We start from the raw sequence: 72,089 nt of genomic DNA, 5'->3' as shown, positions 1-72,089 counted from the left end.
GATACCATCAAAATACTCATCCTTGAAGGAAATCATAATACATGAGCTCAAGGAAGTGAAATCATTTAGTTGTGCATCAGATGGCTGGTCAAGCAAAACTAAAGATCTTTATCTGAGCCTGACTTCACTTTTTAAATCAGCCTGGAAGTTACGAACATACTGTCTTCGAACTAATTATTTTCCCTGAAGTCATACAGGGGCTAACATTGCTAAGATGATCAAGAGTTTTAGAGGAATATGGTCTCTTCTTAAACTGTGTAACAAATTTTACCACTGACAATAGTTCCAATAAGAAAAGTGCTGTGGAGAAACTGAACAAGCATTCCATGTTTCGGCCATATATTACCCAATTCGATCAATTTCCTAATAAAGGACAAAGAGATAATTTAGGATATGCTTTGAGTCTGTAAACAACTTGTGTCTAACCTCAACCATAGTTTCAAGTAAGGAAAACATGATCCATTGCTTATGTGCTTGTCATCAAAGCCCAATTTATACCTTATATTCTGACAAATTCATCATTTATATGACCCTTTTATTAACTGAATTACTGAACTATCAAGCTACAATCTAGTAATAAGGCATACACTTTTCTTTTACTAAAATATAACTACCAAATTTTATTTAAATTCCAAGTTTGAAACGTGAGTTGGCCAACCAACAGAAATATTCAGGCTTACCCATAAAAAAACTGACTGGAGAGTTGAATACAAAACGAGGATCAATGTTTGATATGGTGAAATGAACTCATGACAATATAATACCAATACAGAATTTACTAATCAATGGTAAGATCAAACTAATTGGGCTGACTTTGCGCTAAGTGTGTACAAATAATCGGATTTAAATCCCACTACTTTCTGTATACTGTACAATCTTCTATCTCTCAAGACATTGCATTTCGAATCACTTGATAAAATCAATGTAGCATAACCGAATACATTGTTTAATTGCCTTCTCAAATGGTCAAACATTCATCGCAAACTTTTTTCTTACTAACAGAAAGAAAGTATTCAAATTTGGTGCCAAGTCATGGAACTGTTTTGGGAATTAAAATGTTTGTTCAGGCACTGGAACAATTCCACCAGCTCAGCAATGCTATGTCGACGGGAAAGAGTGTAAGCATATCTATTGTCTGGAGGCTTCTCAAATATATTAAGCAAGTATGTGCCACAGAGCTTTTATCAGAGGAACTGACAGATGAGTTAAAGCAAACAGCGAAGACCATACGTAAAGCAGTCTGGACATATATAGATGAAAGGTAGGTCACTGCAGGTTTGTATAGGGTAATTGCTAGCATTGACAACTAGACTAAGGACTGTAATTCAAATCGTTAGGAAAGCTGTACACCACTGTTAAATACGTTTCATTAAACAGCTGATTCCAGAATCAAATTGAAGCTTTCATTTACTCATTATGTTCAATATTGTTAAGGTCAAGCGCCTTCCCTTAAATGGCTATTCCAATCCCCTTCTGTTTCAGGCAGAGAAAGAGTGTATGAGTTCAAAGTGACTAAGTTTCTATTTGACTGTAAGCGCCACAATCAATGTACAACAGAAGCATTAAAAACTCCACTGGGAACCTGGCCCATCTTGCCAAGTCACCCAATTTGCTACCATGTAAAAGGAAGGTGGATATGTACAAAAACAAGTAAAAACAAACACTAGCAACCGGTCGAAACTGAATATAATAATAATATAAAAAGAAGTATAAGTATGATTAAATAATTATAGGCGTCGCCAATTAAAACATACGGAGTAATAAGAAATAAGCATATACAACAGACAGGGGAGATGAATCCCGATATTTAAAAGGACAAGACAGTATAAGGCATATAGGGGTAAATAAAGTAAATGCAACGTCCGCCACAATATATCTTGTTTGTATGGCATTTACGAGAAGGATGAGAAATATGGTGCTGCTGTAGCCAAGACCTTGAAGGTGTGCTCTTTTCTGGACCCTAGAATCATTGAGACCAATGACATAATCCTGAAAGAGCATATTGCTACAGAAGCAGTGGCTCTTGGTAAAATGTCTAATATTATTGATGGCTGAGGGCTGAGACGATAAAACTTGCTTTTAGCGTGTTAAGATGTCAACATCTCGTCGAGCTGTGTAAAATAAAGGTTATGTGGGTTTTAGGAAACCAAACAGTCTGAATGCTCATATTAGAAAACTAGTAAACTTATCAGTGACTGAATGAACTTTTATAAGAACAGATGTTTTTTTTTCCAGTGTTTGCTAACAAAAGATGCTAAAACTGAAGGATCATCTGTTGTGGTGACACCTCTACCTCAAATAAAAGTACCAGCTCTAACACCAGCTTGATCGATCTTCTCATGGGATGGGATAATGCGGTTGAGAGCATTGAGGAAGATGCAACAAGCCGGGCTGAGAAAAAGGAAGATAGCAAAGTTATTAATCATGATGGCTGTAGTCATTAACTTTCCAGATGCTTGTTGAACAGAACCACAAGGTTGTAATACTTGCAGGCTAACTGTATCGTCCCACTACAAGTACTGACAATTGAGTGCTTTTGGTCTAAACCACATTTGATATTTATTAACTTCGCTTTGTTGTGAAGGTTTAGCACAAACAAACTCTAGTGTTTTGTTTGCTATTATTATTTACATTCTAGATTGACTACTACATAAAGATCGCACCAAGCCTGATTAGCAAGACAGATGAAGTTCACATCTGGTGGATTGATAAAAACAATCAGTTTCCGATGCCTGAAAAGGTGCAAGAAAATTCTTGACAATCAATGCCACATCAACCTCTAGTGAAAGAATATTATCTGTTGCTGATAGCATCAGCAGCAAAAAACACAACATTCTTAAACCATCAAACGTAGAAATGTTATCATGTTTTACATACAATTGGGAAAAAAATTCTCATATCGTTTGAGTTAGGCGACATCAGTGGTGTTATATTTTATATATTATTATATTATAAAATTTGTTGACAATATTAGGTTTGCACACATGGCAAGGGCTGTAGATTTTGACAATAACTGTATTTCTTACACTATGATAAATTTGCAGTTGAGACATTATGAAACTATATTTATTAAACAAAAGCTTTCAGACACCAGCTTGACAACCAACTTCCATGGAGTTACATGTATAAGTCATTCATATTATGTCATCAATACATCCATGAACAAATCACATGGAGACAGCAGTTTAGTTGGTGGTAGCATGGTGGGTAGGTGCAAGGAATGTTTATGTAATGTTTTTTGTGGAAAAAGAAGCCATGATTAGGAGTTTTCTCATCTTTCTTTGCAGAGCTTATGTTTTATTTGACCGATAGGTCGTTAGTTATTTTGTTTTGTAAGTAGTTGATAGCATCACCAATATCCGGTAGTTATCGGTAGCTCGATATACCGAGAAGACAACTCTCAAAGAAATGATATTAGCATTTCAGTAATCATTGTTCATCACTACCCATGAGGAGCAACAATTTAGTGGTGGTGAGGAAGTAGAAGATTAAAAACCTAAATTGGCAGAGATTAAAAAAGCTAAACTTTGGTATGAAAACTTTACTAGATTCATTGAAAATAAACATCCAGAAAAAGTTCTTACAGGCTGTGTTATGGACAATGTTAATGAAAGGTGCATGAGATATTTTTTAGAAATTTTGAGGATTTGTCAGGAACAGACCGTCAGTGAATAAATTTTTTTTCAAAAGATAAGTATCAAAAAGCACAGATGTAAACAGTGAGCCTACCAAAAAGCGCCGATGATAACAGTGAGCCTAACAAAAAAGCACAGATGCTAACAGTGAGCCTAACCAAAAAGCACAGATGCTAACAGTGAGCCTAACCAAAAAGCACAGATGATAACAGTGAGCCTAACCAAAAAGCGCAGATGATAAAAGTGAGCCTAACCAAAAGGCACAGATGATAACAGTGAGCCTAACCAAAAAGCACAGATGATAACAATGAGCCTAACCAAAAAGCACAGATGATAACGGTGAGCCTAACCAAAAAGCACAGATGATAACAGTGAGCCTAACCAAAAAGCACAAATGATAACGGTGAGCCTAACCAAAAAGCACAGATGATAACAATGAGCCTAACCAAAAAGCACAGATGACAACAGTGAGCCTAACCAAAAAGCACAGATGATAACAGTGAGCCTAACCAAAAAGCACAGATGCTAACAGTGAGCCTAACCAAAAAGCACAGATGATAACAGTGAGCCTAACCAAAAAGCACAGATGATAACAGTGAGCCTAACCAAAAAGCACAGATGATAACAGTGAGCCTAACCAAAAAGCACAGATGATAACAGTGAGCCTAACCAAAAAGCACAGATGCTAACAGTGAGCCTAACCAAAAAGCACAGATGATAACAGTGAGCCTAACCAAAAAGCACAGATGATAACAGTGAGCCTAACCAAAAAGCACAGATGCTAACAGTGAGCCTAACCAAAAAGCACAGATGATAACAGTGAGCCTAACCAAAAAGCACAGATGATAACAGTGATCCTAACCAAAAAGCACAGATGATAACAGTGAGCCTAACCAAAAAGCACAGATGATAACAGTGAGCCTAACCAAAAAGCACAGATGATAACAGTGAGCCTAACCAAAAAGCACAGATGATAACAGTGAGCCTAACCAAAAAGCACAGATAATAACAGTGAGCCTAACCAAAAAGCACAGATGATAACAGTGAGCCTAACCAAAAAGCACAGATGATAACAGTGAGCCTAACCAAAAAGCACAGATGACAACAGTGAGCCTAACCAAAAAGCACAGATGATAACAGTGAGCCTAACCAAAAAGCACAGATGATAACAGTGAGCCTAACCAAAAAGCACAGATGATAACAGTGAGCCTAATCAAAAAGCACAGATGATAACAGTGAGCTTAACCAAAAAGCCAGAGATTAAAGAAGTGTTATTAGATGAAGTTTTTAAAATTTATTAATTTGAAAATTTCAAGTGTTTAATTTAATGATGTGTTTAGGTACATAAAAACAATAATGTACAATGCATGTATAACATATATTGTTGTGAGTTCTCTGTGTGTGTCATGTTTTTTCATGCATTGTTCATTTCATTTAATGTTTTATTTCATATTTAATCAAGTTTTATTTATTTCTTTTCTTCTTTTATTAATTTTTCATTTAATCAAGTTTCTGTTGGGGGGTCTGCTTTCTACTACTAAAATACAAATCATTGTATGTAACTCATATATAACTAGCTACTCAAAATAGTTGACACATCTACATTACCTTCTAGAACTTGCTAAAGGCCTGCCTTTTAAGGTACAAACACATACAAACTTCTCTATGTATGGTTACATTGATTCTTATGCACATTTGATACAATACAAACTACAATCTCTTCTTAATCGTTTTTTAAGTGTTAGCTAGCTAGCAATTGTCTGCGTTGCACCAGCATTTACTGTGCACCAGCGAGCATCATCCTCAATAAATGATCAAGTGGCTATTTTCGACATCACACCGAGTTAGCTTGTTTTCTTTGCGCATTCTCAGCACCAGCAGAAAATATGTCTTTTTCCGGACGTTTCTGTTTTTTAGGACTTGAACGGGGTAAAAATCTTTTGTTAAAAACTAGTCGAAAAATTTGAGTTGCAATCCCTTTGACAGGAATAGACAACTTCGTTTAGCCTGCTTAGAAATTTCATTTCATTACGTATTAAATTTATGTTACAGTTTACAGTAACATAATTACATGTAGCATTGATGCATTTTTGCATCGTCTCTGCTCTACTCTTTAAATGTACCAGCTCAAGTCATGTTACTCCAAATTTATGTACGAACTGCAAAGTAAATAAAATTTCATTTTACTTTTCGATTGCCCTTAATTTGCCAAGTGGGTGAGAGGCACTTTTTGAGAACTGCATCGCTCAGCCCCTCTTGTTGAATTAGATTGAAAAATGTTTTAACCAGATACGCTAAATGTTATAGTAAATAGGAAGACAGAAACAGTTATTGATTGGTGATAAACCTTTAGTGATAGAAAGTTAAAACTCAGTAAAATAGTGAAAAATACATGCTAAAACTTAGTTTTTAGTGTGTGTTTAGTATGCAAAACTGATTTGAAGTTAATTCAAAGTTTATGTTATGCGTACCTTTTAAAGATAAAAACTCTTTCCCATACATAATTCGTTTGGTATACACATTATAATGTTGCATTTTATTGCAGTTCAGAACCACTAAATACAGTACGGTTTCGGTAGGTAACTATAGTTACTAAAGTTAACACACTATTTTGTTACTGAATTTCTATATGTACACATTTTTATAAAAAAAATTTATGATGATTACTAGGGAATGTGTGCATTATATAATTACAATGGTTTCTAATACCCCTAAATACAAAATTTTCACCATTCGATGTCAACCGTGGAACGGATCAGCATTGTATCCTGATGGTGCACTGCATAAATAAGTCAGAAACAGATTGTTTGTTGCAAGTTAAAGGGCCAATCATATAAAATGTTAAAATATTTAATAAGCAGTTATAGATAGATTTTCTCATTTGAAATTTTCTTTGTTGTTTTGAGTGATGTGACTGCAAAGATGTTTCAAAATTGAAACATTAAAATTGGTAAAATTAGATGGTAGTCAAAACGCTTAAAAAAGAGATTTTATTTTATCCATATCGATTACACCAGCATCAGAGTATGCCAAATTTAATCAAGTCAATGTTTCGTTCTTTCACTTTTAACTTTGCTAAGAGTACCACAACTTACTTCTCGACAACATTGTGATTACCAAAAAAATGTACTTTTTTAATCTTTGCACTTTTTTCGATCCAACCACAAAGTATGGTGATATTTTTTCCTAAATCTTGAATGAACATGTTAGCTTTATTTTAGTAAAATCAGTTGATTGATGAGCATACATTCATCACAAACTACTATTCAACTCAAGGAAACCTTTGTGTGATGCTTGGCAATCTCTCAGCCTTGATTAACTTTCATCAATTAGTGGCCTTAACCTCTGTTTCTGTTTAACCAATGTCAACACTGTACTTTCTGGGAAGTTTTCTCTTTGTGATATTGTGCATAGCTTTTGATCAGCTTTAATCTCCTCACTGATTTTACATTTATCTATAGGTTTCAAGATTTCTCTTGTGAAGCCAGTGCACTGGGGATATTTCGCAAAATATCTGATAGCAAACCGCCAAAGAAATTGTTTCAAAAATAATTTGGTGACCAGAATAATGATGATATCTAAAAAACACTACAAGTTAATTTTTACTTCCAAAGTTTACAATAAAATTATTTTTTAAATCGATATTCACAGTTTTGATAGCTGTTGAAATTTTTCTTTTTTCTGATTGACTACTGTTACATTCAAGTTTTTGAAAGCAATTTATCATTGCGAAATACCATTCAAAACTAACATGTGTGTTTAGCTGCGTTTTAATCTTTCTTGAGTGAGTTATCTGTGTTTGAATGTAGTTTATTCCAACAATTGGCGAGGGACCTAGCTTACAATAACACATCAATGTCTTTTATAAGTAAATAGCAGTCATCGTGACAATATTGTGGCATGTTTTTAACCAGCACTCACCCACATTTCACATAGATGAACAGATTTTTCAGTTTTTATATCCAATTTTGACAAAAAGATTTCTTAACCATTAAGGTAGTGTTGTCAATTTATGTCGCAAGCACTTTTTTTCTGGTTTTGGTATTTTTTTGCATAAAATGCAACGCTTATTTTTTTGCGGTTTGTATACCTTTTGACTGCTAGTCAGTTGAAGTGACATTAAAACCTATTTATGATATTAGTATAAATATTAATTGCTCTTCATAACCCCAAAATACTGTTCTGTAAGATACTATGATTACCAACCCTTTTTAAGGTATTTTGCACTATTCACTCTTCCTTCACTTTTATAATTCATTTCCTAAATTTTGTCAGTGAGTTTAAAAATAGGCAAGGATAATTTATTGCTAGTTTATTCTGGATAACTGCAAAACTTGGCAGTTTATTTATTCCTATTGCTCAACAGAAATTTGTAAAACCAGTAAATCTTCAGACTTAAATTAGAATTTCCTTTTTGACTAAGAAGATGGAAGAAAAATGGTGGTAAATGATTTAAAACGACAGTTATTCAAATATCCTTCTAAACTGACTCATATTGCATTGTCAGTAATGACGATATCACCATCAAGCAAAGAAGTGACTCAAAGGTAATGCTGTGCTCGTACATTACCTTGTAGAAGTAAATAACAAATATGATATATTTTCGGCAGTTGATCGAAGAAATTTATTTTCAATTGTCAAAACATCATACATGTAGTTAGTTGTAGCAATGTTGTTTGATTGAGCTAAACTTATGCCAATCATATTGTTTTTGTCTAATTCTTTACATGGGCACCACATGAGTTACACTACATGCTAGTTTACACAAGCGGTCGTAGAAAAACCACTCTAACATTTAGACAGCAGCAAAGTGCTATAATAGTGATGAACACGCAACAGAAACTGGCAAATAACAAAAGCCATAAGTGTGTGTTCTCGGAAAAATAACTGCAAATCAGAGATATTGAAGCAGTTTGTTTTTATGTCAGTTGCCGGTTTCTGGAGTTTAGCAACTCCAGAAATGGCGCATATTGTGAAATAGGGCTGAACCCATTGTTCATTAATTTAATACATTTGGTTACAGGTTAGATTGTAAACCACAATAAACTGCTTCAATGTAAAATACAATAATTTAATACATGCAGATTATTTTGATAAAGAATTAATGATGAGTTGCTAAACTAAGCCTCATTTAACAACATTCTTGTTCACAGCATATAAAAAGGAGGTCAATCGATATTTAGTAATTTCCTAATATTTAAAAATTGAAATATTTCTTTGCAATAATATTATGGAGCGTTCATGTTACAGTTTTTTTATTTAGTTTATTGCAGAAACTAGATATTTACCATTAAACCAGTTTGATTAAATTAAAAACAAGTTTTACACAAAAGAAGGTAACTTTACTCAAGCAATTCTGAACTATTTTTTTACCAGAAAGAAGGTATTTTAGATGTTGGTGCCATTGATTGCAACTTTATTGGTGTATTTAATACATTAGGGCACACTCGTATTACAACAAAACCAACTATTAAGAAAATATTCATGACAAAGTTCACTAAAACATATTGATATTGTCTTTAGTGATAGTTTTGTTTGTCGACCCTATTAGACATCACTGTGTTTCTATGAGTAGAAAATAAAGGCACATCACTAACAACAATGAACCTTTTCTCCAGGTTTAGAAAATCATCAAAATTCCATTTTTTATCAAAAATTTATAAAATTTTTATCTGTGAAATAATCGCATAATCTAGTCTGTTCCGTATTTTCCTAGCTTCACGTAAACTATTCCCAAAGAATGATCATACATCTTCGAATAATACAAGATTATTCCTGTACCATAGGTGTAGTTGCTTTTTTCTATCAATTGCCCATTCAAGTTGGAGTTGAGGCACCATCTGTTCTACCAGATACTTAACAACGTGGTCAGTTTGAGAAAAGATGTTCAATAGTATAATATGTACAATAGCTACACATACACATTTTATATACAATGTAACCATAGCTAATGGGTGCAGTAATTGGGTTTGTAGCACAACATTTTATTGGATAATGGGAAGAGATTAAACTTCATTTAATATACCTTTTTTGTTATAGCTTTAGATATTATTTTACTTGTACATCACTGTTGTACTATAATTTTATACGCCAGACTGTTATATATACAAGTAACATATAATTGCATAATTAAGAGTGAGCCAACCATACTTATGGTACCACAATTATTTTTGATACAGAGAAACATATACTATTCTTTGAGGTAAAAATACATCCTATGTGGACATATCAGACATATCCAGTATAGCTCAGAACATACTAGTTTAACTAACAATCATATTAAATTGGCTACTGCATTTAAGTTACCTTTACTTATGAAATAATTTTCATTAATCTCGCTGTGTAAAAGTGTAGTAACATGCTGAACTGACTTGTTCATAAAAGTTCATGAGACCACACTGTCCTGTTAAGTTAGTCGAAATGACGCAGTGGCTAAAAATATAAAACAATTTTCACAACCTTACTGGTTTGAACGCAACAATATTTGCAAAATTCATACACACTAAAACTATTTTAACATTTTGAAAGATACTTGAACCGCTAAATTTTTTAGTAAATAATATATTTCATTAACTGACTAAGATTGGTTTTCCTCAGGAGTGACTTTATAGGTTAAATGTTGATAACTGGTTCAATAATTGTTACGCATTTTTTTCAGTTTTCTGCAAAAAGGAACTACTAATTACTGATACTAAAGCGTTATTTACCTGTTATTTATGTTTAAAAGCACAATTAAGTTTTGTGAAATCATTGTCGTCGTCAAATGTTGTCTAGTTTGTAAATGTAATTAAAACAGATATATGTTATAGTTCAATTATGTGTGTATGTTCATGCTAAAATTCTACAGACGCCAGATTACTTAAAAACAGCATTGTAGTAAATGATGCAACTAAATACTGATATTTACTATGGAGTTGAAAAGCACAATGTCTAGAGTTACCAGCATTTTCCGTGTAACCTCCAACATGCGATAGATTTAACGTTGAGTGAAAAGTTGCCATATTTTGCAACAGCCTGTAACACATATTAATAATATACTACATAATATATGTTTGTATTCTTTGTTCAAAAAGCCATTAGTTTTTTTATGTAGCCAAATGTGAAGTTCTTTGACTGATAAAATGTTTGATTAAAACTGCCTTTTCACTCCTCTGGTGAAAAGGCAATATATATATATATATATATATATATATATATATATATATATATATATATATATATATATATATATACACATTTATATATATATATATATATATATATATAATGTACACATATACATACAGGACAGATGGTGCATTTGGTAAGGTATCTGGATAGTGATCATTAGGTCTTAGGTTCAAACCCCAACAGCTGCACTCTTCTGACGGTCCTTAGACAAGACCGTTGCTTGTATAGTGTCTACAACCTCTATGATGAGTGCGATAACCAAAACCATGCCGGCTTGGAGGTTGCCTGGTCAAACAAGGTCCACGCTGCCTGTAGCTGAACCAGGACAAGGCAGTGAAAAATGGGCTACTGGTTCAAAATGGATGAAATGGACTTGAACCGGTAACACGAACCTTACGCAGTGCTACTTTATGAGCAAACTTCAAAGGTGGGGCTACATGGGAACGATGCATCATCTGTGGATAAACATGCAACTTGAATTGCCACTAACCGCTAAGCAACTTGTAGCTCAAAGAAGTAGCATTTCCGAACGTCACCTCATATCGGAACTTGAGGTAAATGAAATTAGGGAACAGTGCACCCTAGTAACCTCGAACAATGAAGAGTGCATAACAACACACACGTTCACACATACACAATTTTGTGTTGAATTGCATGACTTGAAGAAAACATGCACTTTGACTTTGACCCAAGGTCAAAGTGCATGTCTTCTCTCAGCTCTTGATGTCTTCTCTTCTCTTAATCATCAGCAAAATGCCAGCAGCTAACGATTATGGAAGCATAGTACCACTACGGAGGGTTAGCAAAGCCATACCTAAGAAGCTGTCAGAAGACATTAACTTGGCACTGGAGTCATTCTCAACTGGATCGATCAGTAAGACTAATGCCCTAATCTACACTACAACAACCGTCATCTTGGAGGAGATGGTTATTAAGCCACTGCCAACAATGCTTCAAGCCCTTCCATCCTAGCAGCTGAGGTTAGAAAATAAGATAAGTTCACTTGTGCAAGAAAGTTGGTAGGCTCAGTGAAAGATCTAACCACAGTTTGAAGTGTCCAAAATTGGAAGCCACAATAGAAGCTCTAGAGTCTGCCGAACAGCAGATAGTGGCACTCTCGGCACGACTCATGCGGTACACCAAAGAGTGGAATAAAAAGGGTACGAAGAAACTGTGGACATCTGGAGAAAAGAGACTACTTATAACACCACTGCAAATTGGTTGAAGAGGCTTAAAGAGAGCCATCAACACACTGCGGCTCAGCAAAGACTAACCATCAGCGAAGTGGACCTCAAGGGCAGAGTGCAGCGTATGGAAAACTGGGCAGCACATGGCCATCACATGATTCCAGCCTTCTGGTTAAAGAAATTGAAATCACTTTACACTAGAATGGCTAAGCAGATGGAATGCCCAATAGAACAAGGTGACCATCCAGAACTGCTGACCAAAGAACGAACTGTACTTCTGATAAAAGATCCAAAGCAGGGGCCGGTCACTATATGACCAGTGCTCAGAAAGGAATTGGGTGCAACACCTGAGAAGCCAAACATCAGTTACTGGTGGATCGGAATGTCTGTCAAGACAGCAAGAGAAGGCATACCAATCTTGCCATGGCTTGGATTGAGTACAAAAAAGGCCTATGACTTAATTCCCCATAGTTGAATACTTGAGTGCCTCAGTATGTACAATGTTCACCCTGTTCTTGTGGCATTCATCAAGATGTCAATGACCAAATGGATGATGGAACTGGAGGCTAATGGCAAAAAGCTGGCGAGTGTAAAAATTAATCGACATATCTATCAAGGTGACTCCTTATCACCGCTGCTTTTCTGCATATGCCTAAACCCTCCAAGCAATATGCTGGAGATGACTCAATATGGGTACCAGTTTAGGAGTGGCACCAACATAAACCACTTTTTCTACATGGATTACATCAAGCTGTACGCAAACAAAGAAAGGAACATAGATTTGCTGATACACCTTTCTCAGGTATACAGCAAGGACATCGAAATGACCTTTGGTATTGAGAAATGTGGAAAGCTAATTCTTAAGAAAGACCATTGTATGCTCACAGATGGCCTAAGAATGCCAAATGGTACCATAAAATGTATAGAAGAAGGGTACAAGTACTTGGGACTATGCAAAGCAACATCAACCACAAAGCGGAGGTAACGTCACAAAGCCATTACTGAATACAAGAAACGCCTTCGGCAGGTCCTACAGAGCCAGCTCAATGCCAATAACTAAGTCATGGCAATAAATACCTACGCGCTGCCAGTAATAAGATACCCAGCAGGCATAATAAAGTGGACTGAGGAAGCCATCAATGAAACAGATATAGCAACTCGTAAACTGCTGACCATGCATGGAGCACTCCACCCACAATCTGATACTACTAGATTGTATATCGATAGGAAAGATGGCGGTAGGGCACTCAAAGGTGTACAGCAGACAGTGAAGGAAGAAGAAAAAAGCATCAAAGCCTATGCAGCTTCCATGGCCACCTCAGGTAAGTTGTTGGTTGAATTTCAATTGGCTACTCTGACAATGGACCTTCGCAGTGATGATGAGAAAACTGACTGGCACATGAAACCTCATCATGGTGCTTACCACCAACAAATATCTAAGGTTGGCAATCTCCACCAGTCATATATGTGGCTCAAAAAAAAAACCTAACGACCAACATAGAGTCACTAATCATGGCGGCCCAGGAGCATGTGCTCCCAACAAGGCAATTCCAAACCAAAATCTGTCACATTAGAGACGGTCCTAGATGCAGACAGTGCATAGATGCACTTAAGACTATCCAACACATCATCAGTGGATGCAGGCGGCTAGTAGGAAATGCATACACTGAGCGGCATAATCATTTTGCAGGTGTTGTGTATAGAATAATAGAAGTCTATGTGACGAGTATGGCCTTTATAAACCACAACACTGGTAGGAAGTTTCTGGTAAGGTCAATAAAAATGACTGCACTAAGATCCTCTGGGACTTCAGCATCCGAACTGACAAGCATGACCTAGCAAACCAACCTGATATAGTGGTGATGGAAGAGGAGAGCAAGAGGGCTACTATAATAGATACAGCAGTACCCAATGACTACAATATAGCCAGCAAAGAACAAGAAAAGGTAGAGAAATATCTCCCTCTTGGAGAAGAGATTGAAAAATGCTTAGATGTAAGAACAACGATAATCCCAGTAGCCATTGGAGCACTGGGCGCAATAACACCGGCGCATAAAATGTGGCTTGCCCAAATTCCGACAGCAATCAACTCATGTGAGTTGCAGAATAGCGCGCTATAAGGAACAGCTAAGATCTTGAGGCGAGTGCTCAAACTCCCAGGTCTCTGGTAGGAACCTTGAGTTTAAGCAGAAATTACTACCCATACGGGTTAACTGGGGTGAGGAAACAATTTCCTTTAGATATATGTATATAATTGTAGGTGAAATGTATTAAGAACAGAGTTTCATGGTTGTTACCATTTGTCAGGCAAAATTAAAACGATCATCTTAGATTTACGTGATGAATGGTAAAGACCATGAAAAATTAAGTGGTAAATAGTTTTTAAAGTTTACAACTCTTAACACATTTTATATAAACACTGCATTTTAATATTGAGCACTCTGTTCCTAGTGAACTGCAACCTTCTTCTTCATCTGTATATAATACTGTATACATATATTATATATATATCTGCGCACCTGACATGAAATAGTAGATCATTTTATACAGTTAAATCATATACCGCTAGAAAAAAACTACTTCTCAACTCCTTTGAACCATTTATTCCTCGATCAAATTTTTGTTTTGAGCTGTACTGATCACCCAGTCATACAAACTACAAAAGAAAGTGTTGTGTTAATTTATTATTAAATCTCAATCATTAAATAGTTTATCACACATGATTCCTAACCTCAAATGCACCCTTTATATTCTAAGTTTACCATGGCTTTTCTATTCACTTCCTTTACAAGCTCTGTAAACAACTACACTGACAGTAATGTATTTCATGACCTCTTATATCCCCAAATATACAATATTTTAGGCTTAACGTTTGTTACTTGGTATAAAAAAAATTTTAAACCTCCCGGCTACCAACTTAATCAAAAAGTGACTAAAGTTGTTTAAATGGGATTATTGACACCAAATAATAAAGTATACTTAAAATTATACACAGGATGTGTTTGACTTTCGACGACATGTATTTTTATTAGGTGTTTGCTAATATTTGGCTCAAGGTTGTAAATTACTCATGATAAAGTAATCATCTCATTTTTGAATATAATCGAAATAGCTCTTCGATTATACAGTGTATAAATTAACCTAAATCATTAATTTTAAAGCTCTTTCGTAATATAGTGTTTAAATTACTTTATATCATTAATTTTAATCTCTCATACCTAACCCAAATTTTAAGTGATGCTTTTAATGTAGATGAGTTCATCAGCCTAAAGTGAGATATACCAAACACAAACTCAAGTATGGGAATTCTTTTAGATTTGCTATCAGTTTTCAGCTGCAACTTTTATTTTTACACTTACCCTTGTCTTGAGCGGGTGCTTTTACTTGTTCTGTATTTATGACTAAATGGATTCTACAATACTTTTTAGTATGTTTGAATTGTTTTGATGAGGCACACAAATCTGACTATAAGAAACTATTATTTGATTCTACTTGTAATCCTTATTCCTGTTTCTTTTTGATCCTATGATTTTTGCTTCAAATTTATAAAAAAAAAACTTTATTTTCCTCATGATAAACAAGCAAACATGTTCAAAGAACAAGTTTTGGATGAATTTGAACCATTTTTCAGATTTGTAACATTTGTATCCATCCATTCGCTGATCCAAAATCTTGTTTAGAGGTTAGGAAAATAAAGCTTTGAACAGGAGTCTACATAAAGATTTCAGTTTGAGAGATCAACCCTATTCTACATGTACCTGCGCTATTCAATCGCTATAACTCATATATAATTAATTGTGCACATAGGTATTACTCTTGAAAAAATGTTCAAGCTCACCAAAATGCTAAGGTACTAAATATTCTCTAAGCCACAAACATTCATTTTGAAATGAACAACAATTTATTGTTCTGGTTTGTTTACTTTGTTTGGTCAATAGACCAATGACCACGATAGTTTTTGTTCATTCTTAGTTTAATATTTGGAAGATTTCTGTAAGAGAATACCAAACAGTAGTTACGATCTGAATTTACGACATCGCAGGTAGAGGAGTTCAAGGACAAAACAAGGAAGGAGAGACTTACGGTTGGAAGAGGATGGCTGGAAAAAAGGGATGACCAGAGGCTACGACGAGAGCGAGATTATTCTGGGCGCAGCTCACGGAGGAGGGGCAAAAACTGACATACGGATAATCAAGTCAGAACATATAGCTTCATACTTTCAGGATTAAACATAGATAGTATATTGATAAGTTTTTTATTCTTCAGTTACAAATCTGGCATTCTTGGTGAGTTAGTTTTCATTGTAATTTACATGAATGAAATAGTTCTCTACTAGGTAGAGAGATCATATAGAATAAGAAAGCAGTGAGTTGAAAAATATGGCTGGTCAGGAAGGCAGCAAGTTAGTGCTATAGTTATTCTACATCTTTTAGAGTTTGTTACATCAATAATTTTGAATAAATATAATTGATTTAATTTAATTTAGTTGAATTAATTAGGATTTAATTAAATGTTTTAAATAAATCTAAATATATTAGGTAAATATTCAAATATGTCATAACTATTTTGTCTTATTGAGTTAACCAACTATATATTATTTTAATTCTTACTTGGTTTAACTCCAGTCTGCTTAAATTTGAAAAGAACTTGAAAACAGCATAAATTAAAACAAAATTCCTTTAAAAATATTAATGAATTACTAATCCATGAGTAGCTCTGTAATACTGTCCAGTTTTATTAAAGGTTCAGAATAAGTCAGATTATTTGGGAAGGTTTCAATTTTTAGGGGCCATCGACCCGTAGACAGCCCCTAACTTGCGCACTGACAGCCTGTCAACTTGCTAGCTAATTGTTTTTATTCAAATCTTGTTAGGTCACAGGAATAGTTTTTCTTTTCTATAAGGACTGCAGAACAGACTTGTACATTTTATACCTAATCTCACAATATTAGGATTGCATCTAAATATGTTTGTTTGAAGTTTAATGGAACAATTTTAGTTACAATTTTCTTGCTGTCTAATTTGATTGTTTTAACATTTTGCATTAACTATCGGAAGTTTCATTTTTTAATGCAGCCAGTGTGCAAGTAGACCAAAGTTTCTAGAGAAGGATCAGCTTCTATCAAGAGGATATGTTTGTCAGCTCTGTGAAGATGTCCTTGTTCAGCCTCATGTAACAACTTGTGGAGCAAGGTTGGTCTAATGAGCTCTACTTTTTGGGAGTTGTGTTACTTTAACTTTTGATGTTTTGAATATTGAAGAGCAATTAGCTTGAATAGAAAGTTTATAAATATTTTGGTTAAAGATTTTGCTATAATTTTTACTTTTTTCTGAAGTTCTTTGTATGTAAGAATAACAAACTCAGTGAACGGCTTGACCCAGAACTTTAGACTAGGCTAGCAAAGTAAATAAAGACTCCGGGTGTTTAGCCTTAATAATATATATCTTTAACAATAAATGTGTGTGTATACGCAAAGTTCAATGACATAAACCAATGAACAAGCATGTATGAAGTGCGCGCAATATCTCATGTAATGTGCTTAACAGGCTCCTTATACATGTATATCGATTGTACCATGATAGGCTCCACCTCCTGCTTATCGCTTCCTGTGATAAGTAGGAAGCGATAAGCAGGCAAATCTTTCTCAATTAGGTAATATGGTACGCATTGTTTTTGTGACTACGCCCTTTTATACAAACCATAATGTGGCCAGTTTAGCCAAACTGAGTATAAGCAAGGTAGCTGAATTGACTTATTTGTCCATAACCACTGAGACAGCCCTGGCAATGCCTACTTGATCCTTGCAGCCGAGCTGGCTATTGTACAGCCGCTTGACTTATAAAGCGTGCCACTCATTTCTGACTTTTCAGCTAGATTGCTCAGTGTTAGCACCTGGTTAGCAGCCACTTAAACTCTAACACTATTATATCAAATAAATTAAACCTTGAATACAATTACTACATGAACTTCTATAAAATAGATTATTTTGTGAAATTATTATTTTTAAAACTCAGTAGGAGCAAAAATCTAGAATTTTCAAGATATCATAGTCTAAGGATAAAATTTGTGCAAACATTAAGTGAAGGAAAAATAGCTTCATTTTTGAATAAAAACATCTTGACATATTTTTTCAGTGTATATTTGTTGTGAGAGCCAGTCGGCCAGAGTCTGGTCTAAATAGGCTAGGTGATTTGGCCACTGAACAACTCAGTGGCTGGGACAAACTAACCAATGAGCAATCTAACATTTGTTTAAAGGAGACGAAGCCAATTTTATCATCTACCTATAAAGTGAGGGTTTGTGCATACAAAAAGAGAGAAGCACTTCTGTACCTACTCTGTATATATTTGCTTGTGTGCAAAAATAACTCGCTGACTCCTAAGTGGTTCTGAGATTGGTGAGGTGCGATAAAGGTGTCGATCGATATCCTTTACAGTACATGTATATGACATTCGGTGACTACAATATATAAAAACTCAGTGGAAGTTTACTGATTTGAATATACATATGTAAAATTGCATAGAAGTGCATAGCCTATTATAGGAGTACGTAGTACAAGCGCTATAAGAGAGATTGTTGTACTGATATCCATGCCTAAGCTTTAGGAGCATACTGGCCAGCAGTTTGGTTTACAATGCTTTCCACATCCAGACTATTCAAACAATGCTTACACTGGCTGTAAATTGGCCAATGAGCTTCCAGTAATGTACTCGTGGTAATGTACCAAGTAATTTTATTAGCTACAAACTGAATTATCAAAAATTACCAACACTGGTAAAATTTTAAAATGAAAAAGCCACTCATCTCTCAGACCAAGTCTGCCAATGAGCTGAGAGTTATTGACAAAGACTTTAGCAAACACAAACATGCTTGTTCCAATTTTGATGCTATCTTGTGCTGTGAATAAATGCCAGCCCCGCTGATGTTGTTTTAATTGTTAACTTACAGGCACCCCTGTCACATTTGACTATTTGTATTACGTTCCAGATATTTGATAATGTGTTTCCAGAGTATGTAAAGGTTGCAAAGAAGCACTGTTCACCAGACAGGCTGTAGTGCGGTGTCCATTCTCTCACAAACAATACAACCCAGAACAGCTAGAGAATGAGATATGTCAAATTGAGGGGCTGCGTTTTGACAGAATCTTGCCTGATATCGAGAGCCAAAGATATCTTGAAGAAGCGAAATGTTGCTGTGAAAACTCTGATTCAGGATGTAATGAAACACCTGCATGGCGAGATCTGAAGGTTGTTTGTAATGAGAATTATTTCTGACCCATTTACCTTGTCATGTTTATATTCATTGCTCACAAACTCAAAATTAGAAATTCTTCTGCAATGGTTTTTATTTGCAATTTTACATTGACTTTTACTATTTTCATTTATTATTTCTGATTTTAATCACTGTACAAAGAACCTGTTTGAACAAAATCATATTTCTATGTTTTGCATATTAGAAAATTTAAAAAAACACGTGTTGACTGATTGGTATGTTATTATATTTAATTGTGAAACTAAAATAGTTTAATTAAACATACTATTTAGCTAAGTTAACTCGCTAAGTTTCACTTATTTAACTACATGATCATGACAGGTCTACTCTCTTGTAGCTGTTAAATTTAATCGATTTGTTGCCTTGCCTGAGGTACTAAAACTGAATGAAGATCTGTTACCATTATTTATTGTAGTTTTTTTTATTAATTATAAAATGAAATTAATTTACTGTATAAATAAAGACAGATTGAATAAGTTTTACATTCAACAGTTTTTAAGCATAAATAGAATAAACACTCAATCTTAAAGTTTTAAACTTTAAAGTTTACTTGGGTGTTTGTCTCAGTAGGAAAACTAGAAATGTTTGTATATATGCGCATAAACAAACTGATGCTGAATAAAAATACAGAAATAAAAGTAAAAATGTGAAACCAATCAACTTGACATCGATCAATATTTATAACTTGAGAAAAAATGTTGGCAAAGTCAATAAACTAAAGCATAGGAAAAAAGGTTATAAAAACTAAAAACTAAAGGAAACTGAGCTAGTGTAAAGGCAACTGTATGCAGAGTTATTATAACAATTAATCAGTATTATAGATGCGGTTGTTTGAATATGATGATTATTTATGTAGAGAACATACTGAGCGCTGATGAAACTCGAGTTTGAAGGATTGACTTTAAAGCTGCCCAAATCTAAGTGCGTAGCAATTAGAAAACATAAAACAATATGTTTGTAGGCATAAATTTTAATTATCAATCGAAATCAATCATCAGCACAAACATATTTTTCATCACAAACAAACATGAAAACATGAATGATTAAAAATAAAAAAACCAAAAATTATTGAATGAGTTGAAGAAACCCGTTTTAAATCTGATTGTAGTAGAGTCGGGATGATGAATAGAAGGTTGTAGTAACAGAAAGTTCATAAACTGAAAATGGGATGGTTAAAATAGAAAATGTTGTTTGCCCATACATGTGAAATAATAAAAAAAAGTATTCTGGACACAGTTTATGTAAGATTTTAGAAGATAAAACTTTTACAAAAGATAAATTGATGAGAAGGTAGTCTTAAAGCAAACTGCGCCGTGTTGTTATCATGTAAGTCAGAAAGGTTCCTACTTTTGCTTATTAAACACATTTTATAGTTACGGCTAGCTGAATGCTTGGCAGTGCTCGGCTGATCGAATCGTTTTTTGCACAAAATATTATTTTTAACCAAAAAATACTGCATGAATAAACATACATGTTCATTATAATTTTAAAATAAATGTGTATTTTTATTTTTGTGTGTGCTATAAGCCTAATTAGAGATATGCTGTATATAAATGTACTTATAGCAGTCGGGGAAATCTTGACACACATGTTTCTTTTATAGTTAAAATGCCATTTCTTTTGGGCAGGTGTAATAAGTATGATCATGATTATTTGATATTATGGCAAGGTTGTTGCATGGCGTAACGGTTTTTTCGTTCTTAGATTTTAATCACTATAACTGGACATGCAAACAACAACAGACCAACAAACACTTAGATTCATATTTATTGATGATAACTACCATAAAATTTAGCATAGTTTTGGTAGGCACTTGTTTTATTTATTATAATAATTTTTACGTCTATTATGAATTTTTAAACTTTTTAGAAACACGAATACTCCTGTCTAGGAAGAGGAACTTGGTGTGATAAATGTCAAACAGAATTCATAAACTGCTCTGAGGTACATGTGTCAGAGAGTACCTACTATTGATTGTAGCTCATTTTAAACTTGGTTACAATTTGGTAAATAATTCAAACATCTTACACAGAATTCAAAAATTTGTATTGCATAAAACGTTTTTTTTTCTGAAAAATATCGAATTTTACGTGGCTATTTCTTGAAAAATAGCAATATGAAAGTTGCTATTTTAATCCGATTGTTTAATACATATGCATCAAGAAGCAGAGAAATATCTTCATCAATATATTTACTGCTTGCAATTAGTCTGTTATGATATTATAGCCTGTGTCCTGCTATGCAATTTGTGGGAGTTTCAATTTTTATTTTATTTTGAATTGGAAATAAATATTTTGATTTAATAACCATATTTAGCAACTTTGCAAAAATCTTCATTGCATTCATTGATATGTTTTCTACAGTTTTCAGTCAAATACTAGCTTTTTATGTGCGATAAAAGAGGAGTTATCAACTTTGATCAATTGTAAGCAATGTAATGATGAAAGCAAAAAATGCTATTAATTAATACATTATAATTATATAAACATATAATTTATATCATAATATTTGACTAACTGCTACAAAAATATATTTAAGAACAAGTGATATAACAAATCAGAGTTATCATAAATATAAAAATAAAAGTTAACATTTTCAAAACTAAAATATTTGCATCATTTTCTTGGCCAGTTGCAACAATTTCATAGTCTTCTGGCTGTTTAATATCATCCAAAAAATTTCCTGACTTCAATTTTGTTATGTACAGTTGAGCTAGTTGATGAGTGTTCAAACAATTTTTTTAGCAAAACAAACTTTTATGAGCGGGAGTTTGCACGAACATTGATAAACTTTTAGCCCCATGGGCACTAAGCACATCTTTTAGCCTAAAACTAGTCATTCATATACTTCCGTAAATATAAATCACTGTTCACATACGTCAAAATAACAAGACCACAGTAAAAAAAGAACTATTAGTAGCTTGATACAGTCATTAGTTATCTTATGATTTGGGCTTTAAAGTTTTGACGAAAAAACCCAAAGGCTTTGCAGTTTGAAATCGAACTTGAATACAACCGGAAACAACGTTAGCATTAATAATTATTGATGTAATCGAGCCATTACTAGTACAATTTTGCTAATGCTTTTCTATTGATAACTTAGCAATATGGTAATTAAGTAAAACTTGGTAACTTGGTAATGAAGTTAAGCTTCATTAAGATTGAAAAATATCAAAGAAACATTCAAATAAATCTGATGGTTTAATAAAAGGCTCTAAAGTAAGTCAAACAAATTTTATTTCAAAAAGGTCAAAGTAAAAACTCTGTGGAATTATTAAAGGATATTAAAACCTAAATAACTGTCTTCGTAAATGTTTTAGTTGGGTATTCATCAAAAGATTCACTCGCGTTGCACAAAAAACAGTGGGAAATGTTACTATCATGAGCACTGTGGAGCTGACCTTCAGACTCTTCAGCAGATGCAAGAACACATGCAACACAACAAAAGTGATCATCTTGAAGCCATGACTATCAGACTATTGGAAATGGATCAAGGTGAAGAAAGGGTAAGCACAGTAGAAATTTCTCTAGTTTTTGTTTATCATGTTCTTAAGCAAGCACAGTTGAACCAAGTTTGATTATAGACATGATTTTTTTACTATAAGTCAAATTGCAGTTGGTTCAATAGATAATAATAATATACATTTGCGCCTCAAAAGATCAAATTAGAGAAAGTAAATCATCCTTTTTATGCATTCTTCACAACTTATTGTAATATATGTATCAAGCGATATTATCACTACTATTACTAAGAACTTTAAAAAAATTGATAATTGATTAAATTAATATATTTAGGTATTCAGTTCCTTAGGCATGTAGAACTTAATTTATTGCGCACCTAATACAGCTTGAGGAAGGAAAAAGCCTTAGGTTGTGTTAAAGGTTGACTTGCAATAAAATTCACATTACAGTTATTTGGTATCAAAAGATTCACCAAGTCTTACTCTGTTGTGCTGTAGGTGCCAACTATGTGGAAATGTGATTACAAGCTCTTAAAAGCTCAAAAACGAACAGAAAATCGCAGCCACACGAGACCGCCGTAGTTTGGATTTTCTTTCCAAAACGGCTAAAGTGTGACGTAGTTGTGCGAAATGGTTTCTGTTTACACTTTCATGCATCCTTATTCGTCAAAATATTTTCACAAATATACTTCACGCTTGCAATAAAAACCATGTATATTGTTCTTACGCGTCTATTTCATCGGCATCGTAATGCTGCAACTTTGAGCACTGATATCTCAAAACCTACCATAAAAATATGTTTAATTTTTTAATCCTAGCTTGAACGATTGCATATCATCCTCTGAGAAACATGATGAGCCTTTTTGTCCGCTGTGATGATCGAAAATGCTGTAGAAATTGTTGGCGCCATACAGCGGGAATTTTAAGTCACATGATCAGAAAATGTTAGTTTCAGTTCAAGCTTGACCTATTGCAAATAGCAAACACGCTTTCTCGAATTAAACTTGTTAATATCAATTCGACAAAATTTCCAACACGCCACATTGTGTCTGTGTAGCTCTCAAGCTGAGAAGCACCTTTTTTCTTGGCCAAAAGCAGAGAAAAGACCAGACCTTCACTGGGCATGGAGCAACTGGGTGAAGCTAGATGTGAGAAACTTTATTAATTCGCCTGCTTACTCTTACCTTTGTTTTCGCCATTTCAAAGACGACATGTTTGCTATCCTGTTTGTATACTCCATATGTCACCAAAGCACATGAGTAATTTATTTTATGAACTAATTGTATTAGTAGTAATAACTCTGGTTATTTTTTAGTATTCTCCTAATACTACTGTATTAATCTATAATTAATATAACAATATTAATGTCATTTAATTGTAATATGATATTATTAGTATTTCATTTTTAATTACGTGTATTGTTCTTGTTATAATAACAAAAATAATTCATACTGCAAATCTATCTGTAAAACGTAATATATTAGTCTAAAATTGATAAAATAATGTTATGAGTTTTACGATTAATTTCGCCAAATTTCTTAACCCCACTCGCTTATAGATATGTTATATAAAATAGTTATTGTCATTTTCTGGTATCATCTTTGATAGCATATTAATACTAGAAATTCCACTGTCATACAGCCCACGACCAAAGAGATGGCCAGAGATATTGGCAAAAAAATAAAGGGTACTAATGGTTGAGAAATGCAATATTAGCAATCAAATGGCTTTGCAGTGCAATAGGATAACTGCAATGGTAGCTGTAATGTACTGGGTGTGGGTGTTATTATATACAACAATAAGCAATAATGAATGGAAAAGATGTAGAAATGCAATATTGGCCAATATTAGAAGTAAAATGCACTGATATTCATAGAATAATCAATTTTATTAATATAGTAATAATAGAAAACCAATACACAATTTTGTTTACATTTCAAAACGTCATAGGTAGCAAAATCGAGAAGTTGTGGTATTTATATAGGTTTTTAGAAAATTTATTTAAAAAGTGTTTGGTCATGACAAACAACAACAATGAAAGGAAAATATTACGTTTATATCTCTCCCTTGCAATTGGAGAAATGCAATGTTGGCCAATATTATAAGTAAAATGCACTGATATTATTAAAATAACAAATATTGTTAATATAGTAATACAGCAATAATAGAAAACCTATGAGCGTTAATGCGTCTCGAAGATTTCTGCAAACTGCAGCAAAATAAAAGCTGTTATAAAAGTGTTATAAAGCTGTAGGCCTAATTTACTGTAATGTATGTAATTCAACAACGATAAAGAAATATGTTTATTATAACTCTGAAATGCAAAATTAGAAGTAAAATGGCAAGCTACTGTGTACTATACACAGTTTGAAAGTTTGTTGCGTTGAATGTAGATTGGTTTTGATAAGCGATCTTTAACAGAAAGCGGGTAGGAGCATTCACTCGTATAAAAATGTAGCAAAATAAAAAATGTTCTCGTCATGAAGGGGCGTTGTAGTTTGGCCCTAGCTTGTACGTAAGTTGTAAAGAATTTCGGCTAACGTTTTAAATAATGAAACCTTCGGTGATTGGACAAAAAACATAGGCTGATAAATGGTGTACCACAATTTCGTACCTGTAAATCGGTCTACGCCTCAAACGGTCTACGTTTATTACAAAAACCTTCGAATAAATTCGATTACAAGTAAACAGCACCATAGACTGGTAAAATAAACACGGTTTTCTCGTGAAATACGCACTACTAAATAGTTATACAATGGGTCGCACGGCTTTATTGGCGTTTCAATTTTCGGTCTTAACTTTTATTAAACCGAGCTTTTCAAGCTTTTTGTGGCAATTTTCGTTCAAATAAATCTGTCTATTTGTGTATAATCCGATCAGATGGGTAAGTTTAAAGATAATACCGACAATTTACAAAGACTTGGTAACATATTTAAATAGGTTTAAATGTGTTTTGTATCGTTATTATACTTTAACGACTTTACATTCCGATGCTTAAATTTCTTGATGAAATTTCTAGCCAAGGGTTCGTCTCATTGTTGATGAATAATTTTCGTAAGTTGTGTGCACATGCATTTATCATAAAAACTCGCACACATCGCTCCGCTCGTTTGCTCGTGGGATTATTAGATGATTATTATTAGTATTAGATGAAGAGTTTGTGCCAACCACTGAAGACTGGGAATAGTTTTAGCGCTATTTTGGTCAACATCAAACGTTCTCCAATTACATGAAAATGTAAGATAGAGCTGAACTTAACCAAACTTGACAAAATATAAAGAATATCCATAGAGTTATAACTCACATTTTTATGTTTACAATATCATGGATTCTGATAAGGTTTTGTAAAATCTGTGTCATGATTTCATGGCTATATATTTATTCTTTTTCTGATCAAGCAAATATGATATAATAACAGGAAATGATGTTGTAAAACTCTTATTGCAAGTCAACTATTGTGTTGTGATTTCAGACCCAAATCATCCTTCAAAGAGGAGAAAATAATAGTAAGTGTGACAGCACTCCAGCTACTATTTCACTGTAACACCTGCGCCCTCCTCTGCTCATTCACAAAGGTGCGAGAAGGCAGATGGGTAGAGTTCAAGGTTACATGTGCCTCCTGTCACCAATCGTACATTTGGGAAACGACTGCCAGGGTGAACAGAGCTCACGTCATCAACCCCCTGCTGGCAGCTGCATCAGTCTTCTCTTGTGGATGCCTTACGCAGAACCTCAGTTTTTTGTTGCTCCTGAACATTGCGATACCAAGCCACAGCGTTTGCCTTTACCAACAAAAAGAATACTTACATGGTGTGAGTGTTAATATTTACCCATAAACTTGGAAAATGTGAGTAAAAGCTTGGCACACTAAGTGAATAACGACATTTAGAAAGAATTTTTTTCTTGAAATAAAAATATGTCATCCTTCAAGCAAAATATATAATAATTTAAAATTCTGATTCTTCATCATAATATGGCACAAAAAAGAGGATTCTAAATTCTTAGACTAATGATAATGATACAAATTAATCTTGTATAATGAAGTTTTACAATATTTTACAGTGTATTGCTGAGCAGTACGCCCTGCACAATGAAGGATCGATGGCAGCAATCGATTGTGAGCTTGATTTGGCAGGTGACGGTAGATGCGATAGTCCAGAGCATTGCGCACTATACGGGGCCTACACTATGATGGATCAGAGCTGCTGTTCAATAGTCAGCAGCCATCTTGTCAAGGTAAAACTTTGACAGTTTTTACTACACAGCCTGACAAAAACACAAAATTTTAGTAGCTATCAATACATAAACATGAAGTTGCTGATCTAGCTAAATAATTCATTCAAATAATGTGAAAGTGCTTGTTGGTCGTAACTTTCTTTACTTTGCAGTCAATGGAGACCACCAGCTCTAACGGCATGGAGCTGGAAGGCTTCAAGCAATGCCAGTTCGACCTAATTTCCCATGGCCTAAGAGTGAGGTCCATTACAACGGATGTTGTTACAAGGTTGTGTGCATACCGCAAGCTTGTGTTTTGGCTTATGACGCAAATTCGTCGCGGTGAGCGACGGCCTCTACCTGCCTGCTTGGTGTCTAAGATTCGGGCTCTTTTCCCACCAACGGATGATGAAGAAGAGTTTGCAGACTATGTGTTCAAGGGCTTCTGCTATGCTAGTCTGCAAACTCTTGTTCATCATCCGTTGGTGGGAAAAGAGCCCGAAACTTAGACAGCAAGCAGGCAGGAAGAGGCCGTCGCTCACCTCGACGAATTTGCGAAATAAGTTAAAACACAAGATTGCGGTATGCACACAACCTTTTTTGAGCATTTGGCGATGGCTCTCCAAATGGGAATAGATTATGTACCAAAACGATTATTGAAAAATAATAATTGCTGATCATCAAAATAATCTCGATATTTATATAATAAAATCATAAAACTAGTACACTCTCTACTGTAGTAAGTGTACAAGCCAAATATAACAGTTCTCCTTGTGTTCCATGAGTTCAGAATATGTGTGTTCAACCGATGCATTAAATGTGTAACACACAAATTTTAGATAATGCTTGACACATTAGCATTGCTTTGGTGTTGTTGGCATTAAATGAAAATCAAACTCACTATGATATCAAAGGTAATTATTCCACCCCAACTCAAGGGGTGCAGGCGCCACAAGTTCATCCACACCGGGATGCATACACAGGCACTCATGCTCCCCGCGGTCATAGAGACGATGCGCAAACTCAGCATCATGGCAGCACAAACATTCAGGAAGAGAGGGCATGTTTTAACAGCGCTTGCAGACGCACCACTTTGTAGCCGGTGGTATTAGCTCCTAAAGAAATGAACAGATATGTCTATGCAATCATAGCTAATACATCCGTTCGATGTTATCCAACAGTATATCAGTGCAGTACTAGATTTAAATATTAAAATTGTTAATGTTGTCATTCGAGAAAAATCTGTAATTATTTTTTCGCGATATGAAGTGATAGTTATCATTGTTAAAATCGTATATATATAAAAATATTCGTTCTATCACTCTCTAGCTAAAACTATTACTACTAGCTAGCTTGGCACATAAGAGCTGGCTAGTGGTGGTGCTTACTTGCTGGGAGGTTTGATTCTGTTGAGGATCTTCTTTAGATAGAGGTACTTCTTAGGTAGAAGTATCTTCTTTAGATACATGTATATAGCTACTGGCGTTCCACAAAGTTCAATTCTTGCACCCACACTGTTTCAAATTTTTATAAATGATCTACATAAATTACCACTCCACAGCACACCTCATGCTTATGTTGACGATACCTCATTCTCTATATCTAAAACTGACCCTTCATACCTCCAATCTGAAATAAATTCAGACCTAATACTTATCCAACAATGGTGTGTGGCAAATCAGATGCCTCTTAACACTTCAAAATCTCACTATATCTTAGTAAATCCACCATTGAATTTCCCTCTGACAATATCTTTATTTGACAGTATCCTAACAAGACAATCTACTTCTAAACTACTTGGCTTCATCATCAATGATTCTTTATCATGGCTAGACCACATCTCATTCATTTCAAATAAAAGATCATATAACCTACGTTTATTTTATAACATTCGTCATCTTATGAACTTTGATACTGCCAGACTATATTACTATAATTTTATCCATTCCTATCTTATATATGACCTACATGTGTTTTACCCTACAACACCTGTAAAATATACCAACACACCATTTAGTTTACAAAAAAAAGCTTTACGACTTATATGCAAAGACCTAAACATACCCCATAAAAACCATCACCCACCACCTACCAACTTAATAACAAGCACTACCGGTGTTCTTCCCTTACCTAAGCTATCACATTACTTTACCTGCCTCATTGCTCATTCAATACCCCACGATAACTGCCCTAAATATCTCAGCTATAGCTTTCAAACCGTAAACCATGGTCGCAAAACCAGAAACAGATTCAAATTACCTAGTGCCATAAACCAAAACAAACTCCACAGTAACCTGCTAAATTCATTTAACAATCTCTGCACTCATTTAAGAAATCTTCCTTTGCAATCTTTCAAAACAAAACTCAAACTACACCTACTATTCTCTGACCAATAATACCATTCACCATATAGCCTTACCTATTTTAACCATTTTATATTACACTTTGTTTTCATAACTAGAAAACTGTTGTCATAGATATGTATACTATTTTCACTGAGCTATTATTTGTCCACTTTTTGTTTAAAAAATACCATATCAATCCTCAAGCTTGCGTCTTACTTATTTTATGCATTCAGTTCTAATATTACTATATTAGTTAGACTACTCACTAGTTTTTTAGTTATACTATAGTTTCTTTGCGGTCCTTTTTATTTTTTGTTGTAGACCACCTTTTAGTTAGTTTACTTGCCGTGGTACCTTGTGGAAAACATATTGTAAAATATGACTATTGGTTACCACAATAAAGATTGCTTATATATTATAGAGCGTCAGGTTCGAAACGCCAGGGTCTTAACTCTGCAGAATTTGACATTTTTTATTATCGCAACTCCGACATATACACGTATGTTGAATTGTCGGACGGAACGGCCAAGCTGAAACTGTAAAGTAGCAAGCATCTATATTTGATACGGGGTCTTAGGTAAAACCCTAAGTGTTTGTCATAAACTATTGCTACGATAAGTTTTATATTGAGCTTTTTAATGGCCTTTCAATTCACGCGGGAACCTCACGTGACAAGACAATAACCAAAATCCGCGGATACGTCATCAAAATCAAGATATTCCAACCTACAACGGATTTCGTTTTTGAGCTTTTAAAAGCTTGTAATCACATTTCCACATATTTGGCACCTACAACACAACAAAGTAAGACATGGCGAATCTTTTGATTCCAAATAACTGTGACGTAAATTTTGTTGCAAGTCAACCTGTAAGGTTCTTTTTGCTTCATTACTGACCGGCCCGTTGGTGACTTGAAAATAGGCCTGCATGTAAGATTTACAAAAAAAGCTACACTTCTTGCCTTTTTTTCTATCTGCTCATTCCCTATTTTATTTTTTTATTTTTCCATTTGCCTCTTTCTATTTTTCTATTTGTCGCCCTTTCTCTGTTTTCCTTTTTTCATATCTCTCTCCCTCTCCTTTGCTTTCCCTAATTTTTATCCTGCCCACTCATAGCCTACATGTATTTCCCATTTTGTCCCTACCTTTTTCTCTCTTTCCCTCCTTCCCTTCTTCTCTCCCTCTATTTTTCTCTCTTTCTTTTTCTCTCTCCCATTCTCTTTCTCTCTCTGTCCCTCTCCTTCTCCCTCCCTCTCTCTTTCTCTTTCTTCTCCTCTCTCTCTACCTTTCTTTCTTTCTATCTCCCTCTCTTCTTTTCTTTTTCCCTTTCTCTCTCTCTCTCTTCTTCTCCCTCTTTCTCTCTTCCCCTCTTTCACTCTTCCCCTCTTTCCCTCTTTTCCTCCTCTAATATTTCCATTTTTCCTCTTTCTCTTTTCCCTCTTTTCCTTTTTTCCTTTTTCCCTCTTTCTATGTTTCTTTTTGTCCCTCTTTCCCTTTTTTCTCCTTCCATTTTTCCCTTGTTCCCTCTTTCTCTGTTCGTTTCTTTCCCTCTTATTCTTTTTTTTTTTTTCTCCCTCTTATTTTATTCTTCTTGTTTTCTTCCTTCTTTTTTCTCACCTTCTCATTCACCTTTGGTCAACTCTATATTTATCTCCTGAGTTTATTGACCCAACTACGCATTTAATAGAGGAGTTTAAAACCTTCCTCAAGCTATTTGTATTTCACATTGAGATTACAACTTGTAGTGAGTTGGGTTTCATGCCAATGCTAGCTAAATGTCTGATGTTACCTGAGTAACAAACATGTTTTGCACAATTTTTTTTTCTCTCTATATACATTATTACAAATATTGTAGGTGCCAATCTTACACAAGATAATACAACATACATTGTTAAATGTACAGTGTAAAATAAATTTTGTTTTACAGATCTTCGTGATGGGCCTTATAATCTGTTGAACCCAAAAGTCAAATGAAATTCAAACCCTAAGTTGAAATAGTGTAAATTAAAACTGAAAAATTAAAACAATTGTTGAGTTAGTTAGAAAAAAATTGGCTGTTACTAAAATAGATAATGAAAAAACATAAATATAGTAAATAAAGAAAGAATGCAAAGTTTTATTTGTGGTGCACAATCAAAATTTGTGGCAAGCAAACTGATTGGAGCTCAATGCCTTGCAAAAAATATTGCATCTCATAGAATTTGAACATATACATTTGTTTGTTTGTTTATTTTCATCTATAATATAACCACTAAAAATAATATGAAGAGTGTTTCTAACAGTATAAAAAGACAAGAGAAATAGAAAAAAAAATGTCACTCAAGGGAAGGTGATGATGAGGTCCCTGTGCGCAATAGCAAGGCTAATCAAGGCGCGGAACCTGAAAGTAGAGTCAGCAGAAGTATGTCTAGTTGGTTTAGTCGTCTGGTTGTCTGAGGTAGCGCTTCAGTTCATTTTTGAAAGAATTAGCATTTACAATTTTACGCAGTGTAACCGGTAGTAGATTCCATAGCAATGACTCCTGATAATCCAAACAACATTGACCAGCTTTTGATTTAAACAATGGTATTTTTAGGTTTATGTGTGTTTGACGAGTAGTTAAATGTTTTATCGTCCTGTTATTGTTTGTTTCGTAAAATGTGTTGTGCGCTTTTATCAGTACTTGGTATTTGTATAACTTTTTCATAGTTACAATTCTGTTTAGGTTGAATAGCGGATTAGCTGAAAAGTCATAAACTTTCTTGTTAATTATTCTGAGTAAAGGGTTTTGAAAAACTTTAATTTTGTTTAAGTAGCAGTCTGGAGCATTTCCCCATGCCTCAACACAATACGAGAGTTTGGAATTGATGAAGGAATTGTACAGAATTAGCAAAACATCCTTAGAGAGGTACTGAGACAATCGAAAAAACAACCCAGCATAAGGTCTAAAGTCATTTAACAGTTTGGATATATGATTGCTCCAATTCAGCTGAGGGTCAATAAGTACTCCCAAAAATTTTATGTTGTCAGATTTGTTTATTGCATGACCATTAATTAGTAGGGATTGTTCATTAAAGTGGTACAAGTTCAGTAGGTTTTTTAATAAAATGTAGCAAGTTTTGTTGAAATTAATTGTTAGTTTATTTTGGTTGCACCAAGTCTGAGGGATTTTCAGGTCTTCATTTATTGAATGCATTTGCTTGTGAAGGTCTTTGGATTCAAAAAAAAGATTAGTATCATCTGCATACAATATTGGTGAAAGTACTTTTAATTGACATGCTAAGTCATTAATAGATATTAGAAACAAAGTTGAACCCAATACAGATTCTTGAGGAACACCACATTTTATAGTTTGTGGTGTTGAAAGGGTAGTATTTATTTTTGTTCTTTGACTCTGATCTTTTAAGTAGTTTTCTATCCATTTAATAGCTGTTAATTTGAAACCAATAGACTTCAATTTTAATAACAATATATCATGGTCAATGGTATCAAATGCTTTGCTGAAATCTATAAATATACCAAGAACACAATTTCCCTTTTTAAAAGCTTGGAATGTTTTGTTTGTAAAGGAAGTAATTGCATCTCTTGTTCCAATACCTTTTCTAAAACCAAATTTATTAGAGTCTAGATTGTTATTGCGTTCAATATAGTCCATGATTTGGAAATTTATGTTTTTCCGTGATTTTGTTAAATATCGGAAGGACTGAGATAGGCTATTAATTTTCACATTTATTTATGTTTCCTATTTTATACAGAGGGTTAAGTCTTGCAATTTTCATACCATCTGGAATAATTTGTGTAGTTATGCTTTTGTTTATGATGCGGGAGAGTATACAGCTTAAAGAAGTAGCATTGCGATTAATAACTTTGCTTGTAATACCATCTAAGCCGGCAGCTTTCTTTTTGTTTAAAGAATTTATTGTGTCTGTAATCTTTTGGCTGATAACTGGATGTAATTCAAAGCTTGGATTGTAATCGGGTAGTCTGTAGCTCAAAATTTTAGTCAGAAGCTTTTTTGCTAGTGAGGGTCCAACGTTAGTAAAATATGTATTTAGTTCATTAGCTATTTCTATATCTGAACATATTAAATTGAAAGCGTTGGAAATAGCTTCAAGTTGGGTTGGCACTCTTCAAATTTTTGATGTTGATTTGTTCAATATTTGTGTGTTAATTACTTTCCAAGTTTCTGAAGCATTGGAGAAATTGTTATACCTGTCCTTGAAAAAAGAAAATTTTGCATTCTTCAATTCGGTTGACAGTTGATTCTTGAATTTGTTGTATTTAAGTTTTAATTTCGTATTAAGAGGAGACTTAGATAACTGGCGGTAAATATTGTATTTCTTTTTAATTTTATTCAGCAAAGCATTGGTCAGCCAAGGTTTGGTATATTTGAATCTCTTGTTCCCGAAGGACCCAGACCTCTCAAGAGTGCATTTTGCTATCAGATTTTGAAGTGTTTTAATAAAAAGAGTGTAATTTGTGTTGAGACATTCAGAAATAAAAATATTATCCCAATTTGTATTTGTTATATATTGTGCTAATCTATCATAATGAATATATTGTTTTTTGTGGTTGAAAGGTTACTGATTTGATCGTTAAAATTAGAGTTTTTTGTACTTATGTAAAAAGTAGGTAGATGATCACTTAAATCACATTTAATAGTTCCTGAAGATATGTTGGTTTCTATTGTGTTTGTTAAAATATGATCTAAACAGGAATGCTGTTGCTTTGATAGTCTTGTTGGAATTGTAATAGTGTTTTCAAAATTATATGAGGAAATTATGTTTTTATAGTTTTCACTTGTTTTTTTATCTAGATAATCAATATTGATATCACCTAAAATGAGGTACTTAGACTCTGAGGTAGTTGCAAGAAACTGGTCAATGTCATTCAGAAATAAATCAAGGTCGGAACTAGGCCTACGATAAATTATAATTACCGTAAGGGAATAAACTGAAGCGCCACCAACTAGTCTAAAAGCGTGTACGTCTTCCTCTCTCATTGTGATATCCACCGTCTCAACGGCCATGCCACACCACACATAAGCCCCAGCACCACCACCCCTGGAGTGTCGCTGTGTACCTGAAAAAAAGTAATTCTGCAACGTAGAATTTGAAGCTTCATTCTCATAGAACCAAGTTTCGAATTTATTCGAAACTTCGTTCTACGAAGTTTCTACGAACATTCTACGAAGTTCAGCGGAAATTCCCCAGTTTCGAAGACTGGGGAATTTCCGCTGTTTTATTTATATTTATATGACCAGTAACAAAAGGGCCTAAAAGACATTTGCCTGCACGGTTTTGAAGCTAAGCAAATTTTAGTTGTTAGGCCTAATCATACCATAGTATAACTAGCTGCGCGTGTAGCAGGCATCACTGCAGCAGGTATGTTTCTGAGGTCACTAATCATGCGATGCGATTTTGTTGTTGCTATATTTGACTTCCTACAACTGGAAAAATGACAGATGATAGACAGACACAGAGATTACCATACATACGCGTAGATGCTATGAACATCAGCCATAACAAGTTTCAATGCTTGCAATTAGGTACTTGATCCTAAAGAGAACAGCGACTGCAAGTGTTGTATATTACATAGTATTAGCCTGCTTGGCAATCCCATCTACCTTGAGAGTTTGTAAAGAGTAGTCTGTATATTCATAATTTAATCACAAGTTGGCAAGGGAACCAAGCGGCGTAGTGGGTAGTGTGCCAGTCATTAATTCAGAATGTGCAAGTAAAATTATTGGGTGAGGTAACTCTTTTGCCTAACAGTTTTAGAGAGACTTTATACAGAAATAAGGACACTACATTTATTACAGCATACATTATGGCTATGAGAGATATTTCACTGCTAGGTACATTGATTGAAGTTATCTGCACTCTCTAAAATATATGGTATTTGATGCTAGCTGATTGTTGTGTTCAAGAGTAAACTTTGCCTCCCATCACTAGCAACAATTTAAAATTGAAAGACTTTAAATGTGCTTGAAACTATCTATTAACTACTGTCATTGAGAAAATATGTCTGAGCTTAAAGTGCTTTATCTCATTTTTGATGTTTATCTAACATTTTAGCAATTTTACAAGTCAAGTTAGAGTTTTTGCTAGTATTTCAGTGAGTGGATAATTATATTGTGCAATATCGAGATTTGATGTTAGGTATAGTATGCAATATCATAATACTTTATTAGTTATTTCACAATTGCAGTACAAAGCTGATGCCTTGAAATGTCTAAAGTCTAAATTAAACCCCATTCAGGTGAGACTTCTTCTAATCATATTTAAAAAAAATGAATAGTTTTTTTATGAAACAATATATATTTTATTTTTTTATTCACATTTTTTGAAAACAAACTAGAAAAAAATTCAAAAAATTTATTCTGTATTTAATTTAGTGTTTTCTATAAATTATTTAATATATCCAATGGTACACTATTTTATGAAACATTGCTTTGAATTTTTAGGGCAAATATGTTTTGGCATTTATTTAAAATTAGTTGTCAGACTTCAAGGTAGACTGGGGAATTTCCGCTGTTTTATTTATATTTATATGACCAGTAACAAAAGGGCCTAAACCAGGGTTGTGATGTATTACAACTTCACTACATTATCACTTTGTAGTACACAGTAATTTTGCGATGCATTACAACTTTCTAATGGGTAGTTGGTTTTTATTGATGTTGGGCTCCTATTGAAAATCGCTTACTGTTATTTACAACACATCGACCTCTGTGATGCAATACTTGAAACCTGGAAAAATCTACACTATGCATGCGGCATTTGTTTATTATTCAAATGAAATTCTAAAAATAAAACTGTGCATTTCCTGTGACTACACATGAATATACAGTTAATACTGCGCATCAATTAACACTGACTCTCCAAACATCGGTACAACATCGCCAAAAACAAATTGAAAACAATTTCAAAGGCTATTTTCCGCAATTTTATTTCATTGCGTTCCAACTTTTTTAATAAAGAGTCAGACTTTTTCACCATTCCTAATAAAGGTTTTTGGGGTCTTTGTGTAGTAATTTTTAGTAATAAGTATTAAGTAATATAAAATGTATATAAAAACTACATTATATTATAAAAATTAATTTCAACCACATGCAACACACTAATTGTAATTAATTAGTGTTCCCACTCATACTCAATTTGACCAGCATTCACCCTTGGCAATTGTGTTGTAGTTGCAATCAAATCAGTATTTGATTTTGGTTATACCGAATAAATGTACTTGATATTTCCTACTGCATTTATCACGGTAAATGCGCACTACCAAAACTTCAGAGGCTATGTTTCGCAAGCACAATACAGTGTGTTCTATGTTTCATGTTATTGACAGTAAGCTTATTACCTTGTCCTCTAACTGACTGTAGAGCATAATGTTTTTTCCACCATGTCTAACAATGACATTGATAATTTTGTAGGACTACTGTATTTTAGTAAAATGTATGTATGTTACATAATATGTGATATATGTTACTAAAAATTTCCCTGTCATGCAGCACGCAACCAAAGTGATAATGGTAAAGAAAAGGTACTGCCGTTTGATAAATGCAATATTAGCAGTCAAATGGCGCTGCAGTGTAATAGGATAACTGCAATGGTAACTGCAATGGTAGCTGTAATGTACTGGGTGTTATTATGTACAAAAAACATCAATAATAAAAGGAAAAGATTGTATTTTTATATTTCTCCCTTGCAATAAAAGAAATGCTATATTAAAAGTAAAACGGTAAACTGTTGTGTTATATACACAAGCTAGGGGCTCTATATCATTGATCATCGGAACCAATATCAAGAAGTTGTGATATTTATCTACATGTACATTTATTTAATGTAGATTTCTGTATTTATAGGTAAAAAAACCTGAATTTAAAAATATAAACAGATTATAGCTGGTTGTCATAAAAATATATTTATATCTATAAGAAAATGAAGTCAAGCTACTTAGTTTTGCAGATATTAATAATGGCTTGACAGTACCGCGATATTGGGCACAGCCGCATTATCGTCAACAAAATCTTTAGTAAAATAATAACAGTAACATGTTGCTCACCATCGGTCACTATATACTTAGATCTTGTAAGTTCAAATAATTATTCTTATAACTAAATCTCTTAATAATCTTATAAAATTAAATAATCATTCTTACGATTAAATATTGTAATAATCTTATAAAAATTGTTAAAAAAATATCATTGTCATTTCCTTTACTTTCACTGCTTTGGACATCAGTTGGGATGCCAAAGTTTGCATTATAAGTTTCCAAAATGTCAAAGTCCGGTAGAGTCGGCAAAAATAAAAACAATTACTTTTCAGTACTTCTACATTAATTACAAAAACCTTCGGCAATTGGACAATGCTATAGACTGGTAAAATGTGCATGTTTTTCTCGTGAAATGCACACGGCTTAATGGTTCTACTTTTTTGTCGAACGGCCTGATCCGCGTTTGTTGACAGGTCTAAACTTTGATTCAAAAAGGCTTGTCAAGTTTTTATTGCGATTTTAGGCCAAATTAATCTTTTTATTTATGTAATATCCGATTGGATAGGTAAGGTTTAGGATATTGGCTACAAAATTCAAAGACTGGTAACATTTTTAAATAGTTACCAGTCTTTGAAATATGTACTTGGTACCGTTATTATACTTAAACGACTCCTTTGACAAAGGTTAAATTAGTTGATGAGAATTCGGTACAAGGGTTTGCGACAGTGTTGATGAATAATTTTTTGTAAGTTGTGTGCACCTCTGCATTTATCATAAAGTTTCCAAACAATCTCTTCGCTCATGTTTGGTTGTGGGAAAACTATATTGTAGTAAAAACTTTGTTTCAACCAAATACAACATAACAATTGTAATCAATTTGTTTGCTCACTGGTACTCAAGTCTGAGCATCATTAACACCCGGCCATTGTGATGTGGTTGCTAACAAGTTAAATCAATACTTGACATATGGAATATTGAATACCTGTAATTGATATTTCCTACATCATTTAGCACTGTGAATGTGCACTAGTAACCCTCTCCCTGCATACGCCACCGTATACTGTGTAGTAGGCATGCACAGTAGGCCAATGCACAATTGTGAAAGTCCTTCACAGTAGGCCAATGCACCAATACTGTTTATGCAGATTAAAATTGTCATACAGCATGCATATTTTTCACTGCACAGTAGTAAAAGTAAGTAATGTAAATAATTCGTTTAAACCGGAGACGGTCAAGTTGTGAGGCTAACACCTTACAACGTATTCAATGTGTAAGAGGGTTCACTTCGAGCAATGCCAAACTCACTTGATATTTTTAGAAATTTCGTTTTTTGTCGTAACTTGGCGTAATCTATTTGATTATAAGCTCAAAATTCTGTCTTTAAAATTCGATACAAACAGTTGTCTTCCAGGAGTGCTCATGAATATTTGTAGTGAAACTGTTTGCATTCAAAGTGAAGGAAATTGGAAGCATCATTAGGCCTAATTTTAGTAATGTATAAAAGCAAACAGTCTAGCATATTTTTTGATGTGATGGGAAATAGCTACCATGTTAATTAACATAAGACTCTTTGTTGTTTAGTAAAATGTAATATTCTACATTTAAGGCATACTATATACCCACAGAGTAATACTTTGGCGGTTATGAAAATATATTTTTGTTCTCAAAAAACTGCTAAGATCAGCTTTAGCTGGAACATGTTCTATTGTAAATTTTAAATTTCAATTGTTTTAATTTTAGTTTTAAAACTATTGCACTCTTTTGGCAAGTTCATAGATAATGGTTTACAAATAGATAATGGTTCAGATCATAGATGACTGATTAGATCTTAGATGATGGTTTTTATTAGGGTCCGATAATTTTTAGAAACGTACTGCAGAGTTATGTGGAGAAGTTCAACACATTGAAAAGCGAATAGTCTCATCAGGAATACAGGGCAAGCACCTGCTGTCATCACTAAAAGCTGTGGACCAATGTCAGACAACGTTAGATAAAGCTACTAGTAGCCTACGTATGATAGAGCATCAGTGGACACAGTCAGGTGTTGGTGAGTTCAATTTCTCTACATAAACTTTGATGAAGTGGTCTGTTTATTTTCAGTGTATTTCCTGTTAGGTCATCAATTACGTCATTAAAAACCAGAATAATATTATTAGTCATCTTTAGTTTAATAAAAGTGTTGCCATCTGTCCAAAGATGAGCCGAAAACGCTAGGAAAATGTATTTCACCGCATAGGGATCACCAATATCTTCAGGTCAACCTGCTTACGGTCAAGCTTACTACCGCTAAACTATGCAGTCACCTTGCAAATTTTTGGATTACTAGTGAATGTAGTAATTACACATCATGATATTTTACGCGGTACAAAACTGCATGCATGCTAATTAAACAAATGCATTGTATAAGTAACATCAGTGGAGAGATTATTATCTCTCAATAGTGGACTGCCATAATTTTTACAGTAGTTCAGTATTTTATATTCTATTTGTGGTATGAATGATATGGGAACAGTCATTATTATGAAATATTTTTTAAACGTTTATGATTGAGCTGTTTTTGCTGCTTTGCAACAATAAATGAACCAATTCAAAATTGCAAATATTTTTTCCTCTCATTATTATTGTTATTGTCAGTATTTATATTAATTTATCAATTTGTAAATTTACTCGCTTCATTTAATGTCAGTAATGTTTTGTTAAATAAAAAAATACCATAAAAAAGTTAGAAGTAGACTGTTGCTAAAAAGTTTGGTATGGAACATAGAAAGTTGCTGTCCGACTCCTCGTGTACATACCCTTAGACTTTAATCAGATTCTTCACACTTTCGTAAAAAAACTGATTGATTAGCTTTTTCTACAAAGAAAAAAACCACTTGAGTGCAAGGCAATAATTATATATTGACTAAATATATAATATTACTGTTAAAAGTATGCATTCAATCATCTACATATAAACAAAACTTCTAGGTATTCTGTTCGGGGTCGCTTCTGCAGTGTTTTTATATTTCTTGCGTTGACTTGGCTCTGTCTCTTGGTAGTATGGTCGACTCGGCAGCTTTTTCTGCCAAGCAAATATGTTACCGGGGTCGTGTCATCCGATGAGTCTTGGCGTCAGCCCAGTAGACACACAATTTTCCTAGAGTTAGGCTTCTTTTTTGCATCTAATTTTGGCCTCCAAAAACACTCAACGCGCATTAAAAAACCTTTAAAGAATCAATGTCCACTGGGCTCCCAATACTACTTGATGACCAAACAGAAGTTAGAAAAAACTTGAAACTATATATTTTATTTTACATCAAACTGTGATTGAATCCATTTGGCTCATAGCCAGGCCAGCTGGCTCAAATAGGTGGTTAAACTGAAAGGAGAGCCTGCACAGGCACAGACCGGACTGTGACCTATTTGTCTCCCGTAACAAGCCAAAAGGCTATATAAAGTGTATGGCTCACAAAATAAATCAATTTGCACTACTGATGAATGATATTGTTTTATACAATTTTCTTGTACATGTACGCAAATGCAGTCTTTGTGAAGTTATTCCTTGAGTTTTTCTGCCACATTTGTGAGGCTAAGTAAAGAGTCATTTTGACTTCTTTTACAATATGTAAATGCGCTAAAGCTTTGATAACACCTGACACTCATACCTGTCACAGCTAGTTGACAATTGACAGTGAATGCATTGTCACAATTAGCTGACATTAGACATTCATTGTATTCTCACAACTAGCTGACACTTAAAAGTCACTGTATTCTCACAGCTATCTGACACCTGACAGTCATATTTTAAATAATAATAATAACTGTCACAGCTTGCTGACAACTGACATTCATTGTATTCTTACAACTAGCTGACACCTGACAGTCATACTAATGTCACAGCTGGCTGAAACCTACACTAATTGTACTATCACAGTTATTCCCACTTTTATTTAATCTACTGTCATCATATTGCCAAAAACTCTAGTTAAAATTTGTATTGTTATTTAGCCTTTAATTTTAACCAAACACTGAAAAATACATTTCAATTGTTAATTGAAAAACTATGAATACAATACGGCTTTTTTACAATGGTAATGGCAGGAAAGTATTTTAACATTTTTTCATGGAAAACTTTGAAACTGTCAAATAGCTTCCTATAGCTATAGCCAAATACCTCTATAGCTTCAATTCTTACTCTTGGTGGGTAACTTTATAATTTGACACTTTTTATTTAGCCAATTACTGAGCAAATTTATTGATTAGTAATATCGCACAGTAAAATATCAGATGTCATTCTGATTTACCAAACATACAATGTACAAAGCATTTAGGGCTCTCTGTGAATAGACAATTGTGTCAGTGCAAAAGCATTGGATTCACTCATTAGCTTCATGCAAGATAAAAAATGATTTGCTGTCATCTCATGTGATTCTTTTATATAACTAAAGTTATTATATTGTAAGTTATTAATCATTTCTATTCTAGGTGTGTAATCATTTTCTCTAACATTTGCTTTTGCTTTGTTTTACATAGCAAATTCTGATGTGGTTAAATCAATTGGATCGCAAGTATACAATGCAGAGTTTGCACACACAGTGCAACTCATTATTGTAAGTTACAATATTCCCATTTTATTCTTACCGTGACAAAAGAGTGCAACATTTTGCCATCAATAGAGTTTAGATGTAAATAAATTAAATAATGAGTCACCCCCTCTTTGCTATTGTCAGCTTGCAAATTTGGTCAATGACAGCCAATGTGAAAGAGGTTTTTAGTTGCTTCACCAATACTTGACTGTTGAAGAACCTAAAAGGAAATTCATATTTAATTTTGTATAGTGAGTAGACTACTTCATATTTGATTTATTTAAGAGCAGGTAAAACTACTTCATACTTTATCTCTTTAGTAGCAGGTAGAACTATTTCATACTTCATCTCTTAAATATCATTAACAGCAGGTAAAACTACTTTATAGTTTCTCTCTTTAATAGCAGGTAAAACTACTTTATAGTTTATCTCTTTAATAGCAGGTAAAACTACATTATAGTTTATCTTTCTTTCTAAATATTGTTGTAAAGACAAATGTATTTTAACAAACACTTGCCAACATCTGCTCAGGCCTGCTCGGGCTTGCTCAGGCCTGCTTGCTTATGCTCTATTTGTGACAAATTTTGTAGCCTCAATTTGATTCAACGCCATTTGAAGATCTTGTTTATTATATACCACATTTTGAACAAACTTATATAACTGAAGTTTGGGGGTTTACTTTGAAAAACGGTTTTTCTAGCTTTGAGCAATGAGTCAATGCACATGCTATACTTTCAGATTATTCTTATAGAGGGCAGCAGAAACAAGCTATGATGGAAATTTGCTAGTAAAGATTCCAAACTATTCACATGTGAAAGCTTTACACACCAAACATCCAAATGTTCCTATACTGTCTCCTGGCTTTTACACTAGCAGATATGGATACAAAATGCGCTTGCAGGTAGGCTGAATTATGCAGAATTGATACTGAGAACTAAAAAAAGTTTTTTTACTATAAAACATTGCGTTTTGTTACAGTTATAAATTTTAAAGATATTTTTGAATAGTCAAAAATTAATTTGTGTATGGTCAACATGTTTTAATATTTTATGGTAAAATAGAACATTTTTCAGATGTTCTTTGAAAAAAATGGATTACCTTCTTGTTCTATATTACCATTAAAATTTCAAATTTTCAGCCTAATAAATCTTCATTTTGATAAAAATGATGAGAAGGCAGTTGCTACTTCCGTTAATTGATATTTAGGCTTCTCTATGTAAAATATTTATAAACTTTATGGCAAACTAAATCACTAATGCGGAAAGCAAATGACACATTATAACTTTACTTGAAAAACATACTTGACAATTACCAGTACTGTAAAATAATTTTCTAACTAAATTACTCCTTCCCCTTATATTCATTCAACATAAAATGAAAATTTATTAAAGTTTTATCAATGTCTTCTTTGAAAACATATCCACAATGGCGTTAAAGCTAAGTTTAATATTACAAAAATATTAAAGGTTTGTGAAATTACTAGCTGCTTTATAGCTTAACTAACTAAATACCTGGTGCTGACCAGGTAATAAAAGTTATTGCATAAAAAATCTTTCTTTGTTTAACATACCACAGTAGTTATCATTCTATTTTTCCCATTTCGTATCACAGAAAATGTGTTATTTGCAGTTCAAAAGAATTAAGGTAAAAAATACAACAACTGTAAAGGTTTGCAAACTTTGTTGAACAACTGTAACTCTCAAACTTCATATCACAAAAAAAATCTTTTGTCTAGGTAAAATAAGATGAGAAACAAAATAAAACCAATGAAACAAACTAAAAGCATGTTCTATTATGATTACAATAAAGGATGATTTGGTAATGATACGATGAAAACGAACTGAGAAACAAAATAAAAATCCTGAATATTTTGAATTAATAATAACAATTTGTGCATAGAATTGTGTGTGTATAAAAAGGTTGCTGTTCTAGCAGAACAGATGTTTCTATCCATCAAAAATTTGAATCGGACCAAACTGGTTCTTGTCGATACGATTACCATTGTAAAAACGAGATATCAAACTGTTGAACGAATATAGAATGTTGAGGCCATTCACATTAAAAACAGTACTACTGTCCATGTAAAAAGCCTTGACCATAATTTAGCAATTGAACTTTACAAAAAACCGAAAACAAATGTTCATGAAAACACAACGAATCGCCTTTCATAGAGTTAATGGAGTTCCAAAAGTTTAAATTAGTATGTCTTTCAGCACATGCAATTCAGAAAAGCGTAAATAAAGTAAATAGTGATTGCTATGAATTGGAAGAATATTTGTAGTATTGTGGTTAGATAATTGGTATGTGTGTGCGTGCATGCGTACGTGCGTGCGCGCGCCCGCGCGCGCATGTGTGTGTGTGTGTGTGTGTGCGTTTGCACAGTAAACTAACTTCATTAAAATTAGATTCAAAATTTCAAAAAGGTTTTGTGTTCCAAACAAATTGCTGTCACACACGCACACACGCAAGCACGCACACTCACATGCACACACACACGCTCGCACACACACACACACACAAAGTCTCTCACACAACCTTTAGCCACTACATCTGTCTCAACTGTAAAAAAACTCCCAAAGTGCTGTACATAGAAATGTTAAATTTTATTGTAGGCCATAACCAATACATAGGTAACTGAAATTTTTAGGATTACTATGCTAATTTGTTAGCAATTTCCACAATGTTCAGTATGTATGTATAGAACATTTTGACGTTGTGACCGGGGAATTGCATTGAAAAAATACCATATATTCCTATGCATTTTCTTAAGAAAATTTTACCTTTTGATTCAAACAGCGGAGCAAACTAAAGTTGTATGGCATGAGCCACTGTATATAGCTCATGTTTCATCAGTAATCTTATATGGCACAATTTCAGTAACACACCAGTAACAGCCAATCATTATACATTCTATTATACATGACAAGGGTTTATTTTGCCGAACGTCACTAACTACCAGACCTGTATTCTCTGGGGCGGCTGGCCAGCTGAGCCGCTCCAACTTTTAAGGAATTTTTGGTGGCTAAATACAGTCAAACTCAAAGTTCTCGCCTTCGGATAAAATGTAAAATCTTATCACTAATACTTGGTTAACTCGAATAGATTTATTTGGTCCGTTCCCGTGCAAATAATAAATTGATTTAGATAACTCAACCTCAACAGCATATCTGTTGCATGTGTGCAACAGATATGCTGTTGCATCTGTAGCATGAACAGTTATCTGCCTATTGGCTACGGGAACCGTTTTTATCGCTGTAGAGTATCACTTCCTTCCAAGCCATATAGATAAGCGTCAACTTTTAATAGTTCTTGGGGGTCATTGTTATTATGATTGGCAAAATATTCTGGTTAACGACTTTAAAAAGGTTTGCAAAAGGTGAAGTTTTACCAAACATCCGCTTGGCAATGGCCCCATAAAAGCGTAAAAACCTTCGAATGAACTTAAAATAAAATTGGCAACATTGATCTTTGTTGAAACGCTCAAAAGAAAAATATGTATTTTTCCGAGCGTTTCAACTGCGGTTAAGTTTAGCCTGTTTTAATCTGAAAACGTCCTAGCAGTCACATTCCCTAAAACAAACAAATCTCAAATAATAGAAAAAACTGTTTATACTTTCCGATAAAATTTTTCAAAACTTTACATGAGATGCCTGGTTGAGGCCCTACATAAAAGAAACTGTTGAGGGGGCTGATACCATTTTTCGCAACCTCCCAGATGCTCATAACTAGTCGCCTAACATTAGCCGCCCCAACTTGCAACCAGGGAATACAGGCCTGCTAACTACTATTTAATAGAAAATGTTGGTACAAGCTGATTTACAATTGTGTAAATCAGCTTGTAACAAAATTTGTACACTGCATACATATAAAATATTATGTTTTTACCGGAAGTTCCTATTAGATAAGTGCTATAAGTTTTTATGCAACTCCATACAATGTTATTGCTTGTTGATCCAAACGGCAGAACAAACTAATTTCGTATGGCAGGGTGCTCTGTACACAGTTCATTTCCCATTAGTTATCTTATCTTGAAGGAATTCAGTAACACTCTATTAGCCAATCATGCACTATACATTCTATTAAAAACGACAATGGTTCATTTTGCCGAAATTCACTAACTGTTATGGAATATGAAATGTTGGCACAAGCTGATTTACACATGTGTAAGCTAAAAACGAAAACTATGACTTTTAGTAAAAACTTAGATCAACTCATGAACATGTAGAATCTTTATGAACTGTGAATCGTGAAAATGATATACTTGTATAAATCATTTTAACCAACTGATATATTGGGAAAAATATATCTATTTCAATATTGGTTTGTAAAAAATGAAGAGCCCGTAATTTTAAAAGTTCTATTTAAAAAGTTTAAAGTTTGATTATTTTGAACTATAAATAGATGAAAATAAAATATATTAACGAAAAAGATTCAGGTTCTCTATTGTTGAAGCAGCCTTTTCTAAACTTTATTTCAAAAGTTAGTTTTTTGGGTGTACTATATTTGTTCAAAATAAATTCACCAAAATTTGTAGTTTTAAACTATTTCTTTAGAAATATGATAACTAATTTAATATATTGACAAAACTTTCTGAATGTTTTCCATGATTTTTTTTTGTGTTTCCAGGTTTTTCTAAATGGATTTTCAGTAGCCAAAGGAACACATTTAAGCATAGCTTTCGCTCTGTTGCCTGGACCTTACGATGAGCTTCTCGACTTTCCATTTAAACAGAGAGTCGCGACGACGTTACTTTCTCCTGGCAATCCTAACATGAACTTCACCGCAAACATGGTTGTAAGTGTTACTATCAGCCATACTCATTTTTGGTTTTACAGATAGTAACTGCTTCACACTGTTAGATAATATATTTTTGAGCCGCCATCAGCAATGCATGATCTTTCACTTTAGAACCGTTCAAGTTTTTACAGAATCTCAAAGTTAAATCTACGAGGCCATTTTGTTTCAAACAATATTAGTTTGGAATCCGACAGACAAACATACAGACAGACATGGCTTATACTATAGTAAAGAGTCTGATTCCTTATACTGCTATTTATCAAATTAGTTCAATTTTATCCCTTTTGATAAAGTAAGACACAGATTATAAGATCATACTGTGTCTAAAAGTACTGTATCATCAGCTGCCGAAGATTTTACTAAGAAGTCTTCAGATCAGAACTTACTACCTGTTTTTGCTAGAAATTTGAACAACCCTTTTTAATGCAGTGGCCTTGAAGCTGGTTGGAGAGGCGAATAAAGTAGTTTTAGCATTTGGTTAGTAAATAATCGGCTATTGCATTCATGTAGCAGCACTATGCGTCTCTATTCTGTTGTTCTTCTTGCAACTATAAACTTCATAATTGCACTTTCATTTGATTGGAGTAGCTTAATCTTGACCAACCGTTAAATATTTAAACCCTAAAACAACCTGGCAACCAAGTCACTTCAAACATCAAAAACACTCGCAAATCTTAGAAAAATACTGATATTTTCTGATAAAATATACTAAATTTTTGTATCAGTTTTTCTTTAACAGATTAGTTCACCTGAACAGAGTTCAAAAATGTAAGTATAACTTTCAGAGTTTGCCATTTGTCTATTCAGTTATAGAAATAAAGTTTTAAAATCTAAAAATGCATTTTAGACTTGATTTGAACTGCACATTGCAACTGCAACCTTGTGAACAATTACGCGTAACCACAAGGCAAAGCCATTCTTATCACTGTATATATTTCTTGCAAATACACATGCTAAATCTTTGATTGAATCAGTACACCTTCGAGTTATGATGCCCCCATGCGATAAGAATTGTTTTGCCTTACAATATGTTACACAATGTTTTTCTGTTTTACAATTTGAGAAGGAATTTTTTCAACGTTCTTATATTCATATTCCTGTTTATTCCAACAATTGCAACACAATTTTTTCTCGAAATTTAAATTTGGCAGTCAGTGTACTGATTACGTCAAAATAAAAAGGTTTCTGAAATGCTGTTTTTTTTTAAATTCTTCTCACAACACACAAAAAGGTAAAATGCTAACACTCTCTCAGTTCGGCGTTAATCGTCATAAGCTATAGTGAAAACAAAGCAAGAAACAGATAATAAGATTTACGCAATGATGATATTTTAGATGATGACATAATTAGAGTATGGATTGAAAAATACACCTTCAAACTTGTGTTTAAGTACATGAATGTGTTTAGTATGCTAAATTCCCTTAAGTTAGATTCATTTTTCATGTTATAAGTCAGTTGTGAAGGTAAGAACTACTTACGGTTTTACTGCACATACTGTAGTATAGAGTGATGTTACATTTTATCGCACATCACAACAGCTGAATACACTAAAGTTACTGTACAGTAAATCTTTTACACACACACTTTTGTGCACTAATGTTATTATTATTTCAAAAAACCCAATATTTTATTTGGTTTTCTCAGTTTTTACTATTTGTATCATTAACAAGTCATTTTCCATTGTAATCATAGCAAAAAAGATTTTATTTAGCCATCACTTGCTAGTTTTTTTACATTCACATTTAAACACTATTACAGTTTGCTTTTCTTCTCCTAATCCCATTTGACTGCACGAACACCTTTTATGTTAGTATGAGTTTTAAAAAGTTTAGTTGTTAAAAAAATAAAAAACCTTCACAGTTGTCTTTTTTTTCCTAATCAATGTGAACCACATAAAACACTTTTCTCGTGATATGAAGTTTGAAAGTTAGAATGGTAACTGTTGTTATAATTACTTTAAATAAAAACGAATTTCTTATGCAGTCTTTTTCAACGTTGGGAATTCAGTTAGTTTTTAATATAATAAGATCCATCCATCCGCTTGTTTGAAGCCATGCTCATAATATTACAAAATATATTGTTTTGCATGCACATCTACCTGAGAGATTTGACTTAGTAGCCAAATACACTACTAACTGTACCATTCAAACACCTGGCCACACTATGATATAATCTTACAGTTAGTTATCACGCATGATAATCTCCTGCATTGCACCAAAGAGCCAAGATGCTTGTGATGTACATATACAAATTATAATTGTAATGTTAAACTATTTTAAAACTTGAGGCCAAAAAGTTGAGAGCTCACAGTAGACTAGCAACAATTTTTTTTTGTATTTCAGCCTGGTGGGAGTGCGCATTTCCAAAAGCAAAAAGAAGCGGACAATTTGACAGTGGGCCTTCCTAGGTTTATTCTGCAGAGCGAGGTTGAAACAGACCGGTATCTTAAAGATGATACTATATATTTCCGATGTGAAGTAAAACCAGGTGGTGATACAATGCCATCAAATAAGGTTTGTATGCTTTTAAGCTAGCATATTCATAATTATTTAATAGAAAAACTAAGCTAAATGGATTGCTAAAAAAGTGAGTTTGCAAAAAACCTTGTGGCTTGCTTGTTTTTTTATGATTTTGCAAGAAAAGTTTATTAAACTCTTTGAAATCATTTGGAGTTTGAAAAGTTAGCAATTATAGAAAGACATATTTGTATAACTAGTGGAATAGAAAGGTTGAAAATTCTTGTTTGTGATCTTTTGTAATGAGCTCTCTCCAGGTTTGTTTCATGCTGGTGTACTTCTCTAGTTCTAGATGGAAGTAACAGAGACTTGCGTTTTGCAGCAGCGTAAAACAGGTTCTTAGACATGTTATTAAGAAAACAAGCGCTATGAGATAATAGCTAGTAAATTTCTTATAAATACTTCACTTGTATTTCTACTCCAATTTCAGTACGTATGGCAGTTTTGCTGTACACTTAGGACATGTTATTATGTATTCATTGAAAATGTAGATGTTCCATAGTATTTTGCATACATAAAATGCTGTTGTTTGCTAGAGTTTTATTGTATCCCTTTGTTTTTAGTGTACACAAGGTTCAAAATAGTATCTCGTAAGCTATGTTAAAATTTCTTCAACAAAATTACCTTGAGATAGTATCATATCGTAATCTTTAAGATTATTTTATGTACTTTGGTAAGTCATAGGAAATCATAAGTCTCAGTAATAATATATGGTAGGTGTAAGTGTAAGTATAACAGCTGGTGAATCAGATCTGCAAACTATTATTTATTCATTAAATGCACATTAACCAGTTTTATTATTTTGTCAAGATATGGCAGTTTGCCAATAACCTTGCAAGCGAAGGATACTAGCTCTTTATTCAAACAATGATTGTATAGACCTTGGTTTGGACTCTCACAATGAAGTTCCCTGACTTAAATCACAAACTTGCAAAAGTCTCATGCAGCTGATAACTTAGACTATATTTTACATCTTTGGGTAGTTTATAATAATCATAATAAAAATTGTCTTGTTCAAAAAACAATAAATCTCACGTTTGTACTTATGTATATATACAACTGGCAGAAAAAAAACTAAACTATCTGTAACATAAACTTTGGATAGTTTATTTTACAGATGCTTTTTTGTAATTATCTGTAATGATTGGCTAACAGTGTTTTACTGAAATCTCTTAAGATAAGATAACTCATAAAATATGAACTACCTGATATATTTAAATTGCAATTCAAGATTTTCTGTGTAAAGAAAACAACATACTTATGAAAGGGTAATGTTATTTTTACCTTGTAATAAACGGTAACAAGCGGAGAGCAAACATGGTTGTTTACGTTGTTCTGATTGGCTTATTATTGACTATTTCCTTGCTTATTTTTTAGATCGGTGAGCTTCTTAAAAAAGGCCTGATCTGAGTAAAGTCTTTGCTACCAACATCTGTAATGTTATAGATGAAAATCTTTGTTTTTTTCTGTAAAAAGGTGGTAAAACATAAAAAAGTTTTACATGTCAAACAATTTAGCACTGCGGTGCTTTTGTGATACGGTTTATAAAAATAAAAGAAAGTTTACATTTTGTTGTGAAAAACTGTGGCTTTATGTCTGTCCAGTCTCATACTAATTAGCACATGTAATTTTAATAGAATCCTCAAAATATGTAAAAAATATTGGAAAAACATTTTAAGATTACTGCCAAATTCTTTATTCAAATGAATGCACACATACATGTTTTAATTACTGTACATAAATCTCAATAATTAAATGCACATGTAAGTAAATTGCTAGAAATATATCTATTTAATTTACTGTTCAAATATTTAGTTAGTTTACAGTGTGTATATCTATTTAAATTGCAATACATACATTGTGTCTATTTAGTTGCTGTACATATATCTATATAAGTTTGTTTACTTACTGTAAAAAATTTATTCGAACACATTCGCCTTCAATTTATTAACTCTTTCTCAAGATGGAAATTAAATTAAATTGACCTTCAATAAAAGGGCGGCGTTCAGTTTTTAACTAGCTGCTCTAAACTTTGGTAATCTAAACTTCATTTGAGAATTTATGAATGATAACACAACATACAACATGAAGTGCTAAAATAAAACATAAAATAACATGGTGAATAGTGGTAAGTACTAAAAAGTGTAATGTTGACAATCAATTAGTTATACATGTTAATGCACCAGTTCTCGCCATTCTGGAGAATTTGCTCAACAGTTGAATAGTTGAATGTCATTTTAATGGTCATGCTATCATTAGGCTGTGCTTGCTGGGGACATTCCAGTCCAGTCTTAATCGGATGTCTGATCTAAAATGAAGAATCTTGTTATCCTAAGAGTGGTCTAGAGAATCTGTCAGCCCACATTCCTTCAAAGACTTGGATTTTAGCACCTTGGGTGCTAAATTTATATATATATATAAATATATATATAAAAATATATATATAAATATATATATGAATATATATATAAATATATATATATAAACATATATATAAACATATATATACATATATATACATATATATATATTTATATACATATATAAATGTATATAAATAATTATGTATATTTACTAGCTGTACCACCCAGCGTTGCCTGGGTAATAAAAAAGTCTTTGGACAAAAAATTGTTTCGTCCTTAACATAAAACAACATTTACCATTCTAAATTTATTTCAAACTACATATCATGATAGAAATGTTTTCTGTAGTTGAAATAAACTAGGAGAAAAAGCAAAAACAACAGTAAAAGTTTCAAACCTTGTCAAACATCTGCAACTTTCAAACTTTATATCATGAGAGAATGATTTTTGTGTGAAACAGGTTTTTTCTTTGGAGGTATTACAGCATGTGTAACTTCTGAGAATACATGTATTAAACAGATTAATAAAAATATGACAGATTGTGGTAGTATTTTGTGGTTGAAATTTTATTAGAACATTGTCTGCCAAAATACTTTCGAACTACTGCAAATTAAAAAGTTCATAACTTTAAGCGACGTACAGCTTTTAGTAACGTAAAGTGGAACGTCGGTTCTCAAACATAATCTGTTCCAAAAGGTTGTCATGTGTTACCCGTTAGGTTAGGTTATGTGTTAGGTTGTTCTAGCGTTGCTAACCAAGTTTTTCAAGATCTGAAACAATTTTTCCCATTAAATTAAAATTATCTAGTATTTAATTTGTTTCAAGATGAGAAAAACTTGGGTCAATTCGAAGATATACTTTGGTAAAGTATTTTTTCAACATTTTACACCATAAGCTGTAATGTATACTGCATACTATAAATAGAAATGGGTATATATAGATAGTGTTAAACTTTAATAAAAAAATTTATATTTATGATGAGGGAAAAAGAAAGCAAAAATAAACATTTTGTACGTTTGGCATTTAAAACATCCAAAGTCTTAAAGGTTACAATAAAATACTAAAAAATTCCAAAATAGATAATGAAACACAAAAGAAAAATGCAACAGATAGTTACATCAAAAATTCTAGAAAGAAGAAAATATAAACAATAATGGCCTGTTTACTTTACATCTTTACAGAAGACTCATCCTCCAAAAACATTTTGGGTTACTCAACCGGAAGGGTTAACTCCCTAGCAAATATCTTCGGTAGAGGAGGTGTCGTACCACATGGTTTCTCCGTTTTTGTAAAGAATTTACAAAGCGTGAAATGCTTATCCATTTCCAAGCGTCTCCGGAACTATGTTAATTGCAATGCGCATGCTCCAGTTTAGTCGAGAACCGAATTTATGTTCAAGCTCTGAGGCAAACCAATCTAAAAATTTTTGGTAAAAACCTAACGCTAAAATAATTAGCACGCACATGCTGTATATTTTATATGAAAACGTCTCCAATTGCAATGGTGTTCTAGCTCAGTGGTAGAGCATCCGAAATAAACACTAGTCAATTAAAAAATTGTTGTGTGTTCAAATCCAACTGATTGCGCTTAATCAAGATTTTAAGATCCATAGCCGGAAAACTGACAGATATATGATTACACGGACATACTTTGATAAATATATATATATATATATATCTATAAATACACATAACATAATTTTTGAGGTTTTTACTGTGCTAACTTAACAAAACAAACCAACTAGTATATGACCCTTTTCTAACAGTGGCAACAAATTATTGGGGGCAAACATACGCTGTTTGTACTTTTATGGCTAGCTTGAAGTATACACATAATATATATTTTTCTTTCCTAGTGGTTTTATACTACCAAAATATTAGCATTACTAATCAAAGTGACAATAAGTACTCTTTTAATGTACTCATTTTGATATATTAACATAACTGTAGTTACCTGAATGACAGGCAAGTTATGTGAACAATTTCAGAGTTTATTTGAGCATGGTTTAAGGGTTTACAGGGGGCTGCTGCATCAACGATGCCAAACAAAAGCTAGGTCACACAGATTATTGAGAATCACATCCACCTAGAAAAAGTTTTTCTGAAGGATGTTGTGACTATAAGATTTGTTAAACAGATCTGTTACTAAAAGAAGAGATGGTGCTAGAGCAGTTTGCCTTTCAGATGGTAGAAAATGAATATGTTATAGCTGATTAAATAAACCCAACGAAAAAGAAAAAGAGAGCCTCCAGAAGAAGATCTTGCTGAAGGAAGTTGCAACCAACAGGCTTGTTCATCTTTCTGCATTGCAAGAAAGGAATGTGCTAGAGGAACCGGCCCAACTGATGGAGGAAAGTGCCAATGCACAGAATGCCACAGAAAACCATATACTAAAATTTTAGTTATTTACAACTGGAATACGAAAACGATAATATATTCTTTTGTATGAATTAACATGCTGAGCCAAATTTAGTAAATGATTTTTTATGATCAATAAAAAAAATTGCGGGAATTAAAACTTGTCAAACTTATAATTTTAGAAAATATATCTTGAAATAACTAGTAGTTTGGCATAATATTGTGATGGAAACGTTATGTTGCCATCCCCTTTTTCTTTATATCATTCGGAGTTGTGCTCCCTTTTTCATTTATGTAACCACGCCCCTAAATGAGGCTGGCCTTTGCAACCTTATTTGCATAATTGAATGTATTTAAGGCAGAGCCTCGGCTCTTTTATGTTGTTCAATATATGCCTTGCATTTGGAACCATACTCTTCTGTTACCTTGCGCGATAGCAGAACTACACCAAGCACTTGACTAACTCCAAAGACCCAGTCCATGGACTGTGCTGTGGGAGTAAAGTCACAGAAACACTGTCGACCCCGTCGACCTCAAGTCGACCCCGTTGACCTCAAGTCGACCTTGTCGAACTAGTATAGAACCACTCTGGGAGCTATCCCTTGTGCAAGGTGGTTGATGTTGACCGGTGGTGTAAGTCGACCTAGTCGCCTCCGTGTGTTGGTCACGGGCAACCCGCACACAGCCCCTGTGAAGGGTGAATGCAGACCGGTAGAATAAGCCGACCTAGTCGCCTCTACGTGTTGGTCGCAGGATCCAACACACTGGTGGCAGCGGTGGGATCTGACTGCGGTAATTAGGACTTATAAGACGAACCTTGTAACCATGCCAAACAGCCGACGGAATGCTACCAGAGATCTGGCTGAGGCAGAGTTACAGCAGGTCGACCAGATTGGTCAGCTGACAGAGGCTATCACTAGAGCCTGACAAATGCCGAAGAAGGAAGCTAGCTTCAAGCCACCGAAGTTCGATGGGAATGAGGATGTGGAACTGTTCATCTCCCAGTTCGAAGAGGTTGCAGAAGCTAATGAGTGGAATGAGAAGGCCACTCTCCTCCACCTGCGTGAGACATTGAAGGAGGGAGCCAGAGGTTGTAGTCGAGGAGACTCGCCTGCCTCTATCTTCTCGGCCTTACGCACCAAGTACGGGATCTCCCCGAGAGAGGCTAAGAGCAGGCTCCACCTCAAGAGGGAACCCAAGACTAGCCTCCAAGAACATGCAACGGAGATGAAGCGTCTAGTGAAGATCGCATACGCTGACCTTCCGGACTCCTACCAAGCCAGTATGGCCATGGATGCGTTTTCCCTGACTCTAGGAAACACGCCCCTCCAACGCCTTCTTCTGGCAATAAAAGCCCAGAGTTTAGAGGAAGCAGTGCAGGCAGGGAATGAGTTCCTGCAAATTCAGCCCACTCTTCCTCGGCCTGGTGCCCGACCCATAATAATGACAGTGGAGGAGGAGGAGACTACCCCTGCTACAGTCGCCCCCGTCCACTCGGATCCCCCATCAGCCACCCTGAATGACGTCCTGATGGCTATAAAAAGATTAGCGGATGTACTAAGGGAAGGAAATCTGTTGGGACGACGGGGAGTGGAGAAAAGGGGACCAAATTGATGGGGTTGCGGCCAGACAGGGCACACACAACGCCGGTGCCCTCAAGTCATCCAAGGACAATCACCTCAAGCCACGAGGTCGGGAAACGGTTCCCATCCACAGCAGTAGGGGGAAGCGCTGACTGTGGATCTACTGTACCAATGCAAGGCCAGTGGCAACGGCCACGACGGACTGGGCGACACAGGCTCCCCCCCTGCTCGCCACCGGTCCCCTTGCATAACCAGTATCAACCCTTACCTGAGTGTGCAGGTCTCCCACCCTCAGAAGCCAAGGACGAAATGTACGTCTGGCCAAAGCCGTCTCGGCCTTCCCGAAAAGGCCCCCAGAGAATGAGCCAAGCCAGACGAACTCATGGAGATGAATTGTGGAAGCCACACAATAGCAGCTATTTCTTGCCAGGTCGCATCGGAGGTCAGCCCGTCCAGTTTCTCGTAGACACCGGGTGCACCTCTAACCTGTTGGGACGACATGTCTTTGAGCGCTTACCAAAGGATGTCAAGAGCCAATTAGAGGTTCGAGAAGACTATGGGCGGATGGCAGATGGTAGCCGGCTGCAGTTTCACGGACTCATCACTCTCCCAGTCAGAGTCAGGAGTGTCCAGGTCATTGTGTCTCTAGTGGTGTGTGCCCTGAAAGAAGATGCCATCCTGGGCATGCCCTTTTTGGTCGACCACCACTGTGAGATGAACTTTCAGCAACCCACGTTGGTGTTAAATGGGCAGAAATTGACTTGCACTGACAGAAAGGGTCGACCCCTGACAAGTGGAGTTCAAATAATGCGAGCCACAATGCTTCCCCCTCGAACCAAGGTTCTGGTTGCCGGACGTCTCACGTCCTCGTCCTATCAACCAGTCGGGTTAATCGAAGGAGTGAGAAACGGTTATATGGTGGCCGCTAGCCTACATCAACCCGGTGAGAAGGGGAGAGTGGCCATCCGCTGCATGAATCCTACCGACCATCCAGTCAGCGTGACGGCAGGGACGGTTGTGGGACAATACACTGGAGTCGGGCCGGACGAAATAGGAGTCCCCTGGACAGCGAAAGAAGAGGCCGAGATTTCTAAGGAACCTCCCCCTTCTGCTTCCAACGTACCTCCCCGTATGCTGGACTTGCTCCAACAGGCGGCGCCACATTGTTCGTCCCCTACCGAGCACCGAAGGATAGAAGACCTTTTGGTCCGTTATGCGGATGTGTTCAGCCAAGGAAGCGAGGACGTGGGGCGTACCACCATGGTACAGCACGAAATCCCCCTCCTTCCAGAAGCACAACCCGTCCGTCAACACCCATATCGAGTAGGGCACGAGAAAGAAGCCGAAATTTTGCCGAGAAACCTGCCGAAAGAGGCAGGTTTCGGCCCTGGAGAAACAGGGCATGATTGAGCCCGCTCACGGGGCCTGGAGTTCTCTGGTGGTCTTAGTGAAGAAGAAGGACGGGGCGTGGCGATTGTGTGTGGACTATAGGAAACTCAATAGTGTCACTCGCCAGGACGCCTACCCCCTCCCTCGGATTGATGAGAGTTTGGACGCCTCGTCCGGCAGCAGGTTTTTCAGTACCTTGGATATGATGAGCGGATACTGGCAGGTACCCCTCTCTGCCGAGGCCCAGGAACGGTCAGCGTTCGCCACACGCAGTGGGTTATGGAGATGGAAGGTGCTCCTCTTTGGACTAACCTCCGCCCCGGCTACCTTTCAGTGGCTAATGGAACGCGTCCTTCAAGGGCTACACTGGAAAACTTTGCTGTTGTACCTGGACGACATCATCGTCATGTCGGCAGACTTCTCTAGTCATGTAACTAGGCTGGCAGAGGTGTTAGAACGACTGAGACAGGCCGGGTTAAAACTAAAGCCCTCTAAATGCAGTCTGTTCCAGACCCAAGTTAAGTACCTGGGCCACATAGTCAGTGACACTGGAGTGGCTACCGACCCTGAGAAGATTCAGGCCATCAGTGGATGGGCAGCACCCCAGGATGTGATGCAGTTAAGATCATACTTGGGTACCACTGGGTACTATCACCGATATGTACCTGACTACGCCTCGAGCGCCAAGCCCCTCACCTTGTTGACAAGCGAAGGGGTCCCCTGGAAGTGGGAGGGAGAGGAACAGGAAGCTTTCCTTAAGCTCAAGTGGTCACTGACGCACGCTCCAGTACTGGCACATCCTGGCCCCTCCTTACCCTATGTGCTCGATACCGATGCTAGTAACGTAGGAACCGGGGCTGTGCTATCCCAGATCCAGCAAGGCAATGAGCGACCTATAGCCTACTATAGCAAGACCCTCTCCTCCGCCGAACGCAGTTACTGTGTGACTAGGAGAGAGTTGCTGGCAGTCGTGCTAGCTGTCCGACATTTCCGGCCCTACCTATATGGCAGAGAATTTACTATCCGGACAGACCATGCCTCCTTGGTTTGGTTGCACCGTAGGAAGGAACCCTCTTGCCAGGTGGCCCAGTGGCTGGAGAGCCTAGCCGAGCACAAGTATCGAATTATCCATCGAAAGGGCGTTAAGCACGGTAACGCCGATGGATTGAGTCGACGACAGTGCATCGACTGCCGGCAGTGTGCAGCCATTGAAAAGCGGGATCGGGGGGCCAACTAGGTCACAGGTGTGTGACTCTCTAGTAACTCTAAGGACAAATGGGGAAACTACTGTACTAGTGGACCAAGTTCCAGTACAGCCACCAAGAGGTACAGGAGGACCCAGTCCCAGCGCCCGCCAGTTGGATGAGGAGGAATGGCCTCGACTACCCAGCAGCGAACATACATCAGGGCCCGACCTCCTGACTCCCACACCAGCCAGCCCAGTTCCAGTACGGCTGCCATGCGGTGCGGGGTCGCCGGGAGTGTTGGACGACCCCCTCAGAAAGCTTCAAAACCCTCGGTTACGGGCCGTCAAGATGACAGGTGAACCAGGACCCGTTGAGGAAACTGATGAAATCACGGTCCCAAAGGTCCCGGAACTGTTGGCGGTGGTGCAGACTTCGCTAGATGAAGTCCGGGCCTTGCAACAGAGGCCCGCTACCGACCTAGGGATGATTTATCAGGCCGTCAGGAACCGGAAAAGAATAGAAGAGGCCGTGCTACAAGTAGGCAGCCCCGAGTTGCAGCGATTGGCCCGGATGTTCCACCAGCTCCAGCTTGACGAGTCAGGTGTATTGACCCTTCATCTCATCCAGAATGGACGAAAAAGGGTGGTGGTGGTATGCCCCCAAACGCTGAGACAGGAGATCCTGTGGAAAGCCCACGAACAAACACATTGCGGTGTGGAGAGGACCCTGAAACGCGTCCAACTGGATTGGTACTGGCCGGGCATGGCTGGAGATATCAGGAGGGCAGTTCTCTTTTGTGAAGTTTGCCAGCGGGCCAAGACGGGAAAGGGCCGGACCTCCGGGAACCGACAACGGCTGTACGCCGGGAGGCCATGGCAACGTCTAGCCATAGACTTGGTGGGACCCCTACCTCAGACCCCTTGAGGAAATAGCTGGGTGTTGGTGCTCACTGACCATTTCACTCGGTGGTCAGATGCCTTAGCTATCCCCGACGCTACCGCCCCAACGGTAGCTCAGGTCTTGGACGAGAGAATATTCAGTTACTTCGGTCTGCCCGAAATTATCCACACCGACCAGGGGAGCCAATTCGAGTCCTCTTTGTTTCAAGAGCTATGTGACTTGTGGGGAGTCGACAAATCTAGGACCACTCCGTACCACCCCGAAGGGAATGGTGTGGTTGAAAGAAATAATCGAGTACTGGGTGATTCCCTACGAGCCCTTCTACTGGGCAGAGGACAAGAGGATTGGGATCAGTTATTGCCACAAATCATGCGGACGCTGCGAGGTTTACCGCACTCCGCCACTAAGGAAACACCCAATTACTTGATGTTGGGTCGAGAGCTTCGTCTTCCTGACCAGTTGTTGTATGGAAACAGGCTGGAATCATTTACGAGCATACACGAGTATGTCCAGACTGTTCACGACCGGTTGATGCAAGCCCATACTCTCCTCCGAGATAGACAGAAGGAGATTGTATCAACCGATGTGAGAGAGCCTCCGCTATTCAATGAGGGTGACCTCGTATGGTTACTAAGCAAGCGGCGAAGAAAAGGGGAAAATCCAAAATTAGCGGCCAAGTATGTGGGACCCTATCGCGTACTAAAGAGTCACGAAAATCATACTTACGAAATAGAAAGATATGGCCAGCGATCCACTCAAGCTGAAGGAAGGTTAAGGCTCTGTCGCCCTAGTCCGGTGCAACAAGGACGAGCCCCAGCTGAAATCGAACCTGCCCGGCGTCCTAACATGAGAGGTCACCCCCGGAGACGAGTATTACAAGAGAACGGTAATCCAGATGTCGTTATTCCAGAATCACTCCTGCCTAGTCGACTAATGGAGTTGCCAATACTACAATCGCCGGGAAGATTGGAATCACTTCGGTTTTCAGGCGAGGATTCCTCGGTCTCTCCAGGAGAACGCAACCCTAACTCGAGGGCTGGCCCCGACCCTGGCTGCGGATTAACGACCGAGGAAGCAAGAACCACGGGAAATGTAGGAGCTCAGGCTAGCACCGCCGGGACTTAAAACACCCCACGACCCCAACGAAACAGAAAGCCTCCTGCGTACTTAGCCGACTATGATACTAGCGCCGTCCAATCAGGAGAAGCCACCGGAGGTCAAGGTCAGAGGGCGGCCATCTTGGACACCAGAGAGAGCGCGCTCATTGCTTGCTGTCAACTCGAAGCGTATACATCTGCACCTCCTCTAACCATGGAAGTAACGAAGGAAACAATAAAGAAGGCTTCTCCAATTATCGGAGCCTTGCCTCTATTACCCGAGTTAATAATTCCTCTGGAACTCCACCCAGCTCCTAACGAAACCCTGAACGATAGAGAGCCCGACTCAGTGAAAGAGGATTCCTCTCCAAACTCTCACCTGCCGACCAAGTGGGTCTCTGAAGAAACGGCTAGGAAGATACTGAGGTTATGCCGGGAAGGTGGTACCAACTGCCCGTTGTGTCAGCAGCTATTGTCCACTCCCCGGCGGCGCCGTATTCATATCGCGCAGCATTTCACTAGATTCTTTTGTAAGTGCGGGAGGAATTCAACTTCCAAGGACACTATCTCTAAACATCAGTCCAGAATAAGGGATGTGGAGTTACGAAAAGCCCACGGTGGAACGGGCATCAACATTTATGAGGTCGACCGCGCCAGTTACCCCGCGTGGAGCCAGAAGGTCCGACTGATTAACCCTCCGGCTTTCGAGAAACCTGCACCCTATGGGCCGGTTAAGGCGAAGCTGCCTGTGAGAAGAGGACCCCAGGCGCCCTTTCCCTCTCCTCCGAAGAAAAAGCGGATAGGCCAGCGGTGTAGTCCGCTCAAAGTGGAAAGACCCATACCAGCTCCCAAGAAAATATTAACAACGGTCGGAAGCGTCCAGAGCCGACTGGGAGACATTCGACCCCGAGTCACGGTGGACGCCCTTCGGGAAGAGGCCTCTAATCTCAGACGGGCGGCCCGTCGACTAGAAGAATTGGCAAAACGGATGACGACCCCATAAAAGATGCGACCGAAGTCCGTGAAAGACATTGTTTATCCTTGGTATGCTTCAGTTAGTTTGTGTTTTCTCATATTATTTTATTTTTCTTTTCTTTTGGTTTGTTTTTATATAGCCGATGGTCGTCTATAGGGGCGGCGTGTGTGATGGAAACGTTATGTTGCCATCCCCTTTTTCTTTATATCATTCGGAGTTGTGCTCCCTTTTTCAATTATGTAACCACGCCCCTAAAGGAGGCTGGCCTTTGCTACCTTATTTGCATAATTGAATGTATGTAAGGCAGAGCCTCGGCTCTTTTATGTTGTTCGATATATGCCTTGCATTTGGAACCATACTCTTCTGTTACCTTGCGCGATAGCAGAACTACACCAAGCACTTGACTAACTCCAAAGACCCAGTCCATGGACTGTGCTGTGGGAGTAAAGTCACAGAAACACTGTCGACCCCGTCGACCTCAAGTCGACCCCGTTGACCTCAAGTCGACCTTGTCGAACTAGTATAGAACCACTCTGGGAGCTATCCCTTGTGCAAGGTGGTTGATGTTGACCGGTGGTGTAAGTCGACCTGGTCGCCTCCGCGTGTTGGTCGCAGGATCCAACACAATATGAACTATTGCAAACAATTTATTCATTAGCACATAAAATAATGATGCAGCCAAATCTTTAACTTGTAGGCAGCAATAAAAATAAAGAATAATGCTTAATCATCTATTTCACTGAATAATATACTTTACTAAATGATGAAATTACTTTTTCACTTGATAATCAAGGAGAGTGTTTCTTCTCTTTAATTCTATTCGAAGGTTTTAAGGGATCTGTTTTAAGAGATCAAAATAAACCTACGCAGAACAATGCTGACTAAAAGCTAGCCACTGCAAACAAACCAGATTTCACAAGCCTGTATGTATTTTTTGGTCTGATCTGAACCCTTTAAGTGAGCAGGAGCATAATCTTTTCAGATTGTGACCTTATAAAATTTGAGCTTGGGTCTACTTACTGCTAATTAGACCATTATATAAAGTTTAATATTGTAAGATTTTGCTAAAAACTCAAGCTTGTGGCTAAAGCGCTTTAAATATAACCAAGCTTCAGAAACCTCACATATATCATTCTCACAATAAAATGGGATTATTATTTGTAGGATTATAAACCTTGATGTCTTGAAAATAAATTTGGGAATTATTAAGAATTTTGTCAGGTTATATTTTGTCAAAATTGTCATTTATCACAAGATCAGCACAAATAATTGCATGAATAAAAACATGAGCAAATACAAATTTAATGGTTTATATGAATAATTAAATATATAGTCAAAGTTTACCTAAAATTGAAAGTATTTCCGAATGAGAGTGTTACGACTTTACGAGTTTTGACTTGCAGCTTATTCGACTGTTTGTTATAGAGCATAATAAAAACACCGAACCGATTTTTGAAACTATAGTTCCAGTGAAAATAGTTATATTTTAACTAGAAGTAAAACTTAGTATAGAACTTTAAACTATAAGTATAGTTCTATCAAAAAACTATAGTTATAGTGAAGTTTACATCTTAAAGTATAGCGCCATTGGAACAAAATTAAACTAGCAAAAATTACTTTTAGGGTGAAAAATTCAAAACAAAAATTTTTTTATTTTGAGATATTACAAGTTTTTAAAATTAGGTAAAATTTTGTGAAATATCAGCTATTCACTAATCTATTAGAAGCAACTCTGGGTTAACAAATATATCACTCTCAGGAAGAAGAATACAAATAAAGTAGTTTCATACATTCACAGTGTTGTGGAATTGACTAAACTTCAACAAAACTACATCTTAGTTAAGCAGCTCTGTTATTATCCATCATACATACATTATTTAGAGAATTGCAGAAAATTGAAAAAGTGTAACTATGTCAAGTAGCCACAAAAAGTGTTCAATGCTTGACTAATTAAACATAGTTTGTTTTACATTTGCAACTGAAACCTTTTCTAATAGTGTTTGATAACCTAATGCAATGGCGAAGGTTGATGGAAACACTAGTTTCACACTTATTTTTGCTACAACTTATATTTCTTGGAGGCTGATATAGTCTACGTTATACATGTATGTCGTTAAAACATTATTTTTACAAAATTAATAAAAACAAATAACATATCAACCTTTAATGACTTTAAAATACCCATGGTTGCTTAGAACTTAAAAAAGTTCAAAACTGGAAGTTAATTTTTGACAATTCTATTTTTTGCACTGATATCAGTACTTCTATTAATATTCAATGCCAATAATAATGAAGGTTGTTAAATTTTTCTATACTTGTTGTTTATTGATAAAAATAATATATAGATCAAGATTATTAAAACTACTGGTGTGCTGTGCTTAAGTAATCAAATCATTTAATCTGACGGACAATAAATCAATGCACATTAGAGTCAATTTTAAAAGTACACTACATGTATTTTATAAGCCTACTGCAGTTGCTAACATCATCATTTTAACTTTAATAATAATTATTTAACACCTTCAATAATTTCCTAAACAGGTTATCACGTGATGTTAGGAAATTAAGATTGTTTGGAAATGTTTCTTAATGATTGTTGATTAAATGCTTCGATCAATTTTTTTAAGTTGAGAAATGCAGGTTTTCCTGATTGTTAGAAGCTTAAAAAATTGGTTTATTTTTGATAAATATTCGCCACTCTGTAGTTTTTTATAGTTAGTTTTTGGTTAATGTCCACTTAATCCAAAACATCATTTACGCGCCTTATATATTAGCGGATAAAGTAATTTGCATTTATTAACGCTCCTTGAGACCGTAATTGTTACTTTATTGTTATGTTTGAGTGTATTCTCTATTTTTTGAAAGAGTTTTGAGTCTCTGCTCTATATTCATTTAGGAGAGTTTCTCTGCCAATTAGCGTTATGTAACCATCGGCATTTAAATATTTTTGTAACCGAGAAATAATGACTAAATTATTTTGATAACCAGTTTGCTTTACTTGTGGCATTCATTCATCAATTCCTTCCATAAGTTCTCACTCATTAAGTAAATTATCTGCGTTCAAAAAATAATTCATTAGTCTAGATACCATTGAATTACACTATTTATTGTAACTTTTATTAATAATTTTGACCTCTTCACAGTAGAAATCATTGCACATAACGTTTTCAGATGTGGTCATTTTGCAGCAGCCAGAGCTTTTTAGTTCATTGTAATAATTATCTGAATCACAAATGTTTTTTGCATTTATATTAGGGCTATTATACTCGAAAGTTTCCTGTAGTTTTGTTTTTGGTGATGTTTTGATATTTCTATGAATCGCCAGTTTTTTTAAGAGCTTTTACTTCAGAAAATATGAAATACATTTGGAATTTTTTACTAATATTTTTTTCATTTTCTGTTAATCTCGATAGCTGCCTTTTCTCGAATGCTTATTTAAGTCTAGAAATACAACCAATGCAGCCAGCTTTATCACAGCATCTTGTGTCTTACTATAAATAATTTTACACAAACAACTTTTAATGCTAATATATTTCATATTGACAAATGTGCTATTTGTTAATATAAAATCTAGTTTGTATACAGCTACTTTGTAAATTTTAATATTCTAGTATTAAATTTTCATCAACAAAAAAAAAGCAAAAGACATTAGGCGAACATAATTATGTCGCTCAAAATTAAATTACTATAGTAAGCTAAAACCTAAAATTTAGCTTTTAGCTTACTATAGTAACTTCGTAACATAGTAACTATAGTAAAATCACATTTAATGTGTTTTTCAGTTTTACAAATGCAAATAGTAATAGCTATAAAAAACTTCAAAGATGAACCTGCCATAATTACCAAATAACACACTTTTCAGTGTTTGTTTTGGTATCAATAACATGAAAATAATTTCTAGCCTTTCCGTATAGAATGACTTTTTTGGCTTATATTGTCTCAAACAGATAGAAATGCAGCAGGATGCTAAAACTACTGAACGTTTAGACTTTCAATGATTATGAGTTGATCTGCAGTGTTCCAGTTGTTGCATATTAGTATCACTGTATCATAGTACTCATCACAATGTATGTTTATATCAGACTCAATTTTTCTTTGTTCACCAAAATAAGTAATGCCGGTCACAATGAATTAAATGTTCTTCATTAATAGCTGTGTTGGTAAATTACTTGCAGTTAATGCTAGCAGGACTTCAAGGGTGTATGTGTTTATGTTTCAGCTAATGAAATAACGCTTTCTGATAATTTCATAATCTGTGCTTTAAATGAGATCCGGGAAATTATTTTTCACTAAGAAGCAAGACCAGGATAACATCATATTTACTTCCATCACACGTCACTTTTATATACACTATAATAATATTTGCCGACCTAAGATGAAACTACATAGGTGTGTAGCTTATTAATTGAGTTTTTACCTTACAATTTTATTGAACGTTAGCTTGAGCTGAGTTGATCCAAAGTTTTGTGGCAATCCTAGCTACTGCTTTCTGAAAAAAAATTAACATACTGAATGTTTATTGAAGAATGGCTTGTGGAGCAAATGTTTGTTTACATATTGGCTTTATCAGTGTGATGGTTCTATCGGTTTCTAAAATTGGTCAAGGTAAATAAAAGGTAGTTTGGCTATAAGCTTTTCACAATTTTTTAATAATATATATCAAATTTAAACACTTTGACAATAAATAATTTCACTAAGGTTTTAATGGCAATGGTCCTAAAAACCACAAATACTTGTTTATTGACTCTTATGTTCAGCTGTATGATTTACCAGACTAACCATCATTGTTATACATAAAATAATACTATACCTACTGTGCTAGAGTACTTAAAACAGATGCTAACATACCCAACATAACCGGTAACTAGTGTCATCAAGTTTTTTATACCAAGATCTGATTTATGAGTTTTGCATCATCAGGTGGCATAATTTAAAAATTATGACAACTAGTTCAAAGATCTTGACAATGAATAACATGGTAAGAATCTGTCGCTTTCTTCGAACTCTTTCTTTATAAGATTCATGAGTAGGTACTATTCTTGCAACTGAAAAACTGTTATTATTTAGTACTACTCTGCACCTGAAGCTAAATTTGGCAGATTATTGTCAGCTGAGGAGCATGATCCAAGTAACATGTTATTCAAATATTTCTCTCACCATGCTATACTCAAGTATTTGGTCAGATAAGGTAACATAACTGAGACTTATTTGAAAGTCATTCACTTAGTTTTTGACTTAGGCATTAATTTAATAGTTGTTCATGTATAGTTTTTTTTGTGTGAGTTTTAATTTTTCAAATAACTACAACAATTGACAAGATGTTTTGAATAATTTTGCATTCTGTAAATACATGATGATCATGAAGGTTATAGGTTTCCTACAAGCATAACTCAAATAAATCCTGTTGCCTTCCTTCACTTACCATATTGTACAAATAAAACATAGTTATGTATATTGAAATGACAGATACTTGCATGTCGCTTGCATAAATTTTGACCTCGATATTCATTTCAAAAATTAGCTAGCAACATTGCATTATCTATTAGAAATGTAACACGTTCTCAATTTTTTTTAAATGGCTCAAAATATATGGAAAGATTTTAAATGTTGCTGATTTTCAATTATCTCATAAAAATAAAAATAATCGACTTCAAACGATTAGTCTTGCGCAGTACTTTAAAAATATGTTATGCACTCATACTCATTATCAATAAACTTGTATTGTTTTGATAGGTAAATGCCACTCATTTTTCATATTAACAGAAAGTCTATGTTCAAACAACAATTCAGAAAATTCTGCAAAGCAGCACTAAAGTTCAGTTCTTACTATTCTTACAAATTGTTTTCATTTTATTTCTCAATTTATGCAGCTCAACACAAAATAAACTCACCTGCTAGCCTAAGACTGTAGAGCTGACAACTGTTACTTTACCAAAAGAGTTGATACTTGCACTTATGTTGCTGACAACTACTGTAATTTACTGCTATTTTAGAATAAACGGTAGTCCTTTCATTTTCCTCACTTGTTAGTAACCAGTTGCAGCCTGTCTGATGCAGCAACTAGTCAATGTTCATTTTGAACAATAAAATAGTTGTTATTATTGGATAATGATTGGCTCCTCAGCTTCAGTACATGCTTGTGATAGGCTAATAAAAATAAAAATTTCTTTCAAGACAGCCTAGTTGAAGTTTACATCTGTAAAAAATGGAATATTCACTTCAGTAGAAGGATTAATTGAGATTAGACTATGTTTTTATCTCATGATGTGCCTAAAATTTATTGCTTTATGTGCATCGGACCATGTTGAAATGATACTTCAAGTTCATGACAATGAGGTTTTCACATTATTGATGTAATAGGTACTGTTGGTTGTTCACAACAGAGCTAACCATAAACCCATACTCAACCCAAAGCGGTTAAGCGTATTGACAAGCAAGTAATACAGGATGCTTAAATAAAGTGTTCTCATCTGAACTATAAATAACTTAACAGCTTCCTTTATTAACTTTTTTCTGAAAATAATTATGTGCTAATTGTAAAGTTGATTTTTGTCAATGGCTGCTTTTCTTTTTTATTGTAACATTGTGAAATAAAACCTATATTCCAGCTAGTCTTTGACTTTCCAATGTAGAAATCTAGGCCCTTTACTTATTGCTACAACCTTGCCAAGTTTGTGATGTAAAGTGGTCATAGCTTTTGTAAAACAAGTTTGCAACAACTAATATTCATGTAGCACAATAAACCAGTTTAAAGTCACTGACATAGTTATTGTAATGCTTACAAAAAATAACACATCTAGATATAATTACCATTTGTTGGATTTTAAACAATTTTAGTCCAATTTAGCCAGCTAATGTTTGCCTGTTAATGTTTGGCTCAAGGTTTTGGGCTAAATTTTGCTGTCTGTTTGCAGTAATGATCTTGCTGCATTCACCACAATATTTTTATTGAGGTTACTGTCTCGAAATTCTGATAAACTACCAGTTTATCGATGTATTTACTTGTATTTCTAGTTTCATACATTGGCAAATGTAATAAAGGGTGCCTGTCATCATCAAGACCTTTTTCTGTGAATATTTTTAGCACTAACTACATAACAACATTTATTACTAAAAAAAATTTCTATTCAGTCAAATGCCGAACTGAAAACTTATTTTTTTCTACAATCTCTCTTTTGGCAAAACCTATAGATTTTCTAGCTACAGCAACAAACTGAAATAAATGTAGGCGTAATAATTTTATTGCGATCACTGGCGGCCAGCTATATAGACGACACCAGAAAACATCATCAACCAATTTTTTTACATTAAAATGTAGTGACAAGCAGTGGTGGGTAAAATCATGGTAAAACCAAAACTCACAAACTGAGAGTCAGTATTGAAATAGGTACAAATCGGTGGTAGACTCTCCAGAAGTTGCACTCACAAATGTCCTCCCCTAATGCGGAGTATAACATTATGATCTTATAAGTAAGTCTAACAAATATATAGTACCACAAATACTTTTTCTGGTTTATTTGATAATAAGTCTGAACCTGGGAGTACATGCAATGCCTCATATGTAGCTACCTGATTAATTTAAATACTCTACATAAGAAATGTGATATCAGAAAGTTGATTCAACTATAGTTCTTAGCACTCTGCTGAATAGACAAAAAATTGATTGATTAAAATAGAGTTAATGTAGCACAGGAGTGGACGATAGCCAAGCCCAGAGCCAAGGAGGGCCATAATGACCGGCCAACAGTGTGAAGGCTAAAAAGACAGTTTGTCCCTTGAGCTGTCCGAGGCTGGGATTGCTACCAAGCCAGAATATGAAAGACCGACCTGCTGCTAAGCCTGCAGATGAGAGAGTGACTTCCTAACAAGCATACATGTAGGTTGACAGAGCTAGGAGACAATTGTTTCATGCAGTTGTCTATTGAACCTACATACACTGTAGAAAATTATGTACATGTATTAGCAGCTGTATATATTTCCTTATATACCCAGATGCGTTTGGTTCTTTGTGGATCAGTAAAGGTTTGCAGTGGATCCTTTTTAATATTACATACTTTCTATGTTTAGGGGTGCAGCGAGATTTAAATTAGCAACTCTAAATGTTTTTGAAAAAATATGGTAAAACAGTTTTGATTAGGTACGAAATGTTGCATGATACTAAACACAGGAGCAACTAACCATTGGTAATACATACACAATGATGACTCAGACAAAACTAAGGCTCCGATTTGTGTAAATATAGTTGTGTGGTGAGAGTGAGCTTGCTAAAAGTCAAGCTACCTTAAATAGGTGAAATGACGTTAGGACCGCGCCGGCCCAGACACGGTTTAAACTGATCAACTTGGTTTGCTTCGTTGGAGGACAAAGCTTTGCAAGACAAGATAATATATGCAGTATAAAGTTCAGGAGAGAAAAAAGAGCTTTTTGCGATTTCTCTATACAACAATTACTTATTTTATGCAAGGTATTTTATTTGTAAATATAATATTTAAAACATACACTTCGAGTTATTTTGAAACATTGATAACTTTGTGTAATTATATCCCAAGGATAAAGTTTATTTTTCTGTTTCTACCTTTTTCTGCCAAGTTTTTCACTTTGATAGATGAAGTCTTGCAAATCTTTTTACTTTAACTGCTGTTTTACATGGTCTTTCTTAGTCTACCAACTATTTGACTTTTTTATTTAGCTGTTACTTTCTAGTTACCCGATTAACTCTCTTATTGTTACATCTTATCCTGAGAAGTTTACCTTAAACAATTGCTGATGGATGGAACTTTATTTAGGCTATTTTTTTACTATGTGAATAATAGGAAAACATTTTTTCTAGCACAAAAATCTTAAAGGTTGACTTGCAAAAAAATTCACATTACAGATAATTGATATAATAAGATTTACTATGTCTTAGTCTGTTGTGTTGTAGGTGTAAAATATATGGGAATGTGATTACAAGCTCTTAAAAGTGAAAAAACGAACAGTTAATCGCAACCACACAAGACCGCCATAGTTTGGGTTCGCTTTCCAAAACGGTAAAAATGGGACGTAGGTGTTACAAGATGGTTTCTGTTTACAGTTTTATGCAACTTCATTCGTCAAAATATTTTCACGAGTATACTTCGCACATTCAATAAATCCTTGTCTATTGTTCTTGCGCGCCTGTTTTATCGTCATGTTAATGCTGTCACTTTTAGCACTGATATCTTATAACTTACCGTATATTTTGTTAAACTTTTCAACCTTAGCTCGAAGGAGTACATATCATTGTCGGATAATCATGACGAGACTGTTGGTCACCTGCGATCATCAAAAAGTTCTGCAAAAATTATTTGCGAAGTATTGATTCACGGGATCAGATTACGACTGGACAATTGAATAATGCCGAATCAAAACTGTAAAGTAGCGAGCATCTATATTTGATACGGGGTCTTTGGTAAAACCCGAAGTGTTTGTCATAAACTAGTGCTACGATAAGTTTTACACTGAGCTTTTTATTGGCCTTTCAATTCATGTGAGAACATCAAGTGGCAAGACGATAACCAAACTGTAATGACTACGTCAGAGAAATAAAGAGATTCCAATCTACGGCGGCTTTTTCGTTTTTGAGCTTTTCAGAGTTGCTAATCACATTTCCACGTATTTAGCACCTACAACACAACAGAGTAAGACATGGTAAATCTTTTGATACCAAATAACTGTAATGTGAATTTTGTTCCAAGTCAAACTTTAATCAGAGGTTTTTACCAGCATCCATGATTAGTGGAAGACTTCATATCAATCCAATTTTTGGTTCAATGCTTGAAGGCCTTTCCATATGAGATTCAACAAATGAACGTGAAGCATAAAAAATTTATTATTTAGAAGTATTTGCGTTTGCTAATCAGCTGCATTAGTGAAATTATACTTTCTTGCTCATGACTGGAAATTATTCATTTGTTCACTAAAAAAATCTATAAAAATCAAAAAACATTTTTAAAGAACGTGACTTTTAAAAAGAAACCGATTTAGTTTGAGCAACCAGATACAATAACAAAAAACTTACATAATTCGTCAGACTCCTAACATAATGCCTAACTCACTTTTTTCAAGATTCTAGTTGAGATATACATCCTATTTGTTGTGATCTCCTGAATATTGGTGCCTTGCTCATTATACCAGCATCTAATCAGAATGTCTTTTACAAAAATAACTGTGAAATGCTTATCTCATAGATGTGAGTTAGGCATATTTGAGTGGCATGTTCAACAAAAGTGATAAGTGATAGGTGATCTCACATGAATATCAACATCAACATGCAAGCATCTAATGTTCTTGAGATGTTTGCTCGAGAAGGGAATGAGTGTGCCTCAAATACTAATACCTTTGGTGATCAAAGATTTAAAATTTTTAGTAGACTAAATCCAATTACAAATTTAGAAATATGTTTCTTGCCTGCAACCAATACAACTATTAACAGGCAAGTGAGTGACTGAGTAAGTAATATGATGACTAGTGATGATTAATAGTTAGGAACAGGATGAAGGGTGTGGAAGTAGTAGTAGTAGTAGTAGTAGTAGTAGTAGTAGTAGTAGTAGTAGTTATTGTTGTTGTAGTAGTAGTAAAGTAGCCTAGTAGAGGTATTGGTTAATTTGAATGAGTGAGACTAGAGGCAGTCACTAGCAGCTATGGCAGTGGCTATTGTTTTAGTTGTAGTAGAACTAGTTATACTTTTCCGCAACCTTTATGAATACTACGAGGTTTTTGGTAGACCCGCCCTGTTGTCAAACTAGTAGTATGCTATTAGTTAGCATATGTTACATAGTACCTGTTAGTAGTAGACTACTAGTATTTGTAACGTCTTTTGTTTTTTTTTTAACTGAGGACACATTGACATTGCTGGAGCACCATCTATTCGCAATGAACCGTTTTAAAAAAATAAATGAGTTATGAGGTCTGATTTTGCAACTTGGGTTTGGTTGCTATGGTTGGTTTTCAAGCTGTGTTGTAAACTGACCCAGAATCTGGATGTCCAGTGTCATTCGTAGTTTAAACCTGATTGAAACAGACGTAATAACAACTCTCACCTTCTTCAACTTTTCTACCAAAGAGGGGTTCAGCTACAGT

The 72,089-nt window shown here is 35.2% G+C and overlaps 1 protein-coding gene across 1 annotated transcript; it reads left to right on the top strand.

The window, feature by feature from the left end:
• The first annotated feature begins 36,842 nt into the window (after positions 1-36,842).
• LOC137397334 (TNF receptor-associated factor 3-like) lies at positions 36,843-54,784 on the top strand. The gene is made up of 7 exons (XM_068083625.1): positions 36,843-36,875; positions 39,126-39,306; positions 41,772-41,848; positions 42,576-42,725; positions 46,451-46,618; positions 48,964-49,134; positions 54,611-54,784. Exons 1-7 carry the CDS (start codon positions 36,843-36,845, stop codon positions 54,782-54,784), a joined length of 954 nt encoding a protein of 317 aa, XP_067939726.1.
• The last annotated feature ends 17,305 nt before the right edge of the window (positions 54,785-72,089 follow it).

Source organism: Watersipora subatra, chromosome 5 (genome assembly GCF_963576615.1).
Source record: "Watersipora subatra chromosome 5, tzWatSuba1.1, whole genome shotgun sequence".
Lineage (NCBI taxonomy): Eukaryota > Metazoa > Bryozoa > Gymnolaemata > Cheilostomatida > Watersiporidae > Watersipora > Watersipora subatra.
The sequence above is the reverse complement of the archived record's forward strand: the minus strand, read 5'-3'. Positions and strand labels throughout refer to the sequence as shown.

Bases quoted from the DNA above. Each gene is read 5' to 3' on its own strand.
- LOC137397334 (XM_068083625.1), top strand. From the start codon at position 36,843: ATGGCGCTGCAGTGTAATAGGATAACTGCAATG. The intron at 41,849-42,575 runs GTAAGTTACAAT...TTATTCTTATAG, and splicing joins ACACAGTGCAACTCATTATT to AGGGCAGCAGAAACAAGCTA. The intron at 49,135-54,610 runs GTTTGTATGCTT...TGTTGGTCGCAG, and splicing joins ATACAATGCCATCAAATAAG to GATCCAACACACTGGTGGCA.